Below are 71,633 nucleotides of genomic sequence, written 5' to 3'. Positions count from 1 at the left end.
AAAACTGTTCTATCAAAAGGAAGGTTCAACTCTGTGAGTTGAAAGAATGCATCATGAAGAACTTTCTGAGAATGCTTCTCTGTAGTTTTTAGGTGAAGATATTCCAAAACCCAGCACAGGCCTCGAAGTGCTCCAAATAACCCCTTGCAGATTTTACCAAAAGAGTGTTTCAGAACTGCTCTTTCTATAGGTAAGTTCAAGTCTGTGAGTTGAATGCACTCAACACAAAGAAGTTTCTGAGAATGCTTCTGTTCAGTTTTTATGTGAAGATATTTCCTTTTCCAGCATAGGCCTCAAACGGCTCCAAATATCCACTTGCAGATTCTACAAAAAGAGTGTTTCCAAACTTCTCTATCAATTGGTAGGTTCAACTCTGTGAGTTGAATGAACTCATCACAAAGAAGTTTCTGAGAATGCTTCCATCTAGTTTTTATATGAAGATATTTCCTTTTCTAGCATAGGCCTCAAAGAACTCCAAATAAACACATGCAGATTCTACAAAAGGAGTGTTTCCAAACTGTTCTATCAAAGGGACCGTTCAAGTCTGTGAGTTGAATGCACTCATCACACAGAAGTTTCTCAGAATGCTTCTGTCTAGCTTTAGGTGAAGAGATTTCATTTCCCAGCACAGGCCTCAAAGCGCTCCAAATATCCACTTGCAGATTCTACGAAAAGTGTGTTTCAAAGCTGCTCTTTCAAAAGCAAGATTCAAGTCTGTGTGTTGAATGCACTCATCAGAAAGAAGTTTCTGAGAATGCTTCTGTCTAGTTCTTAGGTGAAGATATTTCCTTTTCCAGCTTAGGCCTCAAAGCGCTCCAAATAAACACTTGCAAATTCTACAAAAGGAGTGTTTCAAAAGAGTTCTATCAAAAGGAACGTTCAAGTCTGTGAGTTGAATGCACTTATCATACAGAAGTTTCCTGGAATGCTTCTGTCTAGTTTTTATGTGAAGACATTTCCTTTTCCAGCATAGGCCTCAAAGCGCTCCAAATATCCACTTGCAGATTCTACAAAAAGAGTGTTTCCAAACTGCTCTATCAAAAGCAAGCTTCAACACTGTGAGTAGAATGCACTCATCACAAAGAAGTTTCCGAGAATGCTTCTGTCTAGTTTTTATGTGAAGATATTTCCTTTTCCAACATAGGCCTCAAAGCGCTCCAAATAAACACTTGCAGATTCTACAAAAGGAGTGTTTCAAAACCGCTCTTTCGTGAGGAACGTTCAAGTCTGTGAGTTGAATGCACTCATCACACAGAAGTTTCTGAGAATGCTTCTGTCTAGTTTTTATGTGAAGATATTTCCTTTTCCAGCATAGGCCTCAAAACGCTCCAAATATCCTCTTGCAGATTCTACAAAAAGAGTGTTTCAAAACTGTTCTATCAAAAGGAAGGTTCAACTCTGTGAGTTGAATGAATGCATCATGAAGAACTTTCTGAGAATGCTTCTCTGTAGTTTTTAGGTGAAGATATTCCAAAACCCAGCACAGGCCTCGAAGTGCTCCAAATAACCCCTTGCAGATTTTACCAAAAGAGTGTTTCAGAACTGCTCTTTCTATAGGTAAGTTCAAGTCTGTTAGTTGAATGCACTCATCACAAAGAAGTTTCTGAGAAAGCTTCCGTCTAGTTTCTATAAGAAGATATTTCCTTTTCCAACATAGGCCTCAAAGTGCTCCAAATAAACCCTTGCAGATTCTACAAAAGGAGTGTCTCAAAACTGCTCTTTCTATAGGTAAGTCCAAGTCTGTGAGTTGAATGCACTCATCACACAGAAGTTTCTCAGAATGCTTCTGTCTAGTTTTTAGGTGAAGAGATTTCATTTCCCAGCATAGGCCTCAAAGCGCTCCAAATATCCACTTGCAGATTCTACGAAAAGTGTGTTTCAAAGCTGCTCTTTCAAAAGCAAGGTTCAAGTCCGTGTGTTGAAAGCACTCATCAGAAATAAGTTTCTGAGAATGCTTCTGTCTAGTTCTTAGGTGAAGATATTTCCTTTTCCAGCTTAGGCCTCAAAGCGCTCCAAATAAACACTTGCAAATTCTACAAAAGGAGTGTTTCAAAAGAGTTCTATCAAAAGGAACGTTCAAGTCTGTGAGTTGAATGCACTTATCATACAGAAGTTTCCTGGAATGTTTCTGTCTAGTTTTTATGTGAAGACATTTCCTTTTCCAGCATAGGCCTCAAAGCGCTCCAAATATCCACTTGCAGATTCTACAAAAAGTGTGTTTCAAAGCTGCTCTTTCAAAAGGAAGCTTCAAGTCTGTGAGTTGAATGCACTCATCACAAAGAAGTTTCTGAGAATGCTTCCGTCTAGTTTCTATATGAAGATATTTCCTTTTCCAACATAGGCCTCAAAGTGCTCCAAATAAACCCTTGCAGATTCTACAAAAGGAGTGTCTCAAAACTGCTCTTTCTATAGGTAAGTCCAAGTCTGTGAGTTGAATGCACTCATCACACAGAAGTTTCTCAGAATGCTTCTGTCTAGTTTTTAGGTGAAGAGATTTCATTTCCCAGCATAGGCCTCAAAGCGCTCCAAATATCCTCTTGCAGATTCTACGAAAAGTGTGTTTCAAAGCTGCTCTTTCAAAAACAAGGTTCAAGTCTGTGTGTTGAAAGCACTCATCAGAAATAAGTTTCTGAGAATGCTTCTGTCTAGTTCTTAGGTGAAGATATTTCCTTTTCCAGCTTAGGCCTCAAAGCGCTCCAAAAAAACACTTGCAAATTCTACAAAAGGAGTGTTTCAAAAGAGTTCTATCAAAAGGAACGTTCAAGTCTGTGAGTTGAATGCACTTATCATACAGAAGTTTCCTGAAATGTTTCTGTCTAGTTTTTATGTGAAGACATTTCCTTTTCCAGCATAGGCCTCAAAGCGCTCCAAATATCCACTTGCAGATTCTACAAAAAGAGTGTTTCAAAACTGCTCTATCAAAAGCAAGCTTCAACAATGTGAGTAGAATGCACTCATCACAAAGAAGTTTCTGAGAATGCTTCTGTCTAGTTCTTACGTGAAGATATTTCCTTTTCCAGCTTAGGCCTCAAAGCGCTCCAAATAAACACTTGCAAATTCTACAAAAGGAGTGTTTCAAAAGAGTTCTATCAAAAGGAACGTTCAAGTCTGTGAGTTGAATGCACTTATCATACAGAAGTTTCCTGGAATGCTTCTGTCTAGTTTTTATGTGAAGACATTTCCTTTTCCAGCATAGGCCTCAAAGCGCTCCAAATATCCACTTGCAGATTCTACAAAAAGAGTGTTTCAAAACTGCTCTATCAAAAGCAAGCTTCAACACTGTGAGTAGAATGCACTCATCACAAAGAAGTTTCTGAGCATGCTTCTGTCTAGTTTTTATGTGAAGATATTTCCTTTTCCAACATAGGCCTCAAAGCGCTCCAAATAAACACTTGCAGATTCTACAAAAGGAGTGTTTCAAAACTGCTCTTTCGAGAGGAACGTTCAAGTCTGTGAGTTGAATGCACTCATCACACAGAAGTTTCTGAGAATGCTTCTGTCTAGTTTTTATGTGAAGATATTTCCTTTTCCAGCAGAGGCCTCAAAACGCTCCAAATATCCTCTTGCAGATTCTACAAAAAGAGTGTTTCAAAACTGTTCTATCAAAAGGAAGGTTCAACTCTGTGAGTTGAATGAATTCATCGTGAAGAACTTTCTGAGAATGCTTCTCTGTAGTTTTTAGGTGAAGATATTCCAAAACCCAGCACAGGCCTCGAAGTCCTCCAAATAACCACCTGCAGATTTTACCAAAAGAGTGTTTCAAAACTGCTCTTTCTATAGGTAAGTTCAAGTCTGTGAGTTGAATGCACTCAACACAAAGAAGTTTCTGAGAATGCTTCTGTTCAGTTTTTATCTGAAGATATTTCCTTTTCCAGCATAGGCCTCAAACGGCTCCAAATATCCACTTGCAGATTCTACAAAAAGAGTGTTTCCAAACTTCTCTATCAATTGGTAGGTTCAACTCTGTGAGTTGAATGAACTCATCACAAAGAAGTTTCTGAGAATGCTTCCATCTAGTTTTTATATGAAGATATTTCCTTTTCCAGCATAGGCCTCAAAGAACTCCAAATAAACACATGCAGATTCTACAAAAGGAGTGTTTCCAAACTGTTCTATCAAAGGGACCGTTCAAGTCTGTGAGTTGAATGCACTCATCACACAGAAGTTTCTCAGAATGCTTCTGTCTAGTTTTTAGGTGAAGAGATTTCATTTCCCAGCATAGGCCTCAAAGCGCTCCAAATATCCACTTGCAGATTCTACAAAAAGTGTGTTCCAAAGCTGCTCTTTCAAAAGGAAGCTTCAAGTCTGTGAGTTGAATGCACTCATCACAAAGAAGTTTCTGAGAAAGCTTCCGTCTAGTTTCTATAAGAAGATATTTCCTTTTCCAACATAGGCCTCAAAGTGCTCCAAATAAACCCTTGCAGATTCTACAAAAGGAGTGTCTCAAAACTGCTCTTTCTATAGGTAAGTCCAAGTCTGTGAGTTGAATGCACTCATCACACAGAAGTTTCTCAGAATGCTTCTGTCTAGTTTTTAGGTGAAGAGATTTCATTTCCCAGCATAGGCCTCAAAGCGCTCCAAATATCCACTTGCAGATTCTACGAAAAGTGTGTTTCAAAGCTGCTCTTTCAAAAGCGAGGTTCAAGTCTGTGTGTTGAAAGCACTCATCAGAAATAAGTTTCTGAGAATGCTTCTGTCTAGTTCTTAGGTGAAGATATTTCCTTTTCCAGCTTAGGCCTCAAAGCGCTCCAAATAAACACTTGCAAATTCTACAAAAGGAGTGTTTCAAAAGAGTTCTATCAAAAGGAACGTTCAAGTCTGTGAGTTGAATGCACTTATCATACAGAAGTTTCCTGGAATGTTTCTGTATAGTTTTTATGTGAAGACATTTCCTTCTCCAGCATAGGCCTCAAAGCGCTCCAAATATCCACTTGCAGATTCTACAAAAAGAGTGTTTCAAAGCTGCTCTTTCAAAAGGAAGCTTCAACACTGTGAGTAGAATGCACTCATCACAAAGAAGTTTCTGAGAATGCTTCTGTCTAGTTTTTATGTGAAGATATTTCCTTTTCCAACATAGGCCTCAAAGCGCTCCAAATAAACACTTGCAGATTCTACAAAAGGAGTGTTTCAAAACTGCTCTTTTGAGAGGAACGTTCAAGTCTGTGAGTTGAATGCACTCATCACACAGAAGTTTCTGAGAATGCTTCTGTCTAGTTTTTATGTGAAGATATTTCCTTTTCCAGCATAGGCCTCAATACGCTCCAAATATCCTCTTGCAGATTCTACAAAAAGAGTGTTTCAAAACTGTTCTATCAAAAGGAAGGTTCAACTCTGTGAGTTGAATGAATGCATCATGAAGAACTTTCTGAGAATGCTTCTCTGTAGTTTTTAGGTGAAGATATTCCAAAACCCAGCACAGGCCTCGAAGTGCTCCAAATAACCCCTTGCAGATTTTACCAAAAGAGTGTTTCAGAACTGCTCTTTCTATAGGTAAGTTCAAGTCTGTGAGTTGAATGCACTCAACACAAAGAAGTTTCTGAGAATGCTTCTGTTCAGTTTTTATGTGAAGGTATTTCCTTTTCCAGCATAGGCCTCAAACGGCTCCAAATATCCACTTGCAGATTCTACAAAAAGAGTGTTTCCAAACTTCTCTATCAATTGGTAGGTTCAACTCTGTGAGTTGAATGAACTCATCACAAAGAAGTTTCTGAGAATGCTTCCATCTAGTTTTTATATGAAGATATTTCCTTTTCCAGCATAGGCCTCAAAGAACTCCAAATAAACACATGCAGATTCTACAAAAGGAGTGTTTCCAAACTGTTCTATCAAAGGGAACGTTCAAGTCTGTGAGTTGAATGCACTCATCACACAGAAGTTTCTCAGAATGCTTCTGTCTAGTTTTTAGGTGAAGAGATTTCATTTCCCAGCATAGGCCTCAAAGCGCTCCAAATATCCACTTGCAGATTCTACGAAAAGTGTGTTTCAAAGCTGCTCTTTCAAAAGCAAGGTTCAAGTCTGTGTGTTGAATGCACTCATCAGAAAGAAGTTTCTGAGAATGCTTCTGTCTAGTTCTTAGGTGAAGATATTTCCTTTTCCACCTTAGGCCTCAAAGCGCTCCAAATAAACACTTGCAAATTCTACAAAAGGAGTGTTTCAAAAGAGTTCTATCAAAAGGAATGTTCAAGTCTGTGAGTTGAATGCACTTATCATACAGAAGTTTCCTGGAATGCTTCTGTCTAGTTTTTATGTGAAGACATTTCCTTTTCCAGCATAGGCCTCAAAGCGCTCCAAATATCCACTTGCAGATTCTACAAAAAGAGTGTTTCAAAACTGCTCTATCAAAAGCAAGCTTCAACACTGTGAGTAGAATGCACTCATCACAAAGAAGTTTCTGAGAATGCTTCTGTCTAGTTTTTATGTGAAGATATTTCCTTTTCCAACATAGGCCTCAAAGCGCTCCAAATAAACACTTGCAGATTCTACAAAAGGAGTGTTTCAAAACTGCTCTTTCGAGAGGAACGTTCAAGTCTGTGAGTTGAATGCACTCATCACACAGAAGTTTCTGAGAATGCTTCTGTCTAGTTTTTATGTGAAGATATTTCCTTTTCCAGCATAGGCCTCAAAACGCTCCAAATATCCTCTTGCAGATTCTACAAAAAGAGTGTTTCAATACTGTTCTATCAAAAGGAAGGTTCAACTCTGTGAGTTGAATGAATGCATCATGAAGAACTTTCTGAGAATGCTTCTCTGTAGTTTTTAGGTGAAGATATTCCAAAACCCAGCACAGGCCTCGAAGTGCTCCAAATAACCCCTTGCAGATTTTACCAAAAGAGTGTTTCAGAACTGCTCTTTCTATAGGTAAGTTCAAGTCTGTGAGTTGAATGCACTCAACACAAAGAAGTTTCTGAGAATGCTTCTGTTCAGTTTTTATGTGAAGATATTTCCTTTTCCAGCATAGGCCTCAAACGGCTCCAAATATCCACTTGCAGATTCTACAAAAAGAGTGTTTCCAAACTTCTCTATCAATTGGTAGGTTCAACTCTGTGAGTTGAATGAACTCATCACAAAGAAGTTTCTGAGAATGCTTCCATCTAGTTTTTATATGAAGATATTTCCTTTTCCAGCATAGGCCTCAAAGAACTCCAAATAAACACATGCAGATTCTACAAAAGGAGTGTTTCCAAACTGTTCTATCAAAGGGACCGTTCAAGTCTGTGAGTTGAATGCACTCATCACACAGAAGTTTCTCAGAATGCTTCTGTCTAGTTTTTAGGTGAAGAGATTTCATTTCCCAGCATAGGCCTCAAAGCGCTCCAAATATCCACTTGCAGATTCTACGAAAAGTGTGTTTCAAAGCTGCTCTTTCAAAAGCAAGGTTCAAGTCTGTGTGTTGAATGCACTCATCAGAAAGAAGTTTCTGAGAACGCTTCTGTCTAGTTCTCAGGTGAAGATATTTCCTTTTCCAGCTTAGGCCTCAAAGCGCTCCAAATAAACACTTGCAAATTCTACAAAAGGAGTGTTTCAAAAGAGTTCTATCAAAAGGAACGTTCAAGTCTGTGAGTTGAATGCACTTATCATACAGAAGTTTCCTGGAATGTTTCTGTCTAGTTTTTATGTGAAGACATTTCCTTTTCCAGCATAGGCCTCAAAGCGCTCCAAATATCCACTTGCAGATTCTACAAAAAGAGTGTTTCAAAACTGCTCTATCAAAAGCAAGCTTCAACACTGTGAGTAGAATGCACTCATCACAAAGAAGTTTCTGAGAATGCTTCTGTCTAGTTTTTATGTGAAGATATTTCCTTTTCCAACATAGGCCTCAAAGCGCTCCAAATAAACACTTGCAGATTCTACAAAAGGAGTGTTTCAAAACTGCTCTTTTGAGAGGAACGTTCAAGTCTGTGAGTTGAATGCACTCATCACACAGAAGTTTCTGTGAATGCTTCTGTCTAGTTTTTATGTGAAGATATTTCCTTTTCCAGCATAGGCCTCAAAACGCTCCAAATATCCTCTTGCAGATACTACAAAAAGAGTGTTTCAAAACTGTTCTATCAAAAGGAAGGTTCAACTCTGTGAGTTGAATGAATGCATCATGAAGAACTTTCTGAGAATGCTTCTCTGTAGTTTTTAGGTGAAGATATTCCAAAACCCAGCACAGGCCTCGAAGTGCTCCAAATAACCCCTTGCAGATTTTACCAAAAGAGTGTTTCAGAACTGCTCTTTCTATAGGTAAGTTCAAGTCTGTGAGTTGAATGCACTCAAAACAAAGAAGTTTCTGAGAATGCTTCTGTTCAGTTTTTATCTGAAGATATTTCCTTTTCCAGCATAGGCCTCAAACGGCTCCAAATATCCACTTGCAGATTCTACAAAAAGAGTGTTTCCAAACTTCTCTATCAATTGGTAGGTTCAACTCTGTGAGTTGAATGAACTCATCACAAAGAAGTTTCTGAGAATGCTTCCATCTAGTTTTTATATGAAGATATTTCCTTTTCCAGCATAGGCCTCAAAGAACTCCAAATAAACACATGCAGATTCTACAAAAGGAGTGTTTCCAAACTGTTCTATCAAAGGGACCGTTCAAGTCTGTGAGTTGAATGCACTCATCACACAGAAGTTTCTCAGAATGCTTCTGTCTAGCTTTAGGTGAAGAGATTTCATTTCCCAGCATAGGTCTCAAAGCGCTCCAAATATCCACTTGCAGATTCTACGAAAAGTGTGTTTCAAAGCTGCTCTTTCAAAAGCAAGGTTCAAGTCTGTGTGTTGAACGCACTCATCAGAAAGAAGTTTCTGAGAATGCTTCTGTCTAGTTCTTAGGTGAAGATATTTCCTTTTCCAGCTTAGGCCTTAAAGCGCTCCAAATAAACACTTGCAAATTCTACAAAAGGAGTGTTTCAAAAGAGTTCTATCAAAAGGAATGTTCAAGTCTGTGAGTTGAATGCACTTATCATACAGAAGTTTCCTGGAATGCTTCTGTCTAGTTTTTATGTGAAGACATTTCCTTTTCCAGCATAGGCCTCAAAGCGCTCCAAATATCCACTTGCAGATTCTACAAAAAGAGTGTTTCAAAACTGCTCTATCAAAAGCAAGCTTCAACACAGTGAGTAGAATGCACTCATCACAAAGAAGTTTCTGAGAATGCTTCTGTCTAGTTTTTATGTGAAGATATTTCCTTTTCCAACATAGGCCTCAAAGCGCTCCAAATAAACACTTGCAGATTCTACAAAAGGAGTGTTTCAAAACTGCTCTTTCGAGAGGAACGTTCAAGTCTGTGAGTTGAATGCACTCATCACACAGAAGTTTCTGAGAATGCTTCTGTCTAGTTTTTATGTGAAGATATTTCCTTTTCCAGCATAGGCCTCAAAACGCTCCAAATATCCTCTTGCAGATTCTACAAAAAGAGTGTTTCAAAACTGTTCTATCAAAAGGAAGGTTCAACTCTGTGAGTTGAATGAATGCATCATGAAGAACTTTCTGAGAATGCTTCTCTGTAGTTTTTAGGTGAAGATATTCCAAAACCCAGCACAGGCCTCGAAGTGCTCCAAATAACCCCTTGCAGATTTTACCAAAAGAGTGTTTCAGAACTGCTCTTTCTATATGTAAGTTCAAGTCTGTTAGTTGAATGCACTCAACACAAAGAAGTTTCTGAGAATGCTTCTGTTCAGTTTTTATGTGAAGATATTTCCTTTTCCAGCATAGGCCTCAAACGGCTCCAAATATCCACTTGCAGATTCTACAAAAAGAGTGTTTCCAAACTTCTCTATCAATTGGTAGGTTCAACTCTGTGAGTTGAATGAACTCATCACAAAGAAGTTTCTGAGAATGCTTCCATCTAGTTTTTATATGAAGATATTTCCTTTTCCAGCATAGGCCTCAAAGAACTCCAAATAAACACATGCAGATTCTACAAAAGGAGTGTTTCCAAACTGTTCTATCAAAGGGACCGTTCAAGTCTGTGAGTTGAATGCACTCATCACACAGAAGTTTCTCAGAATGCTTCTGTCTAGTTTTTAGGTGAAGAGATTTCATTTCTCAGCATAGGCCTCAAAGCGCTCCAAATATCCACTTGCAGATTCTACGAAAAGTGTGTTTCAAAGCTGCTCTTTCAAAAGCAAGGTTCAAGTCTGTGTGTTGAATGCACTCATCAGAAAGAAGTTTCTGAGAATGCTTCTGTCTAGTTCTTAGGTGAAGATATTTCCTTTTCCAGCTTAGGCCTCAAAGCGCTCCAAATAAACACTTGCAAATTCTACAAAAGGAGTGTTTCAAAAGAGTTCTATCAAAAGGAACGTTCAAGTCTGTGAGTTGAATGCACTTATCATACAGAAGTTTCCTGGAATGTTTCTGTCTAGTTTTTATGTGAAGACATTTCCTTTTCCAGCATAGGCCTCAAAGCGCTCCAAACATCCACTTGTAGATTCTACAAAAAGAGTGTTTCAAAACTGCTCTATCAAAACCAAGCTTCAACAGTGTGAGTAGAATGCACTCATCACAAAGAAGTTTCTGAGAATGTTTCTGTCTAGTTTTTATGTGAAGATATTTCCTTTTCCAGCTTAGGCCTTAAAGCGCTCCAAATAAACACTTGCAAATTCTACAAAAGGAGTGTTTCAAAAGAGTTCTATCAAAAGGAACGTTCAAGTCTGTGAGTTGAATGCACTTATCATACAGAAGTTTCCTGGAATGCTTCTGTCTAGTTTTTATGTGAAGACATTTCCTTTTCCAGCATAGGCCTCAAAGCGCTCCAAATATCCACTTGCAGATTCTACAAAAAGAGTGTTTCAAAACTGCTCTATCAAAAGCAAGCTTCAACACTGTGAGTAGAATGCACTCATCACAAAGAAGTTTCTGAGAATGCTTCTGTCTAGTTTTTATGTGAAGATATTTCCTTTTCCAACATAGGCCTCAAAGCGCTCCAAATAAACACTTGCAGATTCTACAAAAGGAGTGTTTCAAAACTGCTCTTTCGAGAGGAACGTTCAAGTCTGTGAGTTGAATGCACTCATCACACAGGAGTTTCTGAGAATGCTTCTGTCTAGTTTTTATGTGAAGATATTTCCTTTTCCAGCATAGGCCTCAAAACGCTCCAAATATCCTCTTGCAGATACTACAAAAAGAGTGTTTCAAAACTGTTCTATCAAAAGGAAGGTTCAACTCTGTGAGTTGAAAGAATGCATCATGAAGAACTTTCTGAGAATGCTTCTCTGTAGTTTTTAGGTGAAGATATTCCAAAACCCAGCACAGGCCTCGAAGTGCTCCAAATAACCCCTTGCAGATTTTATCAAGAGTGTTTCAGAACTGCTCTTTCTATAGGTAAGTTCAAGTCTGTGAGTTGAATGCACTCAACACAAAGAAGTTTCTGAGAATGCTTCTGTTCAGTTTTTATGTGAAGATATTTCCTTTTCCAGCATAGGCCTCAAACGGCTCCAAATATCCACTTGCAGATTCTACAAAAAGAGTGTTTCCAAACTTCTCTATCAATTGGTAGGTTCAACTCTGTGAGTTGAATGAACTCATCACAAAGAAGTTTCTGAGAATGCTTCCATCTAGTTTTTATATGAAGATATTTCCTTTTCCAGCATAGGCCTCAAAGAACTCCAAATAAACACATGCAGATACTACAAAAGGAGTGTTTCCAAACTGTTCTATCAAAGGGACCGTTCAAGTCTGTGAGTTGAATGCACTCATCACACAGAAGTTTCTCAGAATGCTTCTGTCTAGCTTTAGGTGAAGAGATTTCATTTCCCAGCATAGGCCTCAAAGCGCTCCAAATATCCACTTGCAGATTCTACGAAAAGTGTGTTTCAAAGCTGCTCTTTCAAAAGCAAGATTCAAGTCTGTGTGTTGAATGCACTCATCAGAAAGAAGTTTCTGAGAATGCTTCTGTCTAGTTCTTAGGTGAAGATATTTCCTTTTCCAGCTTAGGCCTCAAAGCGCTCCAAATAAACACTTGCAAATTCTACAAAAGGAGTGTTTCAAAAGAGTTCTATCAAAAGGAACGTTCAAGTCTGTGAGTTGAATGCACTTATCATACAGAAGTTTCCTGGAATGCTTCTGTCTAGTTTTTATGTGAAGACATTTCCTTTTCCAGCATAGGCCTCAAAGCGCTCCAAATATCCACTTGCAGATTCTACAAAAAGAGTGTTTCCAAACTGCTCTATGAAAAGCAAGCTTCAACACTGTGAGTAGAATGCACTCATCACAAAGAAGTTTCTGAGAATGCTTCTGTCTAGTTTTTATGTGAAGATATTTCCTTTTCCAACATAGGCCTCAAAGCGCTCCAAATAAACACTTGCAGATTCTACAAAAGGAGTGTTTCAAAACTGCTCTTTCGTGAGGAACGTTCAAGTCTGTGAGTTGAATGCACTCATCACACAGAAGTTTCTGAGAATGCTTCTGTCTAGTTTTTATGTGAAGATATTTCCTTTTCCAGCATAGGCCTCAAAACGCTCCAAATATCCTCTTGCAGATTCTACAAAAAGAGTGTTTCAAAACTGTTCTATCAAAAGGAAGGTTCAACTCTGTGAGTTGAATGAATGCATCATGAAGAACTTTCTGAGAATGCTTCTCTGTAGTTTTTAGGTGAAGATATTCCAAAACCCAGCACAGGCCTCGAAGTGCTCCAAATAACCCCTTGCAGATTTTACCAAAAGAGTGTTTCAGAACTGCTCTTTCTATAGGTAAGTTCAAGTCTGTGAGTTGAATGCACTCAACACAAAGAAGTTTCTGAGAATGCTTCTGTTCAGTTTTTATGTGAAGATATTTCCTTTTCCAGCATAGGCCTCAAACGGCTCCAAATATCCACTTGCAGATTCTACAAAAAGAGTGTTTCCAAACTTCTCTATCAATTGGTAGGTTCAACTCTGTGAGTTGAATGAACTCATCACAAAGAAGTTTCCGAGAATGCTTCCATCTAGTTTTTATATGAAGATATTTCCTTTTCCAGCATAGGCCTCAAAGAACTCCAAATAAACACATGCAGATTCTACAAAAGGAGTGTTTCCAAACTGTTCTATCAAAGGGACCGTTCAAGTCTGTGAGTTGAATGCACTCATCACACAGAAGTTTCTCAGAATGCTTCTGTCTAGCTTTAGGTGAAGAGATTTCATTTCCCAGCATAGGCCTCAAAGCGCTCCAAATATCCACTTGCAGATTCTACGAAAAGTGTGTTTCAAAGCTGCTCTTTCAAAAGCAAGGTTCAAGTCTGTGTGTTGAATGCACTCATCAGAAAGAAGTTTCTGAGAATGCTTCTGTCTAGTTCTTAGGTGAAGATATTTCCTTTTCCAGCTTAGGCCTCAAAGCGCTCCAAATAAACACTTGCAAATTCTACAAAAGGAGTGTTTCAAAAGAGTTCTATCAAAAGGAACGTTCAAGTCTGTGAGTTGAATGCACTTATCATACAGAAGTTTCCTGGAATGCTTCTGTCTAGTTTTTATGTGAAGACATTTCCTTTTCCAGCATAGGCCTCAAAGCGCTCCAAATATCCACTTGCAGATTCTACAAAAAGAGTGTTTCCAAACTGCTCTATCAAAAGCAAGCTTCAACACTGTGAGTAGAATGCACTCATCACAAAGAAGTTTCTGAGAATGCTTCTGTCTAGTTTTTATGTGAAGATATTTCCTTTTCCAACATAGGCCTCAAAGCGCTCCAAATAAACACTTGCAGATTCTACAAAAGGAGTGTTTCAAAACTGCTCTTTCGTGAGGAACGTTCAAGTCTGTGAGTTGAATGCACTCATCACACAGAAGTTTCTGAGAATGCTTCTGTCTAGTTTTTATGTGAAGATATTTCCTTTTCCAGCATAGGCCTCAAAACGCTCCAAATATCCTCTTGCAGATTCTACAAAAAGAGTGTTTCAAAACTGTTCTATCAAAAGGAAGGTTCAACTCTGTGAGTTGAATGAATGCATCATGAAGAACTTTCTGAGAATGCTTCTCTGTAGTTTTTAGGTGAAGATATTCCAAAACCCAGCACAGGCCTCGAAGTGCTCCAAATAACCCCTTGCAGATTTTACCAAAAGAGTGTTTCAGAACTGCTCTTTCTATAGGTAAGTTCAAGTCTGTGAGTTGAATGCACTCAACACAAAGAAGTTTCTGAGAATGCTTCTGTTCAGTTTTTATGTGAAGATATTTCCTTTTCCAGCATAGGCCTCAAACGGCTCCAAATATCCACTTGCAGATTCTACAAAAAGAGTGTTTCCAAACTTCTCTATCAATTGGTAGGTTCAACTCTGTGAATTGAATGAACTCATCACAAAGAAGTTTCTGAGAATGCTTCCATCTAGTTTTTATATGAAGATATTTCCTTTTCCAGCATAGGCCTCAAAGAACTCCAAATAAACACGTGCAGATTCTACAAAAGGAGTGTTTCCAAACTGTTCTATCAAAGGGAACGTTCAAGTCTGTGAGTTGAATGCACTCATCACACAGAAGTTTCTCAGAATGCTTCTGTCTAGTTTTTAGGTGAAGAGATTTCATTTCCCAGCACAGGCCTCAAAGCGCTCCAAATATCCACTTGCAGATTCTACGAAAAGTGTGTTTCAAAGCTGCTCTTTCAAAAGCAAGGTTCAAGTCTGTGTGTTGAATGCACTCATCAGAAAGAAGTTTCTGAGAATGCTTCTGTCTAGTTCTTAGGTGAAGATATTTCCTTTTCCAGCATAGGCCTCAAAGAACTCCAAATAAACACTTGCAAATTCTACAAAAGGAGTGTTTCAAAAGAGTTCTATCAAAAGGAACGTTCAAGTCTGTGAGTTGAATGCACTTATCATACAGAAGTTTCCTGGAATGCTTCTGTCTAGTTTTTATGTGAAGACATTTCCTTTTCCAGCATAGGCCTCAAAGCGCTCCAAATATCCACTTGCAGATTCTACAAACAGAGTGTTTCCAAACTGCTCTATCAAAAGCAAGCTTCAACACTGTGAGTAGAATGCACTCATCACAAAGAAGTTTCTGAGAATGCTTCTGTCTAGTTTTTATGTGAAGATATTTCCTTTTCCAACATAGGCCTCAAAGCGCTCCAAATAAACACTTGCAGATTCTACAAAAGGAGTGTTTCAAAACTGCTCTTTCGAGAGGAACATTCAAGTCTGTGAGTTGAATACACTCATCACACAGAAGTTTCTGAGAATGCTTCTGTCTAGTTTTTATGTGAAGATATTTCCTTTTCCAGCATAGGCCTCAAAACGCTCCAAATATCCTCTTGCAGATTCTACAAAAAGAGTGTTTCAAAACTGTTCTATCAAAAGGAAGGTTCAACTCTGTGAGTTGAATGAATGCATCATGAAGAACTTTCTGAGAATGCTTCTCTGTAGTTTTTAGGTGAAGATATTCCAAAACCCAGCACAGGCCTCGAAGTGCTCCAAATAACCCCTTGCAGATTTTACCAAAAGAGTGTTTCAGAACTGCTCTTTCTATAGGTAAGTTCAAGTCTGTGAGTTGAATGCACTCAACACAAAGAAGTTTCTGAGAATGCTTCTGTTCAGTTTTTATCTGAAGATATTTCCTTTTCCAGCATAGGCCTCAAACGGCTCCATGTATACACTTGCAGATTCTACAAAAAGAGTGTTTCCAAACTTCTCTATCAATTGGTAGGTTCAACTCTGTGAGTTGAATGAACTCATCACAAAGAAGTTTCTGAGAATGCTTCCATCTAGTTTTTATATGAAGATATTTCCTTTTCCAGCATAGGCCTCAAAGAACTCCAAATAAACACATGCAGATTCTACAAAAGGAGTGTTTCCAAACTGTTCTATCAAAGGGAACGTTCAAGTCTGTGAGTTGAATGCACTCATCACACAGAAGTTTCTCAGAATGCTTCTGTCTAGTTTTTAGGTGAAGAGATTTCATTTCCCAGCATAGGCCTCAAAGCGCTCCAAATATCCACTTGCAGATTCTACGAAAAGTGTGTTTCAAAGCTGCTCTTTCAAAAGCAAGGTTCAAGTCTGTGTGTTGAATGCACTCATCAGAAAGAAGTTTCTGAGAATGCTTCTGTCTAGTTCTTAGGTGAAGATATTTCCTTTTCCAGCTTAGGCCTCAAAGCGCTCCAAATAAACACTTGCAAATTCTACAAAAGGAGTGTTTCAAAAGAGTTCTATCAAAAGGAACGTTCAAGTCTGTGAGTTGAATGCACTTATCATACAGAAGTTTCCTGGAATGCTTCTGTCTAGTTTTTATGTGAAGACATTTCCTTTTCCAGCATAGGCCTCAAAGCGCTCCAAATATCCACTTGCAGATTGTACAAAAAGAGTGTTTCCAAACTGCTCTATCAAAAGCAAGCTTCAACAGTGTGAGTAGAATGCACTCATCACAAAGAAGTTTCTGAGAATGCTTCTGTCTAGTTTTTATGTGAAGATATTTCCTTTTCCAACATAGGCCTCAAAGCGCTCCAAATAAACACTTGCAGATTCTACAAAAGGAGTGTTTCAAAACTGCTCTTTCGAGAGGAACGTTCAAGTCTGTGAGTTGAATACACTCATCACACAGAAGTTTCTGAGAATGCTTCTGTCTAGTTTTTATGTGAAGATATTTCCTTTTCCAGCATAGGCCTCAAAACGCTCCAAATATCCTCTTGCAGATTCTACAAAAAGAGTGTTTCAAAACTGTTCTATCAAAAGGAAGGTTCAACTCTGTGAGTTGAATGAATGCATCATGAAGAACTTTCTGAGAATGCTTCTCTGTAGTTTTTAGGTGAAGATATTCCAAAACCCAGCACAGGCCTCGAAGTGCTCCAAATAACCCCTTGCAGATTTTACCAAAAGAGTGTTTCAGAACTGCTCTTTCTATAGGTAAGTTCAAGTCTGTGAGTTGAATGCACTCAACACAAAGAAGTTTCTGAGAATGCTTCTGTTCAGTTTTTATGTGAAGATATTTCCTTTTCCAGCATAGGCCTCAAACGGCTCCATGTATACACTTGCAGATTCTACAAAAAGAGTGTTTCCAAACTTCTCTATCAATTGGTAGGTTCAACTCTGTGAGTTGAATGAACTCATCACAAAGAAGTTTCTGAGAATGCTTCCATCTAGTTTTTATATGAAGATATTTCCTTTTCCAGCATAGGCCTCAAAGAACTCCAAATAAACACATGCAGATTCTACAAAAGGAGTGTTTCAAAAGAGTTCTATCAAAAGGAACGTTCAAGTCTGTGAGTTGAATGCACTTATCATACAGAAGTTTCCTGGAATGCTTCTGTCTAGTTTTTATGTGAAGACATTTCCTTTTCCAGCATAGGCCTCAAAGCGCTCCAAATATCCACTTGCAGATTCTACAAAAAGAGTGTTTCCAAACTGCTCTATCAAAAGCAAGCTTCAACACTGTGAGTAGAATGCACTCATCACAAAGAAGTTTCTGAGAATGCTTCTGTCTAGTTTTTATGTGAAGATATTTCCTTTTCCAACATAGGCCTCAAAGCGCTCCAAATAAACACTTGCAGATTCTACAAAAGGAGTGTTTCAAAACTGCTCTTTCGAGAGGAACATTCAAGTCTGTGAGTTGAATACACTCATCACACAGAAGTTTCTGAGAATGCTTCTGTCTAGTTTTTATGTGAAGATATTTCCTTTTCCAGCATAGGCCTCAAAACGCTCCAAATATCCTCTTGCAGATTCTACAAAAAGAGTGTTTCAAAACTGTTCTATCAAAAGGAAGGTTCAACTCTGTGAGTTGAATGAATGCATCATGAAGAACTTTCTGAGAATGCTTCTCTGCAGTTTTTAGGTGAAGATATTCCAAAACCCAGCACAGGCCTCTAAGTGCTCCAAATAACCCCTTGCAGATTTTACCAAAAGAGTGTTTCAGAACTGCTCTTTCTATAGGTAAGTTCAAGTCTGTGAGTTGAATGCACTCAACACAAAGAAGTTTCTGAGAATGCTTCTGTTCAGTTTTTATCTGAAGATATTTCCTTTTCCAGCATAGGCCTCAAACGGCTCCATGTATACACTTGCAGATTCTACAAAAAGAGTGTTTCCAAACTTCTCTATCAATTGGTAGGTTCAACTCTGTGAGTTGAATGAACTCATCACAAAGAAGTTTCTGAGAATGCTTCCATCTAGTTTTTATATGAAGATATTTCCTTTTCCAGCATAGGCCTCAAATAACTCCAAATAAACACATGCAGATTCTACAAAAGGAGTGTTTCCAAACTGTTCTATCAAAGGGAACGTTCAAGTCTGTGAGTTGAATGCACTCATCACACAGAAGTTTCTCAGAATGCTTCTGTCTAGTTTTTAGGTGAAGAGATTTCATTTCCCAGCATAGGCCTCAAAGCGCTCCAAATATCCACTTGCAGATTCTACGAAAAGTGTGTTTCAAAGCTGCTCTTTCAAAAGCAAGGTTCAAGTCTGTGTGTTGAATGCACTCATCAGAAAGAAGTTTCTGAGAATGCTTCTGTCTAGTTCTTAGGTGAAGATATTTCCTTTTCCAGCTTAGGCCTCAAAGCGCTCCAAATAAACACTTGCAAATTCTACAAAAGGAGTGTTTCAAAAGAGTTCTATCAAAAGGAACGTTCAAGTCTGTGAGTTGAATGCACTTATCCTACAGAAGTTTCCTGGAATGTTTCTGTCTAGTTTTTATGTGAAGACATTTCCTTTTCCAGCATAGGCCTCAAAGCGCTCCAAATATCCACTTGCAGATTCTACAAAAAGAGTGTTTCAAAACTGCTCTATCAAAAGCAAGCTTCAACAGTGTGAGTAGAATGCACTCATCACAAAGAAGTTTCTGAGAATGTTTCTGTCTAGTTTTTATGTGAAGATATTTCCTTTTCCAGCTTAGGCCTTAAAGCGCTCCAAATAAACACTTGCAAATTCTACAAAAGGAGTGTTTCAAAAGAGTTCTATCAAAAGGAACGTTCAAGTCGGTGAGTTGAATGCACTTATCATACAGAAGTTTCCTGGAATGCTTCTGTCTAGTTTTTATGTGAAGACATTTCCTTTTCCAGCATAGGCCTCAAAGCGCTCCAAATATCCACTTGCAGATTCTACAAAAAGAGTGTTTCAAAACTGCTCTATCAAAAGCAAGCTTCAACACTGTGAGTAGAATGCACTCATCACAAAGAAGTTTCTGAGAATGCTTCTGTCTAGTTTTTATGTGAAGATATTTCCTTTTCCAACATAGGCCTCAAAGCGCTCCAAATAAACACTTGCAGATTCTACAAAAGGAGTGTTTCAAAACTGCTCTTTCGAGAGGAACGTTCAAGTCTGTGAGTTGAATGCACTCATCACACAGAAGTTTCTGAGAATGCTTCTGTCTAGTTTTTATGTGAAGATATTTCCTTTTCCAGCATAGGCCTCAAAACGCTCCAAATATCCTCTTGCAGATTCTACAAAAAGAGTGTTTCAAAACTGTTCTATCAAAAGGAAGGTTCAACTCTGTGAGTTGAATGAATGCATCATGAAGAACTTTCTGAGAATGCTTCTCTGTAGTTTTTAGGTGAAGATATTCCAAAACCCAGCACAGGCCTCGAAGTGCTCCAAATAACCCCTTGCAGATTTTACCAAAAGAGTGTTTCAGAACTGCTCTTTCTATAGGTAAGTTCAAGTCTGTGAGTTGAATGCACTCAACACAAAGAAGTTTCTGAGAATGCTTCTGTTCAGTTTTTATGTGAAGATATTTCCTTTTCCAGCATAGGCCTCAAACGGCTCCATGTATACACTTGCAGATTCTACAAAAAGAGTGTTTCCAAACTTCTCTATCAATTGGTAGGTTCAACTCTGTGAGTTGAATGAACTCATCACAAAGAAGTTTCTGAGAATGCTTCCATCTAGTTTTTATATGAAGATATTTCCTTTTCCAGCATAGGCCTCAAAGAACTCCAAATAAACACATGCAGATTCTACAAAAGGAGTGTTTCCAAACTGTTCTATCAAAGGGAACGTTCAAGTCTGTGAGTTGAATGCACTCATCACACAGAAGTTTCTCAGAATGCTTCTGTCTAGTTTTTAGGTGAAGAGATTTCATTTCCCAGCATAGGCCTCAAAGCGCTCCAAATATCCACTTGCAGATTCTACGAAAAGTGTGTTTCAAAGCTGCTCTTTCAAAAGCAAGGTTCAAGTCTGTGTGTTGAATGCACTCATCAGAAAGAAGTTTCTGAGAATGCTTCTGTCTAGTTCTTAGGTGAAGATATTTCCTTTTCCAGCTTAGGCCTCAAAGCGCTCCAAATAAACACTTGCAAATTCTACAAAAGGAGTGTTTCAAAAGAGTTCTATCAAAAGGAACGTTCAAGTCTGTGAGTTGAATGCACTTATCATACAGAAGTTTCCTGGAATGTTTCTGTCTAGTTTTTATGTGAAGACATTTCCTTTTCCAGCATAGGCCTCAAAGCGCTCCAAATATCCACTTGCAGATTCTACAAAAAGAGTGTTTCAAAACTGCTCTATCAAAAGCAAGCTTCAACAGTGTGAGTAGAATGCACTCATCACAAAGAAGTTTCTGAGAATGTTTCTGTCTAGTTTTTATGTGAAGATATTTCCTTTTCCAGCTTAGGCCTTAAAGCGCTCCAAATAAACACTTGCAAATTCTACAAAAGGAGTGTTTCAAAAGAGTTCTATCAAAAGGAACGTTCAAGTCTGTGAGTTGAATGCACTTATCATACAGAAGTTTCCTGGAATGCTTCTGTCTAGTTTTTATGTGAAGACATTTCCTTTTCCAGCATAGGCCTCAAAGCGCTCCAAATATCCACTTGCAGATTCTACGAAAAGTGTGTTTCAAAGCTGCTCTTTCAAAAGCAAGGTTCAAGTCTGTGTGTTGAATGCACTCATCAGAAAGAAGTTTCTGAGAATGCTTCTGTCTAGTTCTTAGATGAAGATATTTCCTTTTCCAGCTTAGGCCTCAAAGCGCTCCAAATAAACACTTGCAAATTCTACAAAAGGAGTGTTTCAAAAGAGTTCTATCAAAAGGAACGTTCAAGTCTGTGAGTTGAATGCACTTATCATACAGAAGTTTCCTGGAATGCTTCTGTCTAGTTTTTATGTGAAGACATTTCCTTTTCCAGCATAGGCCTCAAAGCGCTCCAAATATCCACTTGCAGATTCTACAAAAAGAGTGTTTCCAAACTGCTCTATCAAAAGCAAGCTTCAACACTGTGAGTAGAATGCACTCATCACAAAGAAGTTTCTGAGAATGCTTCTCTGTAGTTTTTAGGTGAAGATATTCCAAAACCCAGCACAGGCCTCGAAGTGCTCCAAATAACCCCTTGCAGATTTTACCAAAAGAGTGTTTCAGAACTGCTCTTTCTATAGGTAAGTTCAAGTCTGTGAGTTGAATGCACTCAACACAAAGAAGTTTCTGAGAATGCTTCTGTTCAGTTTTTATGTGAAGATAATTCCTTTTCCAGCATAGGCCTCAAACGGCTCCAAATATCCACTTGCAGATTCTACAAAAAGAGTGTTTCCAAACTTCTCTATCAATTGGTAGGTTCAACTCTGTGAGTTGAATGAACTCATCACAAAGAAGTTTCTGAGAATGCTTCCATCTAGTTTTTATATGAAGATATTTCCTTTTCCAGCATAGGCCTCAAAGAACTCCAAATAAACACATGCAGATTCTACAAAAGGAGTGTTTCCAAACTGTTCTATCAAAGGGAACGTTCAAGTCTGTGAGTTGAATGCACTCATCACACAGAAGTTTCTCAGAATGCTTCTGTCTAGTTTTTAGGTGAAGAGATTTCATTTCCCAGCATAGGCCTCAAAGCGCTCCAAATATCCACTTGCAGATTCTACGAAAAGTGTGTTTCAAAGCTGCTCTTTCAAAAGCAAGGTTCAAGTCTGTGTGTTGAATGCACTCATCAGAAAGAAGTTTCTGAGAATGCTTCTGTCTAGTTCGTAGGTGAAGATATTTCCTTTTCCAGCTTAGGCCTCAAAGCGCTCCAAATAAACACTTGCAAATTCTACAAAAGGAGTGTTTCAAAAGAGTTCTATCAAAAGGAACGTTCAAGTCTGTGAGTTGAATGCACTTATCATACAGAAGTTTCCTGGAATGCTTCTGTCTAGTTTTTATGTGAAGACATTTCCTTTTCCAGCATAGGCCTCAAAGCGCTCCAAATATCCACTTGCAGATTCTACAAAAAGAGTGTTTCAAAACTGCTCTATCAAAAGCAAGCTTCAACACTGTGAGTAGAATGCACTCATCACAAAGAAGTTTCTGAGAATGTTTCTGTCTAGTTCTTACGTGAAGATATTTCCTTTTCCAGCTTAGGCCTCAAAGCGCTCCAAATAAACACTTGCAAATTCTACAAAAGGAGTGTTTCAAAAGAGTTCTATCAAAAGGAACGTTCAAGTCTGTGAGTTGAATGCACTTATCATACAGAAGTTTCCTGGAATGCTTCTGTCTAGTTTTTATGTGAAGACATTTCCTTTTCCAGCATAGGCCTCAAAGCGCTCCAAATATCCACTTGCAGATTCTACAAAAAGAGTGTTTCAAAACTGCTCTATCAAAAGCAAGCTTCAACACTGTGAGTAGAATGCACTCATCACAAAGAAGTCTCTGAGAATGCTTCTCTGTAGTTTTTAGGTGAAGATATTCCAAAACCCAGCACAGGCCTCGAAGTGCTCCAAATAACCCCTTGCAGATTTTACCAAAAGAGTGTTTCAGAACTGCTCTTTCTATAGGTAAGTTCAAGTCTGTGAGTTGAATGCACTCAACACAAAGAAGTTTCTGAGAATGCTTCTGTTCAGTTTTTATGTGAAGATATTTCCTTTTCCAGCATAGGCCTCAAACGGCTCCAAATATCCACTTGCAGATTCTACAAAAAGAGTGTTTCCAAACTTCTCTATCAATTGGTAGGTTCAACTCTGTGAGTTGAATGAACTCATCACAAAGAAGTTTCTGAGAATGCTTCCATCTAGTTTTTATATGAAGATATTTCCTTTTCCAGCATAGGCCTCAAAGAACTCCAAATAAACACATGCAGATTCTACAAAAGGAGTGTTTCCAAACTGTTCTATCAAAGGGAACATTCAAGTCTGTGAGTTGAATGCACTCATCACACAGAAGTTTCTCAGAATGCTTCTGTCTAGTTTTTAGGTGAAGAGATTTCATTTCCCAGCATAGGCCTCAAAGCGCTCCAAATATCCACTTGCAGATTCTACGAAAAGTGTGTTTCAAAGCTGCTCTTTCAAAAGCAAGGTTCAAGTCTGTGTGTTGAAAGCACTCATCAGAAAGAAGTTTCTGAGAATGCTTCTGTCTAGTTCTTAGGTGAAGATATTTCCTTTTCCAGCTTAGGCCTCAAAGCGCTCCAAATAAACACTTGCAAATTCTACAAAAGGAGTGTTTCAAAAGAGTTCTATCAAAAGGAACGTTCAAGTCTGTGAGTTGAATGCACTTATCATACAGAAGTTTCCTGGAATGTTTCTGTCTAGTTTTTATGTGAAGACATTTCCTTTTCCAGCATAGGCCTCAAAGCGCTCCAAATATCCACTTGCAGATTCTACCAAAAGAGTGTTTCAAAACTGCTCTATCAAAAGCAAGCTTCAACACTGTGAGTAGAATGCACTCATCACAAAGAAGTTTCTGAGAATGCTTCTGTCTAGTTCTTACGTGAAGATATTTCCTTTTCCAGCTTAGGCCTCAAAGCGCTCCAAATAAACACTTGCAAATTCTACAAAAGGAGTGTTTCAAAAGAGTTCTCTCAAAAGGAGCGTTCAAGTCTGTGAGTTGAATGCACTTATAATAGAGAAGTTTCCTGGAATGCTTCTGTCTAGTTTTTATGTGAAGACATTTCCTTTTCCAGCATAGGCCTCAAAGAGCTCCAAATATCCACTTGCAGATTCTACAAAAAGAGTGTTTCCAAACTGCTCTATCAAAAGCAAGCTTCAACACTGTGAGTAGAATGCACTCATCACAAAGAAGTTTCTGAGAATGCTTCTGTCTAGTTTTTATGTGAAGATATTTCCTTTTCCAACATAGGCCTCAAAGCGCTCCAAATAAACACTTGCAGATTCTACAAAAGGAGTGTTTCAATACTGTTCTTTCGAGAGGAACGTTCAAGTCTGTGAGTTGAATACACTCATCACACAGAAGTTTCTGAGAATGCTTCTGTCTAGTTTTTATGTGAAGATATTTCCTTTTCCAGCATAGGCCTCCAAACGCTCCAAATATCCTCTTGCAGATTCTACAAAAAGAGTGTTTCAAAACTGTTCTATCAAAAGGAAGGTTCAACCCTGTGAGTTGAATGAATGCATCATGAAGAACTTTCTGAGAATGCTTCTCTGTAGTTTTTAGGTGAAGATATTCCAAAACCCAGCACAGGCCTCGAAGTGCTCCAAATAACCCCTTGCAGATTTTACCAAAAGAGTGTTTCAGAACTGCTCTTTCTATAGGTAAGTTCAAGTCTGTGAGTTGAATGCACTCAACACAAAGAAGTTTCTGAGAATGCTTCTGTTCAGTTTTTATGTGAAGATATTTCCTTTTCCAGCATAGGCCTCAAACGGCTCCAAATATCCACTTGCAGATTCTACAAAAAGAGTGTTTCCAAACTTCTCTATCAATTGGTAGGTTCAACTCTGTGAGTTGAATGAACTCATCACAAAGATGTTTCTGAGAATGCTTCCATCTAGTTTTTATATGAAGATATTTCCTTTTCCAGCATAGGCCTCAAAGAACTCCAAATAAACACATGCAGATTCTACAAAAGGAGTGTTTCCAAACTGTTCTATCAAAGGGAACATTCAAGTCTGTGAGTTGAATGCACTCATCACACAGAAGTTTCTCAGAATGCTTCTGTCTAGTTTTTAGGTGAAGAGATTTCATTTCCCAGCATAGGCCTCAAAGCGCTCCAAATATCCACTTGCAGATTCTACGAAAAGTGTGTTTCAAAGCTGCTCTTTCAAAAGCAAGGTTCAAGTCTGTGTGTTGAAAGCACTCATCAGAAAGAAGTTTCTGAGAATGCTTCTGTCTAGTTCTTAGGTGAAGATATTTCCTTTTCCAGCTTAGGCCTCAAAGCGCTCCAAATAAACACTTGCAAATTCTACAAAAGGAGTGTTTCAAAAGAGTTCTATCAAAAGGAACGTTCAAGTCTGTGAGTTGAATGCACTTATCATACAGAAGTTTCCTGGAATGTTTCTGTCTAGTTTTTATGTGAAGACATTTCCTTTTCCAGCATAGGCCTCAAAGCGCTCCAAATATCCACTTGCAGATTCTACCAAAAGAGTGTTTCAAAACTGCTCTATCAAAAGCAAGCTTCAACACTGTGAGTAGAATGCACTCATCACAAAGAAGTTTCTGAGAATGCTTCTGTCTAGTTCTTACGTGAAGATATTTCCTTTTCCAGCTTAGGCCTCAAAGCGCTCCAAATAAACACTTGCAAATTCTACAAAAGGAGTGTTTCAAAAGAGTTCTCTCAAAAGGAGCGTTCAAGTCTGTGAGTTGAATGCACTTATAATACAGAAGTTTCCTGGAATGCTTCTGTCTAGTTTTTATGTGAAGACATTTCCTTTTCCAGCATAGGCCTCAAAGAGCTCCAAATATCCACTTGCAGATTCTACAAAAAGAGTGTTTCCAAACTGCTCTATCAAAAGCAAGCTTCAACACTGTGAGTAGAATGCACTCATCACAAAGAAGTTTCTGAGAATGCTTCTGTCTAGTTTTTATGTGAAGATATTTCCTTTTCCAACATAGGCCTCAAAGCGCTCCAAATTAACACTTGCAGATTCTACAAAAGGAGTGTTTCAATACTGCTCTTTCGAGAGGAACGTTCAAGTCTGTGAGTTGAATACACTCATCACACAGAAGTTTCTGAGAATGCTTCTGTCTAGTTTTTATGTGAAGATATTTCCTTTTCCAGCATAGGCCTCCAAACGCTCCAAATATCCTCTTGCAGATTCTACAAAAAGAGTGTTTCAAAACTGTTCTATCAAAAGGAAGGTTCAACTCTGTGAGTTGAATGAATGCATCATGAAGAACTTTCTGAGAATGCTTCTCTGTAGTTTTTAGGTGAAGATATTCCAAAACCCAGCACAGGCCTCGAAGTGCTCCAAATAACCCCTTGCAGATTTTACCAAAAGAGTGTTTCAGAACTGCTCTTTCTATAGGTAAGTTCAAGTCTGTGAGTTGAATGCACTCAACACAAAGAAGTTTCTGAGAATGCTTCTGTTCAGTTTTTATGTGAAGATATTTCCTTTTCCAGCATAGGCCTCAAACGGCTCCAAATATCCACTTGCAGATTCTACAAAAAGAGTGTTTCCAAACTTCTCTATCAATTGGTAGGTTCAACTCTGTGAGTTGAATGAACTCATCACAAAGAAGTTTCTGAGAATGCTTCCATCTAGTTTTTATATGAAGATATTTCCTTTTCCAGCATAGGCCTCAAAGAACTCCAAATAAACACATGCAGATTCTACAAAAGGAGTGTTTCCAAACTGTTCTATCAAAGGGAACGTTCAAGTCTGTGAGTTGAATGCACTCATCACACAGAAGTTTCTCAGAATGCTTCTGTCTAGTTTTTAGGTGAAGAGATTTCATTTCCCAGCATAGGCCTCAAAGCGCTCCAAATATCCACTTGCAGATTCTACGAAAAGTGTGTTTCAAAGCTGCTCTTTCAAAAGCAAGGTTCAAGTCTGTGTGTTGAATGCACTCATCAGAAAGAAGTTTCTGAGAATGCTTCTGTCTAGTTCTTAGGTGAAGATATTTCCTTTTCCAGCTTAGGCCTCAAAGCGCTCCAAATAAACACTTGCAAATTCTACAAAAGGAGTGTTTCAAAAGAGTTCTATCAAAAGGAACGTTCAAGTCTGTGAGTTGAATGCACTTATCATACAGAAGTTTCCTGGAATGTTTCTGTCTAGTTTTTATGTGAAGACATTTCCTTTTCCAGCATAGGCCTCAAAGCGCTCCAAATATCCACTTGCAGATTCTACAAAAAGAGTGTTTCAAAACTGCTCTATCAAAAGCAAGCTTCAACACTGTGAGTAGAATGCACTCATCACAAAGAAGTTTCTGAGAATGTTTCTGTCTAGTTCTTACGTGAAGATATTTCCTTTTCCAGCTTAGGCCTCAAAGCGCTCCAAATAAACACTTGCAAATTCTACAAAAGGAGTGTTTCAAAAGAGTTCTATCAAAAGGAACGTTCAAGTCTGTGAGTTGAATGCACTTATCATACAGAAGTTTCCTGGAATGCTTCTGTCTAGTTTTTATGTGAAGACATTTCCTTTTCCAGCATAGGCCTCAAAGCGCTCCAAATATCCACTTGCAGATTCTACAAAAAGAGTGTTTCAAAACTGCTCTATCAAAAGCAAGCTTCAACACTGTGAGTAGAATGCACTCATCACAAAGAAGTTTCTGAGAATGCTTCTCTGTAGTTTTTAGGTGAAGATATTCCAAAACCCAGCACAGGCCTCGAAGTGCTCCAAATAACCCCTTGCAGATTTTACCAAAAGAGTGTTTCAGAACTGCTCTTTCTATAGGTAAGTTCAAGTCTGTGAGTTGAATGCACTCAACACAAAGAAGTTTCTGAGAATGCTTCTGTTCAGTTTTTATGTGAAGATATTTCCTTTTCCAGCATAGGCCTCAAACGGCTCCAAATATCCACTTGCAGATTCTACAAAAAGAGTGTTTCCAAACTTCTCTATCAATTGGTAGGTTCAACTCTGTGAGTTGAATGAACTCATCACAAAGAAGTTTCTGAGAATGCTTCCATCTAGTTTTTATATGAAGATATTTCCTTTTCCAGCATAGGCCTCAAAGAACTCCAAATAAACACATGCAGATTCTACAAAAGGAGTGTTTCCAAACTGTTCTATCAAAGGGAACATTCAAGTCTGTGAGTTGAATGCACTCATCACACAGAAGTTTCTCAGAATGCTTCTGTCTAGTTTTTAGGTGAAGAGATTTCATTTCCCAGCATAGGCCTCAAAGCGCTCCAAATATCCACTTGCAGATTCTACGAAAAGTGTGTTTCAAAGCTGCTCTTTCAAAAGCAAGGTTCAAGTCTGTGTGTTGAAAGCACTCATCAGAAAGAAGTTTCTGAGAATGCTTCTGTCTAGTTCTTAGGTGAAGATATTTCCTTTTCCAGCTTAGGCCTCAAAGCGCTCCAAATAAACACTTGCAAATTCTACAAAAGGAGTGTTTCAAAAGAGTTCTATCAAAAGGAACGTTCAAGTCTGTGAGTTGAATGCACTTATCATACAGAAGTTTCCTGGAATGTTTCTGTCTAGTTTTTATGTGAAGACATTTCCTTTTCCAGCATAGGCCTCAAAGCGCTCCAAATATCCACTTGCAGATTCTACCAAAAGAGTGTTTCAAAACTGCTCTATCAAAAGCAAGCTTCAACACTGTGAGTAGAATGCACTCATCACAAAGAAGTTTCTGAGAATGCTTCTGTCTAGTTCTTACGTGAAGATATTTCCTTTTCCAGCTTAGGCCTCAAAGCGCTCCAAATAAACACTTGCAAATTCTACAAAAGGAGTGTTTCAAAAGAGTTCTCTCAAAAGGAGCGTTCAAGTCTGTGAGTTGAATGCACTTATAATAGAGAAGTTTCCTGGAATGCTTCTGTCTAGTTTTTATGTGAAGACATTTCCTTTTCCAGCATAGGCCTCAAAGAGCTCCAAATATCCACTTGCAGATTCTACAAAAAGAGTGTTTCCAAACTGCTCTATCAAAAGCAAGCTTCAACACTGTGAGTAGAATGCACTCATCACAAAGAAGTTTCTGAGAATGCTTCTGTCTAGTTTTTATGTGAAGATATTTCCTTTTCCAACATAGGCCTCAAAGCGCTCCAAATAAACACTTGCAGATTCTACAAAAGGAGTGTTTCAATACTGCTCTTTCGAGAGGAACGTTCAAGTCTGTGAGTTGAATACACTCATCACACAGAAGTTTCTGAGAATGCTTCTGTCTAGTTTTTATGTGAAGATATTTCCTTTTCCAGCATAGGCCTCCAAACGCTCCAAATATCCTCTTGCAGATTCTACAAAAAGAGTGTTTCAAAACTGTTCTATCAAAAGGAAGGTTCAACTCTGTGAGTTGAATGAATGCATCATGAAGAACTTTCTGAGAATGCTTCTCTGTAGTTTTTAGGTGAAGATATTCCAAAACCCAGCACAGGCCTCGAAGTGCTCCAAATAACCCCTTGCAGATTTTACCAAAAGAGTGTTTCAGAACTGCTCTTTCTATAGGTAAGTTCAAGTCTGTGAGTTGAATGCACTCAACACAAAGAAGTTTCTGAGAATGCTTCTGTTCAGTTTTTATGTGAAGATATTTCCTTTTCCAGCATAGGCCTCAAACGGCTCCAAATATCCACTTGCAGATTCTACAAAAAGAGTGTTTCCAAACTTCTCTATCAATTGGTAGGTTCAACTCTGTGAGTTGAATGAACTCATCACAAAGAAGTTTCTGAGAATGCTTCCATCTAGTTTTTATATGAAGATATTTCCTTTTCCAGCATAGGCCTCAAAGAACTCCAAATAAACACATGCAGATTCTACAAAAGGAGTGTTTCCAAACTGTTCTATCAAAGGGAACGTTCAAGTCTGTGAGTTGAATGCACTCATCACACAGAAGTTTCTCAGAATGCTTCTGTCTAGTTTTTAGGTGAAGAGATTTCATTTCCCAGCATAGGCCTCAAAGCGCTCCAAATATCCACTTGCAGATTCTACGAAAAGTGTGTTTCAAAGCTGCTCTTTCAAAAGCAAGGTTCAAGTCTGTGTGTTGAATGCACTCATCAGAAAGAAGTTTCTGAGAATGCTTCTGTCTAGTTCTTAGGTGAAGATATTTCCTTTTCCAGCTTAGGCCTCAAAGCGCTCCAAATAAACACTTGCAAATTCTACAAAAGGAGTGTTTCAAAAGAGTTCTATCAAAAGGAACGTTCAAGTCTGTGAGTTGAATGCACTTATCATACAGAAGTTTCCTGGAATGTTTCTGTCTAGTTTTTATGTGAAGACATTTCCTTTTCCAGCATAGGCCTCAAAGCGCTCCAAATATCCACTTGCAGATTCTACAAAAAGAGTGTTTCAAAACTGCTCTATCAAAAGCAAGCTTCAACACTGTGAGTAGAATGCACTCATCACAAAGAAGTTTCTGAGAATGTTTCTGTCTAGTTCTTACGTGAAGATATTTCCTTTTCCAGCTTAGGCCTCAAAGCGCTCCAAATAAACACTTGCAAATTCTACAAAAGGAGTGTTTCAAAAGAGTTCTATCAAAAGGAACGTTCAAGTCTGTGAGTTGAATGCACTTATCATACAGAAGTTTCCTGGAATGCTTCTGTCTAGTTTTTATGTGAAGACATTTCCTTTTCCAGCATAGGCCTCAAAGCGCTCCAAATATCCACTTGCAGATTCTACAAAAAGAGTGTTTCAAAACTGCTCTATCAAAAGCAAGCTTCAACACTGTGAGTAGAATGCACTCATCACAAAGAAGTTTCTGAGAATGCTTCTCTGTAGTTTTTAGGTGAAGATATTCCAAAACCCAGCACAGGCCTCGAAGTGCTCCAAATAACCCCTTGCAGATTTTACCAAAAGAGTGTTTCAGAACTGCTCTTTCTATAGGTAAGTTCAAGTCTGTGAGTTGAATGCACTCAACACAAAGAAGTTTCTGAGAATGCTTCTGTTCAGTTTTTATGTGAAGATATTTCCTTTTCCAGCATAGGCCTCAAACGGCTCCAAATATCCACTTGCAGATTCTACAAAAAGAGTGTTTCCAAACTTCTCTATCAATTGGTAGGTTCAACTCTGTGAGTTGAATGAACTCATCACAAAGAAGTTTCTGAGAATGCTTCCATCTAGTTTTTATATGAAGATATTTCCTTTTCCAGCATAGGCCTCAAAGAACTCCAAATAAACACATGCAGATTCTACAAAAGGAGTGTTTCCAAACTGTTCTATCAAAGGGAACATTCAAGTCTGTGAGTTGAATGCACTCATCACACAGAAGTTTCTCAGAATGCTTCTGTCTAGTTTTTAGGTGAAGAGATTTCATTTCCCAGCATAGGCCTCAAAGCGCTCCAAATATCCACTTGCAGATTCTACGAAAAGTGTGTTTCAAAGCTGCTCTTTCAAAAGCAAGGTTCAAGTCTGTGTGTTGAAAGCACTCATCAGAAAGAAGTTTCTGAGAATGCTTCTGTCTAGTTCTTAGGTGAAGATATTTCCTTTTCCAGCTTAGGCCTCAAAGCGCTCCAAATAAACACTTGCAAATTCTACAAAAGGAGTGTTTCAAAAGAGTTCTATCAAAAGGAACGTTCAAGTCTGTGAGTTGAATGCACTTATCATACAGAAGTTTCCTGGAATGTTTCTGTCTAGTTTTTATGTGAAGACATTTCCTTTTCCAGCATAGGCCTCAAAGCGCTCCAAATATCCACTTGCAGATTCTACCAAAAGAGTGTTTCAAAACTGCTCTATCAAAAGCAAGCTTCAACACTGTGAGTAGAATGCACTCATCACAAAGAAGTTTCTGAGAATGCTTCTGTCTAGTTCTTACGTGAAGATATTTCCTTTTCCAGCTTAGGCCTCAAAGCGCTCCAAATAAACACTTGCAAATTCTACAAAAGGAGTGTTTCAAAAGAGTTCTCTCAAAAGGAGCGTTCAAGTCTGTGAGTTGAATGCACTTATAATAGAGAAGTTTCCTGGAATGCTTCTGTCTAGTTTTTATGTGAAGACATTTCCTTTTCCAGCATAGGCCTCAAAGAGCTCCAAATATCCACTTGCAGATTCTACAAAAAGAGTGTTTCCAAACTGCTCTATCAAAAGCAAGCTTCAACACTGTGAGTAGAATGCACTCATCACAAAGAAGTTTCTGAGAATGCTTCTGTCTAGTTTTTATGTGAAGATATTTCCTTTTCCAACATAGGCCTCAAAGCGCTCCAAATAAACACTTGCAGATTCTACAAAAGGAGTGTTTCAATACTGCTCTTTCGAGAGGAACGTTCAAGTCTGTGAGTTGAATACACTCATCACACAGAAGTTTCTGAGAATGCTTCTGTCTAGTTTTTATGTGAAGATATTTCCTTTTCCAGCATAGGCCTCCAAACGCTCCAAATATCCTCTTGCAGATTCTACAAAAAGAGTGTTTCAAAACTGTTCTATCAAAAGGAAGGTTCAACTCTGTGAGTTGAATGAATGCATCATGAAGAACTTTCTGAGAATGCTTCTCTGTAGTTTTTAGGTGAAGATATTCCAAAACCCAGCACAGGCCTCGAAGTGCTCCAAATAACCCCTTGCAGATTTTACCAAAAGAGTGTTTCAGAACTGCTCTTTCTATAGGTAAGTTCAAGTCTGTGAGTTGAATGCACTCAACACAAAGAAGTTTCTGAGAATGCTTCTGTTCAGTTTTTATGTGAAGATATTTCCTTTTCCAGCATAGGCCTCAAACGGCTCCAAATATCCACTTGCAGATTCTACAAAAAGAGTGTTTCCAAACTTCTCTATCAATTGGTAGGTTCAACTCTGTGAGTTGAATGAACTCATCGCAAAGAAGTTTCTGAGAATGCTTCCATCTAGTTTTTATATGAAGATATTTCCTTTTCCAGCATAGGCCTCAAAGAACTCCAAATAAACACATGCAGATTCTACAAAAGGAGTGTTTCCAAACTGTTCTATCAAAGGGAACGTTCAAGTCTGTGAGTTGAATGCACTCATCACACAGAAGTTTCTCAGAATGCTTCTGTCTAGTTTTTAGGTGAAGAGATTTCATTTCCCAGCATAGGCCTCAAAGCGCTCCAAATATCCACTTGCAGATTCTACGAAAAGTGTGTTTCAAAACTGCTCTTTCAAAAGCAAGGTTCAAGTCTGTGTGTTGAAAGCACTCATCAGAAAGAAGTTTCTGAGAATGCTTCTGTCTAGTTCTTAGGTGAAGATATTTCCTTTTCCAGCTTAGGCCTCAAAGCGCTCCAAATAAACACTTGCAAATTCTACAAAAGGAGTGTTTCAAAAGAGTTCTATCAAAAGGAACGTTCAAGTCTGTGAGTTGAATGCACTTATCATACAGAAGTTTCCTGGAATGTTTCTGTCTAGTTTTTATGTGAAGACATTTCCTTTTCCAGCATAGGCCTCAAAGCGCTCCAAATATCCACTTGCAGATTCTACCAAAAGAGTGTTTCAAAACTGCTCTATCAAAAGCAAGCTACAACACTGTGAGTAGAATGCACTCATCACAAAGAAGTTTCTGAGAATGCTTCTGTCTAGTTCTTACGTGAAGATATTTCCTTTTCCAGCTTAGGCCTCAAAGCGCTCCAAATAAACACTTGCAAATTCTACAAAAGGAGTGTTTCAAAAGAGTTCTCTCAAAAGGAAAGTTCAAGTCTGTGAGTTGAATGCACTTATAATACAGAAGTTTCCTGGAATGCTTCTGTCTAGTTTTTATGTGAAGACATTTCCTTTTCCAGCATAGGCCTCAAAGAGCTCCAAATATCCACTTGCAGATTCTACAAAAAGAGTGTTTCCAAACTGCTCTATCAAAAGCAAGCTTCAACACTGTGAGTAGAATGCACTCATCACAAAGAAGTTTCTGAGAATGCTTCTGTCTAGTTTTTATGTGAAGATATTTCCTTTTCCAACATAGGCCTCAAAGCGCTCCAAATAAACACTTGCAGATTCTACAAAAGGAGTGTTTCAATACTGCTCTTTCGAGAGGAACGTTCAAGTCTGTGAGTTGAATACACTCATCACACAGAAGTTTCTGAGAATGCTTCTGTCTAGTTTTTATGTGAAGATATTTCCTTTTCCAGCATAGGCCTCCAAACGCTCCAAATATCCTCTTGCAGATTCTACAAAAAGAGTGTTTCAAAACTGTTCTATCAAAAGGAAGGTTCAACTCTGTGAGTTGAATGAATGCATCATGAAGAACTTTCTGAGAATGCTTCTCTGTAGTTTTTAGGTGAAGATATTCCAAAACCCAGCACAGGCCTCGAAGTGCTCCAAGTAACCCCTTGCAGATTTTACCAAAAGAGTGTTTCAGAACTGCTCTTTCTATAGGTAAGTTCAAGTCTGTGAGTTGAATGCACTCAACACAAAGAAGTTTCTGAGAATGCTTCTGTTCAGTTTTTATCTGAAGATATTTCCTTTTCCAGCATAGGCCTCAAACGGCTCCAAATATCCACTTGCAGATTCTACAAAAAGAGTGTTTCCAAACTTCTCTATCAATTGGTAGGTTCAACTCTGTGAGTTGAATGAACTCATCACAAAGAAGTTTCTGAGAATGCTTCCATCTAGTTTTTATATGAAGATATTTCTTTTTCCAGCATAGGCCTCAAAGAACTCCAAATAAACACATGCAGATTCTACAAAAGGAGTGTTTCCAAACTGTTCTATCAAAGGGAACGTTCAAGTCTGTGAGTTGAATGCACTCATCACACAGAAGTTTCTCAGAATGCTTCTGTCTAGTTTTTAGGTGAAGAGATTTCATTTCCCAGCATAGGCCTCAAAGCGCTCCAAATATCCACTTGCAGATTCTACGAAAAGTGTGTTTCAAAGCTGCTCTTTCAAAAGCAAGGTTCAAGTCTGTGTGTTGAATGCACTCATCAGAAAGAAGTTTCTGAGAATGCTTCTGTCTAGTTCTTAGGTGAAGATATTTCCTTTTCCAGCTTAGGCCTCAAAGCGCTCCAAATAAACACTTGCAAATTCTACAAAAGGAGTGTTTCAAAAGAGTTCTATCAAAAGGAACGTTCAAGTCTGTGAGTTGAATGCACTTATCATACAGAAGTTTCCTGGAATGTTTCTGTCTAGTTTTTATGTGAAGACATTTCCTTTTCCAGCATAGGCCTCAAAGCGCTCCAAATATCCACTTGCAGATTCTACCAAAAGAGTGTTTCAAAACTGCTCTATCAAAAGCAAGCTTCAACACTGTGAGTAGAATGCACTCATCACAAAGAAGTTTCTGAGAATGTTTCTGTCTAGTTCTTACGTGAAGATATTTCCTTTTCCAGCTTAGGCCTCAAAGCGCTCCAAATAAACACTTGCAAATTCTACAAAAGGAGTGTTTCAAAAGAGTTCTATCAAAAGGAACGTTCAAGTCTGTGAGTTGAATGCACTTATCATACAGAAGTTTCCTGGAATGCTTCTGTCTAGTTCTTAGGTGAAGACATTTCCTTTTCCAGCATAGGCCTCAAAGCGCTCCAAATATCCACTTGCAGATTCTACAAAAAGAGTGTTTCAAAACTGCTCTATCAAAAGCAAGCTTCAACACTGTGAGTAGAATGCACTCATCACAAAGAAGTTTCTGAGAATGCTTCTGTCTAGTTTTTATGTGAAGATATTTCCTTTTCCAACATAGGCCTCAAAGCGCTACAAATAAACACTTGCAGATTCTACAAAAGGAGTGTTTCAAAACTGCTCTTTCGAGAGGAACGTTCAAGTCTGTGAGTTGAATGCACTCATCACACAGAAGTTTCTGAGAATGCTTCTGTCTAGTTTTTATGTGAAGATATTTCCTTTTCCAGCATAGGCCTCAAAACGCTCCAAATATCCTCTTGCAGATTCTACAAAAAGAGTGTTTCAAAACTGTTCTATCAAAAGGAAGGTTCAACTCTGTGAGTTGAATGAATGCATCATGAAGAACTTTCTGAGAATGCTTCTCTGTAGTTTTTAGGTGAAGATATTCCAAAACCCAGCACAGGCCTCGAAGTGCTCCAAATAACCCCTTGCAGATTTTACCAAAAGAGTGTTTCAGAACTGCTCTTTCTATAGGTAAGTTCAAGTCTGTGAGTTGAATGCACTCAACACAAAGAAGTTTCTGAGAATGCTTCTGTTCAGTTTTTATGTGAAGATATTTCCTTTTCCAGCATAGGCCTCAAACGGCTCCAAATATCCACTTGCAGATTCTACAAAAAGAGTGTTTCCAAACTTCTCTATCAATTGGTAGGTTCAACTCTGTGAGTTGAATGAACTCATCACAAAGAAGTTTCTGAGAATGCTTCCATCTAGTTTTTATATGAAGATATTTCCTTTTCCAGCATAGGCCTCAAAGAACTCCAAATAAACACATGCAGATTCTACAAAAGGAGTGTTTCCAAACTGTTCTATCAAAGGGACCGTTCAAGTCTGTGAGTTGAATGCACTCATCACACAGAACTTTCTCAGAATACTTCTGTCTAGTTTTTAGGTGAAGAGATTTCATTTCCCAGCATAGGCCTCAAAGCGCTCCAAATATCCACTTGCAGATTCTACGAAAAGTGTGTTTCAAAGCTGCTCTTTCAAAAGCAAGGTTCAAGTCTGTGTGTTGAATGCACTCATCAGAAAGAAGTTTCTGAGAACGCTTCTGTCTAGTTCTCAGGTGAAGATATTTCCTTTTCCAGCTTAGGCCTCAAAGCGCTCCAAATAAACACTTGCAAATTCTACAAAAGGAGTGTTTCAAAAGAGTTCTATCAAAAGGAACGTTCAAGTCTGTGAGTTGAATGCACTTATCATACAGAAGTTTCCTGGAATGTTTCTGTCTAGTTTTTATGTGAAGACATTTCCTTTTCCAGCATAGGCCTCAAAGCGCTCCAAATATCCACTTGCAGATTCTACGAAAAGTGTGTTTCAAAGCTGCTCTTTCAAAAGCAAGGTTCAAGTCTGTGTGTTGAATGCACTCATCAGAAAGAAGTTTCTGAGAATGCTTCTGTCTAGTTCTTAGGTGAAGATATTTCCTTTTCCAGCTTAGGCCTCAAAGCGCTCCAAATAAACACTTGCAAATTCTACAAAAGGAGTGTTTCAAAAGAGTTCTATCAAAAGGAATGTTCAAGTCTGTGAGCTGAATGCACTTATCATGCAGAAGTTTCCTGGAATGCTTCTGTCTAGTTTTTATGTGAAGACATTTCCTTTTCCTCGTAGGCCTCAAAGCGCTCCAAATATCCACTTGCAGATTCTACAAAAAGAGTGTTTCAAAACTGCTCTATCAAAAGCAAGCTTCAACACTGTGAGTATAATGCACTCATCACAAAGAAGTTTCTGAGAATGCTTCTGTCTAGTTTTTATGTGAAGATATTTCCTTTTCCAACATAGGCCTCAAAGCGCTCCAAATAAACACTTGCAGATTCTACAAAAGGAGTGTTTCAAAACTGCTCTTTTGAGAGGAACGTTCAAGTCTGTGAGTTGAATGCACTCATCACACAGAAGTTTCTGAGAATGCTTCTGTCTAGTTTTTATGTGAAGATATTTCCTTTTCCAGCATAGGCCTCAAAACGCTCCAAATATCCTCTTGCAGATTCTACAAAAAGAGTGTTTCAAAACTGTTCTATCAAAAGGAAGGTTCAACTCTGTGAGTTGAATGAATGCATCATGAAGAACTTTCTGAGAATGCTTCTCTGTAGTTTTTAGGTGAAGATATTCCAAAACCCAGCACAGGCCTCGAAGTGCTCCAAATAACCCCTTGCAGATTTTACCAAAAGAGTTTTTCAGAACTGCTCTTTCTATAGGTAAGTTCAAGTCTGTGAGTTGAATGCACTCAACACAAAGAAGTTTCTGAGAATGCTTCTGTTCAGTTTTTATGTGAAGATATTTCCTTTTCCAGCATAGGCCTCAAACGGCTCCGTATATACACTTGCAGATTCTACAAAAAGAGTGTTTCCAAACTTCTCTATCAATTGGTAGGTTCAACTCTGTGAGTTGTATGAACTCATCACAAAGAAGTTTCTGAGAATGCTTCCATCTAGTTTTTATATGAAGATATTTCCTTTTCCAGCATAGGCCTCAAAGAACTCCAAATAAACACATACAGATTCTACAAAAGGAGTGTTTCCAAACTGTTCTATCAAAGGGACCGTTCAAGTCTGTGAGTTGAATGCAATCATCACACAGAAGTTTCTCAGAATGCTTCTGTCTAGTTTTTAGGTGAAGAGATTTCATTTCCCAGCATAGGCCTCAAAGCGCTCCAAATATCCACTTACAGATTCTACGAAAAGTGTGTTTCAAAGCTGCTCTTTCAAAAGCAAGGTTCAAGTCTGTGTGTTGAATGCACTCATCAGAAAGAAGTTTCTGAGAAGGCTTCTGTCTAGTTCTCAGGTGAAGATATTTCCTTTTCCAGCTTAGGCCTCAAAGCGCTCCAAATAAACACTTGCGAATTCTACAAAAGGAGTGTTTCAAAAGAGTTCTATCAAAAGGAACGTTCAAGTCTGTGAGTTGAATGCACTTATCATACAGAAGTTTCCTGGAATGTTTCTGTCTAGTTTTTATGTGAAGACATTTCCTTTTCCAGCATAGGCCTCAAAGCGCTCCAAATATCCACTTGCAGATTCTACAAAAAGAGTGTTTCAAAACTGCTCTATCAAAAGCAAGCTTCAACACTGTGTGTAGAATGCACTCATCACAAAGAAGTTTCTGAGAATGTTTCTGTCTAGTTTTTATGTGAAGATATTTCCTTTTCCAGCTTAGGCCTTAAAGCGCTCCAAATAAACACTTGCAAATTCTACAAAAGGAGTGTTTCAAAAGAGTTCTATCAAAAGGAACGTTCAAGTCTGTGAGTTGAATGCACTTATCATACAGAAGTTTCCTGGAATGCTTCTGTCTAGTTTTTATGTGAAGACATTTCCTTTTCCAGCATAGGCCTCAAAGCGCTCCAAATATCCACTTGCAGATTCTACAAAAAGAGTGTTTCCAAACTGCTCTATCAAAAGCAAGCTTCAACACTGTGAGTAGAATGCACTCATCACAAAGAAGTTTCTGAGAATGCTTCTGTCTAGTTTTTATGTGAAGATATTTCCTTTTCCAACATAGGCCTCAAAGCGCTCCAAATAAACACTTGCAGATTCTACAAAAGGAGTGTTTCAAAACTGCTCTTTCAAGAGGAACGTTCAAGTCTGTGAGTTGAATGCACTCATCACACAGAAGTTTCTGAGAATGCTTCTGTCTAGTTTTTATGTGAAGATATTTCCTTTTCCAGCATAGGCCTCAAAACGCTCCAAATATCCTCTTGCAGATACTACAAAAAGAGTGTTTCAAAACTGTTCTATCAAAAGGAAGGTTCAACTCTGTGAGTTGAATGAATGCATCATGAAGAACTTTCTGAGAATGCTTCTCTGTAGTTTTTAGGTGAAGATATTCCAAAACCCAGCACAGGCCTCGAAGTGCTCCAAATAACCCCTTGCAGATTTTACCAAAAGAGTGTTTCAGAACTGCTCTTTCTATAGGTAAGTTCAAGTCTGTGAGTTGAATGCACTCAACACAAAGAAGTTTCTGAGAATGCTTCTGTTCAGTTTTTATCTGAAGATATTTCCTTTTCCAGCATAGGCCTCAAACGGCTCCAAATATCCACTTGCAGATTCTACAAAAAGAGTGTTTCCAAACTTCTCTATCAATTGGTAGGTTCAACTCTGTGAGTTGAATGAACTCATCCCAAAGAAGTTTCTGAGAATGCTTCCATCTAGTTTTTATATGAAGATATTTCCTTTTCCAGCATAGGCCTCAAAGAACTCCAAATAAACACATGCAGATTCTACAAAAGGAGTGTTTCCAAACTGTTCTATCAAAGGGACCGTTCATGTCTGTGAGTTGAATGCACTCATCACACAGAAGTTTCTCAGAATGCTTCTGTCTAGCTTTAGGTGAAGAGATTTCATTTCCCAGCATAGGCCTCAAAGCGCTCCAAATATCCACTTGCAGATTCTACGAAAAGTGTGTTTCAAAGCTGCTCTTTCAAAAGCAAGGTTCAAGTCTGTGTGTTGAATGCACTCATCAGAAAGAAGTTTCTGAGAATGCTTCTGTCTAGTTTTTATGTGAAGACATTTCCTTTTCCAGCATAGGCCTCAAAGCGCTCCAAATATCCACTTGCAGATTCTACAAAAAGAGTGTTTCAAAACTGCTCTATCAAAAGCAAGCTTCAACACTGTGAGTAGAATGCACTCATCACAAAGAAGTTTCTGAGAATGCTTCTGTCTAGTTTTTATGTGAAGATATTTCCTTTTCCAACATAGGCCTCAAAGCGCTCCAAATAAACACTTGCAGATTCTACAAAAGGAGTGTTTCAAAACGGCTCTTTTGAGAGGAACGTTCAAGTCTGTGAGTTGAATGCACTCATCACACAGAAGTTTCTGAGAATGCTTCTGTCTAGTTTTTATGTGAAGATATTTCCTTTTCCAGGATAGGCCTCAAAACGCTCCAAATATCCTCTTGCAGATTCTACAAAAAGAGTGTTTCAAAACTGTTCTATCAAATGGAAGGTTCAACTCCGTGAGTTGAATGAATGCATTATGAAGAACTTTCTGAGAATGCTTCTCTGTAGTTTTTAGGTGAAGATATTCCAAAACCCAGCACAGGCCTCGAAGTGCTCCAAATAACCCCTTGCAGATTTTACCAAAAGAGTGTTTCAGAACTGCTCTTTCTATAGGTAAGTTCAAGTCTGTGAGTTGAATGCACTCAACACAAAGAAGTTTCTGAGAATGCTTCTGTTCAGTTTTTATGTGAAGATATTTCCTTTTCCAGCATAGGCCTCAAACGGCTCCAAATATCCACTTGCAGATTCTACAAAAAGAGTGTTTCCAAACTTCTCTATCAATTGGTAGGTTCAACTCTGTGAATTGAATGAACTCATCACAAAGAAGTTTCTGAGAATGCTTCCATCTAGTTTTTATATGAAGATATTTCCTTTTCCAGCATAGGCCTCAAAGAACTCCAAATAAACACATGCAGATTCTACAAAAGGAGTGTTTCCAAACTGTTCTATCAAAGGGAACGTTCAAGTCTGTGAGTTGAATGCACTCATCACACAGAAGTTTCTCAGAATGCTTCTGTCTAGTTTTTAGGTGAAGAGATTTCATTTCCCAGCATAGGCCTCAAAGCGCTCCAAATATCCACTTGCAGATTCTACGAAAAGTGTGTTTCAAAGCTGCTCTTTCAAAAGCAAGGTTCAAGTCTGTGTGTTGAATGCACTCATCAGAAAGAAGTTTCTGAGAATGCTACTGTCTAGTTCTTAGGTGAAGATATTTCCTTTTCCAGCTTAGGCCTCAAAGCGCTCCAAATAAACACTTGCAAATTCTACAAAAGGAGTGTTTCAAAAGAGTTCTATCAAAAGGAACGTTCAAGTCTGTGAGTTGAATGCACTTATCATACAGAAGTTTCCTGGAATGCTTCTGTCTAGTTTTTATGTGAAGACACTTCCTTTTCCAGCATAGGCCTCAAAGCGCTCCAAATATCCACTTGCAGATTCTACAAAAAGAGTGTTTCCAAACTGCTCTATCAAAAGCAAGCTTCAATACTGTGAGTAGAATGCACTCATCACAAAGAAGTTTCTGAGAATGCTTCTGTCTAGTTTTTATGTGAAGATATTTCCTTTTCCAACATAGGCCTCAAAGCGCTCCAAATAAACACTTGCAGATTCTACAAAAGGAGTGTTTCAAAACTGCTCTTTCGAGAGGAACGTTCAAGTCTGTGAGTTGAATACACTCATCACACAGAAGTTTCTGAGAATGCTTCTGTCTAGTTTTTATGTGAAGATATTTCCTTTTCCAGCATAGGCCTCAAAACGCTCCAAATATCCTCTTGCAGATTCTACAAAAAGAGTGTTTCAAAACTGTTCTATCAAAAGGAAGGTTCAACTCTGTGAGTTGAATGAATGCATCATGAAGAACTTTCTGAGAATGCTTCTCTGTAGTTTTTAGGTGAAGATATTCCAAAACCCAGCACAGGCCTCGAAGTGCTCCAAATAACCCCTTGCAGATTTTACCAAAAGAGTGTTTCAGAACTGCTCTTTCTATAGGTAAGTTCAAGTCTGTGAGTTGAATGCACTCAACACAAAGAAGTTTCTGAGAATGCTTCTGTTCAGTTTTTATGTGAAGATATTTCCTTTTCCAGCATAGGCCTCAAACGGCTCCATGTATACACTTGCAGATTCTACAAAAAGAGTGTTTCCAAACTTCTCTATCAATTGGTAGGTTCAACTCTGTGAGTTGAATGAACTCATCCAAAGAAGTTTCTGAGAATGCTTCCATCTAGTTTTTATATGAAGATATTTCCTTTTCCAGCATAGGCCTCAAAGAACTCCAAATAAACACATGCAGATTCTACAAAAGGAGTGTTTCCAAACTGTTCTATCAAAGGGAACGTTCAAGTCTGTGAGTTGAATGCACTCATCACACAGAAGTTTCTCAGAATGCTTCTGTCTAGTTTTTAGGTGAAGAGATTTCATTTCCCAGCATAGGCCTCAAAGCGCTCCAAATATCCACTTGCAGATTCTACGAAAAGTGTGTTTCAAAGCTGCTCTTTCAAAAGCAAGGTTCAAGTCTGTGTGTTGAATGCACTCATCAGAAAGAAGTTTCTGAGAATGCTTCTGTCTAGTTCTTAGGTGAAGATATTTCCTTTTCCAGCTTAGGCCTCAAAGCGCTCCAAATAAACACTTGCAAATTCTACAAAAGGAGTGTTTCAAAAGAGTTCTATCAAAAGGAACGTTCAAGTCTGTGAGTTGAATGCACTTATCATACAGAAGTTTCCTGGAATGTTTCTGTCTAGTTTTTATGTGAAGACATTTCCTTTTCCAGCATAGGCCTCAAAGCGCTCCAAATATCCACTTGCAGATTCTACAAAAAGAGTGTTTCAAAACTGCTCTATCAAAAGCAAGCTTCAACAGTGTGAGTAGAATGCACTCATCACAAAGAAGTTTCTGAGAATGCTTCTGTCTAGTTTTTATGTGAAGATATTTCCTTTTCCAACATAGGCCTCAAAGCACTCCAAATAAACACTTGCAGATTCTACAAAAGGAGTGTTTCAAAACTGCTCTTTCGTGAGGAACGTTCAAGTCTGTGAGTTGAATGCACTCATCACACAGAAGTTTCTGAGAATGCTTCTGTCTAGTTTTTATGTGAAGATATTTCCTTTTCCAGCATAGGCCTCAAACCGCTCCAAATATCCTCTTGCAGATTCTACAAAAAGAGTGTTTCAAAACTGTTCTATCAAAAGGAAGGTTCAACTCTGTGAGTTGAATGAATGCATCATGAAGAACTTTCTGAGAATGCTTCTCTGTAGTTTTTAGGTGAAGATATTCCAAAACCCAGCACAGGCCTCGAAGTGCTCCAAATAACCCCTTGCAGATTTTACCAAAAGAGTGTTTCAGAACTGCTCTTTCTATAGGTAAGTTCAAGTCTGTGAGTTGAATGCACTCAACACAAAGAAGTTTCTGAGAATGCTTCTGTTCAGTTTTTATGTGAAGATATTTCCTTTTCCAGCATAGGCCTCAAACGGCTCCATGTATACACTTGCAGATTCTACAAAAAGAGTGTTTCCAAACTTCTCTATCAATTGGTAGGTTCAACTCTGTGAGTTGAATGAACTCATCACAAAGAAGTTTCTGAGAATGCTTCCATCTAGTTTTTATATGAAGATATTTCCTTTTCCAGCATAGGCCTCAAAGAACTCCAAATAAACACATGCAGATTCTACAAAAGGAGTGTTTCCAAACTGTTCTATCAAAGGGAACGTTCAAGTCTGTGAGTTGAATGCACTCATCACACAGAAGTTTCTCAGAATGCTTCTGTCTAGTTTTTAGGTGAAGAGATTTCATTTCCCAGCATAGGCCTCAAAGCGCTCCAAATATCCACTTGCAGATTCTACGAAAAGTGTGTTTCAAAGCTGCTCTTTCAAAAGCAAGGTTCAAGTCTGTGTGTTGAATGCACTCATCAGAAAGAAGTTTCTGAGAATGCTTCTGTCTAGTTCTTAGGTGAAGATATTTCCTTTTCCAGCTTAGGCCTCAAAGCGCTCCAAATAAACACTTGCAAATTCTACAAAAGGAGTGTTTCAATAGAGTTCTATCAAAAGGAACGTTCAAGTCTGTGAGTTGAATGCACTTATCATACAGAAGTTTCCTGGAATGCTTCTGTCTAGTTTTTATGTGAAGACACTTCCTTTTCCAGCATAGGCCTCAAAGCGCTCCAAATATCCACTTACAGATTCTACAAAAAGAGTGTTTCCAAACTGCTCTATCAAAAGCAAGCTTCAACACTGTGAGTAGAATGCACTCATCACAGAGAAGTTTCTGAGAATGCTTCTGTCTAGTTTTTATGTGAAGATATTTCCTTTTCCAACATAGGCCTCAAAGCGCTCCAAATAAACACTTGCAGATTCTACAAAAGGAGTGTTTCAAAACTGCTCTTTCGAGAGGAACGTTCAAGTCTGTGAGTTGAATGCACTCATCACACAGAAGTTTCTGAGAATGCTTCTGTCTAGTTTTTATGTGAAGATATTTCCTTTTCCAGCATAGGCCTCAAAACGCTCCAAATATCCTCTTGCAGATTCTACAAAAAGAGTGTTTCAAAACTGTTCTATCAAAAGGAAGGTTCAACTCTGTGAGTTGAATGAATGCATGATGAAGAACTTTCTGAGAGTGCTTCTCTGTAGTTTTTAGGTGAAGATATTCCAAAACCCAGCACAGGCCTCGAAGTGCTCCAAATAACCCCTTGCAGATTTTACCAAAAGAGTGTTTCAGAACTGCTCTTTCTATAGGTAAGTTCAAGTCTGTGAGTTGAATGCACTCAACACAAAGAAGTTTCTGAGAATGCTTCTGTTCAGTTTTTATCTGAAGATATTTCCTTTTCCAGCATAGGCCTCAAACGGCTCCAAATATCCACTTGCAGATTCTACAAAAAGAGTGTTTCCAAACTTCTCTATCAATTGGTAGGTTCAACTCTGTGAGTTGAATGAACTCATCACAAAGAAGTTTCTGAGAATGCTTCCATCTAGTTTTTATATGAAGATATTTCCTTTTCCAGCATAGGCCTCAAAGAACTCCAAATAAACACATGCAGATTCTACAAAAGGAGTGTTTCCAAACTGTTCTATCAAAGGGACCGTTCAAGTCTGTGAGTTGAATGCACTCATCACACAGAAGTTTCTCAGAATGCTTCTGTCTAGTTTTTAGGTGAAGAGATTTCATTTCCCAGCATAGGCCTCAAAGCGCTCCAAATATCCACTTGCAGATTCTACGAAAAGTGTGTTTCAAAGCTGCCCTTTCAAAAGCAAGGTTCAAGTCTGTGTGTTGAATGCACTCATCAGAAAGAAGTTTCTGAGAATGCTTCTGTCTAGTTCTTAGGTGAAGATACTTACTTTTCCAGCTTAGGCCTCAAAGCGCTCCAAATAAACACTTGCAAATTCTACAAAAGGAGTGTTTCAAAAGAGTTCTATCAAAAGGAATGTTCAAGTCTGTGAGTTGAATGCACTTATCATACAGAAGTTTCCTGGAATGTTTCTGTCTAGTTTTTATGTGAAGACATTTCCTTTTCCAGCATAGGCCTCAAAGCGCTCCAAATATCCACTTGCAGATTCTACAAAAAGAGTGTTTCAAAACTGCTCTATCAAAAGCAAGCTTCAACACTGTGAGTAGAATGCACTCATCACAAAGAAGTTTCTGAGAATGCTTCTGTCTAGTTTTTATGTGAAGATATTTCCTTTTCCAACATAGGCCTCAAAGCGCTCCAAATAAACACTTGCAGATTCTACAAAAGGAGTGTTTCAAAACGGCTCTTTTGAGAGGAACGTTCAAGTCTGTGAGTTGAATGCACTCATCACACAGAAGTTTCTGAGAATGCTTCTGTCTAGTTTTTATGTGAAGATATTTCCTTTTCCAGGATAGGCCTCAAAACGCTCCAAATATCCTCTTGCAGATTCTACAAAAAGAGTGTTTCAAAACTGTTCTATCAAAAGGAAGGTTCAACTCCGTGAGTTGAATGAATGCATCATGAAGAACTTTCTGAGAATGCTTCTCTGTAGTTTTTAGGTGAAGATATTCCAAAACCCAGCACAGGCCTCGAAGTGCTCCAAATAACCCCTTGCAGATTTTACCAAAAGAGTGTTTCAGAACTGCTCTTTCTATAGGTAAGTTCAAGTCTGTGAGTTGAATGCACTCAACACAAAGAAGTTTCTGAGAATGCTTCTGTTCAGTTTTTATGTGAAGATATTTCCTTTTCCAGCATAGGCCTCAAACGGCTCCATGTATACACTTGCAGATTCTACAAAAAGAGTGTTTCCAAACTTCTCTATCAATTGGTAGGTTCAACTCTGTGAGTTGAATGAACTCATCACAAAGAAGTTTCTGAGAATGCTTCCATCTAGTTTTTATATGAAGATATTTCCTTTTCCAGCATAGGCCTCAAAGAACTCCAAATAAACACATGCAGATTCTACAAAAGGAGTGTTTCCAAACTGTTCTATCAAAGGGAACGTTCAAGTCTGTGAGTTGAATGCACTCATCACACAGAAGTTTCTCAGAATGCTTCTGTCTAGTTTTTAGGTGAAGAGATTTCATTTCCCAGCATAGGCCTCAAAGCGCTCCAAATATCCACTTGCAGATTCTACGAAAAGTGTGTTTCAAAGCTGCTCTTTCAAAAGCAAGGTTCAAGTCTGTGTGTTGAATGCACTCATCAGAAAGAAGTTTCTGAGAATGCTTCTGTCTAGTTCTTAGGAGAAGATATTTCCTTTTCCAGCTTAGGCCTCAAAGCGCTCCAAATAAACACTTGCAAATTCTACAAAAGGAGTGTTTCAAAAGAGTTCTATCAAAAGGAACGTTCAAGTCTGTGAGTTGAATGCACTTATCATACAGAAGTGTCCTGGAATGTTTCTGTCTAGTTTTTATGTGAAGACATTTCCTTTTCCAGCATAGGCCTCAAAGCGCTCCAAATATCCACTTGCAGATTCTACAAAAAGAGTGTTTCAAAACTGCTCTATCAAAAGCAAGCTTCAACAGTGTGAGTAGAATGCACTCATCACAAAGAAGTTTCTGAGAATGCTTCTGTCTAGTTCTTAGGTGAAGATATTTCCTTTTCCAGCTTAGGCCTCAAAGCGCTCCAAATAAACACTTGCAAATTCTACAAAAGGAGTGTTTCAAAAGAGTTCTATCAAAAGGAACGTTCAAGTCTGTGAGTTGAATGCACTTATCATACAGAAGTTTCCTGGAATGCTTCTGTCTAGTTTCTATGTGAAGACATTTCCTTTTCCAGCATAGGCCTCAAAGCGCTCCAAATATCCACTTGCAGATTCTACAAAAAGAGTGTTTCCAAACTGCTCTATCAAAAGCAAGCTTCAACACTGTGAGTAGAATGCACTCATCACAAAGAAGTTTCTGAGAATGCTTCTGTCTAGTTTTTATGTGAAGATATTTCCTTTTCCAACATAGGCCTCAAAGCGCTCCAAATAAACACTTGCAGATTCTACAAAAGGAGTGTTTCAAAACTGCTCTTTCGAGAGGAACGTTCAAGTCTGTGAGTTGAATGCACTCATCACACAGAAGTTTCTGAGAATGCTTCTGTCTAGTTTTTATGTGAAGATATTTCCTTTTCCAGCATAGGCCTCAAAACGCTCCAAATATCCTCTTGCAGATTCTACAAAAAGAGTGTTTCAAAACTGTTCTATCAAAAGGAAGGTTCAACTCTGTGAGTTGAATGAATGCATCATGAAGAACTTTCTGAGAATGCTTCTCTGTAGTTTTTAGGTGAAGATATTCCAAAACCCAGCACAGGCCTCGAAGTGCTCCAAATAACCCCTTGCAGATTTTACCAAAAGAGTGTTTCAGAACTGCTCTTTCTATAGGTAAGTTCAAGTCTGTGAGTTGAATGCACTCAACACAAAGAAGTTTCTGAGAATGCTTCTGTTCAGTTTTTATGTGAAGATATTTCCTTTTCCAGCATAGGCCTCAAACGGCTCCATGTATACACTTGCAGATTCTACAAAAAGAGTGTTTCCAAACTTCTCTATCAATTGGTAGGTTCAACTCTGTGAGTTGAATGAACTCATCACAAAGAAGTTTCTGAGAATGCTTCCATCTAGTTTTTATATGAAGATATTTCCTTTTCCAGCATAGGCCTCAAAGAACTCCAAATAAACACATGCAGATTCTACAAAAGGAGTGTTTCCAAACTGTTCTATCAAAGGGAACGTTCAAGTCTGTGAGTTGAATGCACTCATCACACAGAAGTTTCTCAGAATGCTTCTGTCTAGTTTTTAGGTGAAGAGATTTCATTTCCCAGCATAGGCCTCAAAGCGCTCCAAATATCCACTTGCAGATTCTACGAAAAGTGTGTTTCAAAGCTGCTCTTTCAAAAGCAAGGTTCAAGTCTGTGTGTTGAATGCACTCATCAGAAAGAAGTTTCTGAGAATGCTTCTGTCTAGTTCTTAGGTGAAGATATTTCCTTTTCCAGCTTAGGCCTCAAAGCGCTCCAAATAAACACTTGCAAATTCTACAAAAGGAGTGTTTCAAAAGAGTTCTATCAAAAGGAACGTTCAAGTCTGTGAGTTGAATGCACTTATCATACAGAAGTTTCCTGGAATGCTTCTGTCTAGTTTTTATGTGAAGACATTTCCTTTTCCAGCATAGGCCTCAAAGCGCTCCAAATATCCACTTGCAGATTCTACAAAAAGAGTGTTTCCAAACTGCTCTATCAAAAGCAAGCTTCAACACTGTGAGTAGAATGCACTCATCACAAAGAAGTTTCTGAGAATGCTTCTGTCTAGTTTTTATGTGAAGATATTTCCTTTTCCAACATAGGCCTCAAAGCGCTCCAAATAAACACTTGCAGATTCTACAAAAGGAGTGTTTCAAAACTGCTCTTTCGAGAGGAACGTTCAAGTCTGTGAGTTGAATACACTCATCACACAGAAGTTTCTGAGAATGCTTCTGTCTAGTTTTTATGTGAAGATATTTCCTTTTCCAGCATAGGCCTCAAAACGCTCCAAATATCCTCTTGCAGATTCTACAAAAAGAGTGTTTCAAAACTGTTCTATCAAAAGGAAGGTTCAACTCTGTGAGTTGAATGAATGCATCATGAAGAACTTTCTGAGAATGCTTCTCTGTAGTTTTTAGGTGAAGATATTCCAAAACCCAGCACAGGCCTCGAAGTGCTCCAAATAACCCCTTGCAGATTTTACCAAAAGAGTGTTTCAGAACTGCTCTTTCTATAGGTAAGTTCAAGTCTGTGAGTTGAATGCACTCAACACAAAGAAGTTTCTGAGAATGCTTCTGTTCAGTTTTTATCTGAAGATATTTCCTTTTCCAGCATAGGCCTCAAACGGCTCCAAATATCCACTTGCAGATTCTACAAAAAGAGTGTCTCCAAACTTCTCTATCAATTGGTAGGTTCAACTCTGTGAGTTGAATGAACTCATCACAAAGAAGTTTCTGAGAATGCTTCCATCTAGTTTTTATATGAAGATATTTCCTTTTCCAGCATAGGCCTCAAAGAACTCCAAATAAACACATGCAGATTCTACAAAAGGAGTGTTTCCAAACTGTTCTATCAAAGGGACCGTTCAAGTCTGTGAGTTGAATGCACTCATCACACAGAAGTTTCTCAGAATGCTTCTGTCTAGCTTTAGGTGAAGAGATTTCATTTCCCAGCATAGGCCTCAAAGCGCTCCTAATATCCACTTGCAGATTCTACGAAAAGTGTGTTTCAAAGCTGCTCTTTCAAAAGCAAGGTTCAAGTCTGTGTGTTGAATGCACTCATCAGAAAGTAGTTTCTGAGAATGCTTCTGTCTAGTTCTTAGGTGAAGATATTTCCTTTTCCAGCTTAGGCCTCAAAGCGCTCCAAATAAACACTTGCAAATTCTACAAAAGGAGTGTTTCAAAAGAGTTCTATCAAAAGGAACGTTCAAGTCTGTGAGTTGAATGCACTTATCATACAGAAGTTTCCTGGAATGCTTCTGTCTAGTTTTTATGTGAAGACATTTCCTTTTCCAGCATAGGCCTCAAAGCGCTCCAAATATCCACTTGCAGATTCTACAAAAAGAGTGTTTCAAAACTGCTCTATCAAAAGCAAGCTTCAACAGTGTGAGTAGAATGCACTCATCACAAAGAAGTTTCTGAGAATGCTTCTGTCTAGTTTTTATGTGAAGATATTTCCTTTTCCAACATAGGCCTCAAAGCGCTCCAAATAAACACTTGCAGATTCTACAAAAGGAGTGTTTCAAAACTGCTCTTTCGTGAGGAACGTTCAAGTCTGTGAGTTGAATGCACTCATCACACAGAAGTTTCTGAGAATGCTTCTGTCTAGTTTTTATGTGAAGATATTTCCTTTTCCAGCATAGGCCTCAAAACGCTCCAAATATCCTCTTGCAGATTCTACAAAAAGAGTGTTTCAAAACTGTTCTATCAAAAGGAAGGTTCAACTCTGTGAGTTGAATGAATGCATCATGAAGAACTTTCTGAGAATGCTTCTCTGTAGTTTTTAGGTGAAGATATTCCAAAACCCAGCACAGGCCTCGAAGTGCTCCAAATAACCCCTTGCAGATTTTACCAAAAGAGTGTTTCAGAACTGCTCTTTCTATAGGTAAGTTCAAGTCTGTGAGTTGAATGCACTCAACACAAAGAAGTTTCTGAGAATGCTTCTGTTCAGTTTTTATGTGAAGATATTTCCTTTTCCAGCATAGGCCTCAAACGGCTCCATGTATACACTTGCAGATTCTACAAAAAGAGTGTTTCCAAACTTCTCTATCAATTGGTAGGTTCAACTCTGTGAGTTGAATGAACTCATCACAAAGAAGTTTCTGAGAATGCTTCCATCTAGTTTTTATATGAAGATATTTCCTTTTCCAGCATAGGCCTCAAAGAACTCCAAATAAACACATGCAGATTCTACAAAAGGAGTGTTTCCAAACTGTTCTATCAAAGGGAACGTTCAAGTCTGTGAGTTGAATGCACTCATCACACAGAAGTTTCTCAGAATGCTTCTGTCTAGTTTTTAGGTGAAGAGATTTCATTTCCCAGCATAGGCCTCAAAGCGCTCCAAATATCCACTTGCAGATTCTACGAAAAGTGTGTTTCAAAGCTGCTCTTTCAAAAGCAAGGTTCAAGTCTGTGTGTTGAATGCACTCATCAGAAAGAAGTTTCTGAGAATGCTTCTGTCTAGTTCTTAGGTGAAGATATTTCCTTTTCCAGCTTAGGCCTCAAAGCGCTCCAAATAAACACTTGCAAATTCTACAAAAGGAGTGTTTCAAAAGAGTTCTATCAAAAGGAACGTTCAAGTCTGTGAGTTGAATGCACTTATCATACAGAAGTTTCCTGGAATGCTTCTGTCTAGTTTTTATGTGAAGACATTTCCTTTTCCAGCATAGGCCTCAAAGCGCTCCAAATATCCACTTGCAGATTCTACAAAAAGAGTGTTTCCAAACTGCTCTATCAAAAGCAAGCTTCAACACTGTGAGTAGAATGCACTCATCACAGAGAAGTTTCTGAGAATGCTTCTGTCTAGTTTTTATGTGAAGATATTTCCTTTTCCAACATAGGCCTCAAAGCGCTCCAAATAAACACTTGCAGATTCTACAAAAGGAGTGTTTCAAAACTGCTCTTTCGTGAGTAACGTTCAAGTCTGTGAGTTGAATGCACTCATCACACAGAAGTTTCTGAGAATGCTTCTGTCTAGTTTTTATGTGAAGATATTTCCTTTTCCAGCATAGGCCTCAAAACGCTCCAAATATCCTCTTGCAGATTCTACAAAAAGAGTGTTTCAAAACTGTTCTATCAAAAGGAAGGTTCAACTCTGTGAGTTGAATGAATGCATGATGAAGAACTTTCTGAGAATGCTTCTCTGTAGTTTTTAGGTGAAGATATTCCAAAACCCAGCACAGGCCTCGAAGTGCTCCAAATAACCCCTTGCAGATTTTACCAAAAGAGTGTTTCAGAACTGCTCTTTCTATAGGTAAGTTCAAGTCTGTGAGTTGAATGCACTCAACACAAAGAAGTTTCTGAGAATGCTTCTGTTCAGTTTTTATCTGAAGATATTTCCTTTTCCAGCATAGGCCTCAAACGGCTACAAATATCCACTTGCAGATTCTACAAAAAGAGTGTTTCCAAACTTCTCTATCAATTGGTAGGTTCAACTCTGTGAGTTGAATGAACTCATCACAAAGAAGTTTCTGAGAATGCTTCCATCTAGTTTTTATATGAAGATATTTCCTTTTCCAGCATAGGCCTCAAAGAACTCCAAATAAACACATGCAGATTCTACAAAAGGAGTGTTTCCAAACTGTTCTATCAAAGGGACCGTTCAAGTCTGTGAGTTGAATGCACTCATCACACAGAAGTTTCTCAGAATGCTTCTGTCTAGTTTTTAGGTGAAGAGATTTCATTTCCCAGCATAGGCCTCAAAGCGCTCCAAATATCCACTTGCAGATTCTACGAAAAGTGTGTTTCAAAGCTGCTCTTTCAAAAGCAAGGTTCAAGTCTGTGTGTTGAATGCACTCATTAGAAAGAAGTTTCTGAGAATGCTTCTGTCTAGTTCTTAGGTGAAGATACTTACTTTTCCAGCTTAGGCCTCAAAGCGCTCCAAATAAACACTTGCAAATTCTACAAAAGGAGTGTTTCAAAAGAGTTCTATCAAAAGGAATGTTCAAGTCTGTGAGTTGAATGCACTTATCATACAGAAGTTTCCTGGAATGTTTCTGTCTAGTTTTTATGTGAAGACATTTCCTTTTCCAGCATAGGCCTCAAAGCGCTCCAAATATCCACTTGCAGATTCTACAAAAAGAGTGTTTCAAAACTGCTCTATCAAAAGCAAGCTTCAACACTGTGAGTAGAATGCACTCATCACAAAGAAGTTTCTGAGAATGCTTCTGTCTAGTTTTTATGTGAAGATATTTCCTTTTCCAACATAGGCCTCAAAGCGCTCCAAATAAACACTTGCAGATTCTACAAAAGGAGTGTTTCAAAACGGCTCTTTTGAGAGGAACGTTCAAGTCTGTGAGTTGAATGCACTCATCACACAGAAGTTTCTGAGAATGCTTCTGTCTAGTTTTTATGTGAAGATATTTCCTTTTCCAGGATAGGCCTCAAAACGCTCCAAATATCCTCTTGCAGATTCTACAAAAAGAGTGTTTCAAAACTGTTCTATCAAAAGGAAGGTTCAACTCCGTGAGTTGAATGAATGCATCATGAAGAACTTTCTGAGAATGCTTCTCTGTAGTTTTTAGGTGAAGATATTCCAAAACCCAGCACAGGCCTCGAAGTGCTCCAAATAACCCCTTGCAGATTTTACCAAAAGAGTGTTTCAGAACTGCTCTTTCTATAGGTAAGTTCAAGTCTGTGAGTTGAATGCACTCAACACAAAGAAGTTTCTGAGAATGCTTCTGTTCAGTTTTTATGTGAAGATATTTCCTTTTCCAGCATAGGCCTCAAACGGCTCCAAATATCCACTTGCAGATTCTACAAAAAGAGTGTTTCCAAACTTCTCTATCAATTGGTAGGTTCAACTCTGTGAATTGAATGAACTCATCACAAAGAAGTTTCTGAGAATGCTTCCATCTAGTTTTTATATGAATATATTTCCTTTTCCAGCATAGGCCTCAAAGAACTCCAAATAAACACATGCAGATTCTACAAAAGGAGTGTTTCCAAACTGTTCTATCAAAGGGAACGTTCAAGTCTGTGAGTTGAATGCACTCATCACACAGAAGTTTCTCAGAATGCTTCTGTCTAGTTTTTAGGTGAAGAGATTTCATTTCCCAGCATAGGCCTCAAAGCGCTCCAAATATCCACTTGCAGATTCTACGAAAAGTGTGTTTCAAAGCTGCTCTTTCAAAAGCAAGGTTCAAGTCTGTGTGTTGAATGCACTCATCAGAAAGAAGTTTCTGAGAATGCTTCTGTCTAGTTCTTAGGTGAAGATATTTCCTTTTCCAGCTTAGGCCTCAAAGCGCTCCAAATAAACACTTGCAAATTCTACAAAAGGAGTGTTTCAAAAGAGTTCTATCAAAAGGAACGTTCAAGTCTGTGAGTTGAATGCACTTATCATACAGAAGTTTCCTGGAATGCTTCTGTCTAGTTTTTATGTGAAGACACTTCCTTTTCCAGCATAGGCCTCAAAGCGCTCCAAATATCCACTTGCAGATTCTACAAAAAGAGTGTTTCCAAACTGCTCTATCAAAAGCAAGCTTCAACACTGTGAGTAGAATGCACTCATCACAAAGAAGTTTCTGAGAATGCTTCTGTCTAGTTTTTATGTGAAGATATTTCCTTTTCCAACATAGGCCTCAAAGCGCTCCAAATAAACACTTGCAGATTCTACAAAAGGAGTGTTTCAAAACTGCTCTTTCGAGAGGAACGTTCAAGTCTGTGAGTTGAATACACTCATCACACAGAAGTTTCTGAGAATGCTTCTGTCTAGTTTTTATGTGAAGATATTTCCTTTTCCAGCATAGGCCTCAAAACGCTCCAAATATCCTCTTGCAGATTCTACAAAAAGAGTGTTTCAAAACTGTTCTATCAAAAGGAAGGTTCAACTCTGTGAGTTGAATGAATGCATCATGAAGAACTTTCTGAGAATGCTTCTCTGTAGTTTTTAGGTGAAGATATTCCAAAACCCAGCACAGGCCTCGAAGTGCTCCAAATAACCCCTTGCAGATTTTACCAAAAGAGTGTTTCAGAACTGCTCTTTCTATAGGTAAGTTCAAGTCTGTGAGTTGAATGCACTCAACACAAAGAAGTTTCTGAGAATGCTTCTGTTCAGTTTTTATGTGAATATATTTCCTTTTCCAGCATAGGCCTCAAACGGCTCCATGTATACACTTGCAGATTCTACAAAAAGAGTGTTTCCAAACTTCTCTATCAATTGGTAGGTTCAACTCTGTGAGTTGAATGAACTCATCACAAAGAAGTTTCTGAGAATGCTTCCATCTAGTTTTTATATGAAGATATTTCCTTTTCCAGCATAGGCCTCAAAGAACTCCAAATAAACACATGCAGATTCTACAAAAGGAGTGTTTCCAAACTGTTCTATCAAAGGGAACGTTCAAGTCTGTGAGTTGAATGCACTCATCACACAGAAGTTTCTCAGAATGCTTCTGTCTAGTTTTTAGGTGAAGAGATTTCATTTCCCAGCATAGGCCTCAAAGCGCTCCAAATATCCACTTGCAGATTCTACGAAAAGTGTGTTTCAAAGCTGCTCTTTCAAAAGCAAGGTTCAAGTCTGTGTGTTGAATGCACTCATCAGAAAGAAGTTTCTGAGAATGCTTCTGTCTAGTTCTTAGGTGAAGATATTTCCTTTTCCAGCTTAGGCCTCAAAGCGCTCCAAATAAACACTTGCAAATTCTACAAAAGGAGTGTTTCAAAAGAGTTCTATCAAAAGGAACGTTCAAGTCTGTGAGTTGAATGCACTTATCATACAGAAGTTTCCTGGAATGTTTCTGTCTAGTTTTTATGTGAAGACATTTCCTTTTCCAGCATAGGCCTCAAAGCGCTCCAAATATCCACTTGCAGATTCTACAAAAAGAGTGTTTCAAAACTGCTCTATCAAAAGCAAGCTTCAACAGTGTGAGTAGAATGCACTCATCACAAAGAAGTTTCTGAGAATGTTTCTGTCTAGTTTTTATGTGAAGATATTTCCTTTTCCAGCTTAGGCTTTAAAGCGCTCCAAATAAACACTTGCAAATTCTACAAAAGGAGTGTTTCAAAAGAGTTCTATCAAAAGGAACGTTCAAGTCTGTGAGTTGAATGCACTTATCATACAGAAGTTTCCTGGAATGCTTCTGTCTAGTTTCTATGTGAAGACATTTCCTTTTCCAGCATAGGCCTCAAAGCGCTCCAAATATCCACTTGCAGATTCTACAAAAAGAGTGTTTCAAAACTGCTCTATCAAAAGCAAGCTTCAACACTGTGAGTAGAATGCACTAATCACAAAGAAGTTTCTGAGAATGCTTCTGTCTAGTTTTTATGTGAAGATATTTCCTTTTCCAACATAGGCCTCAAAGCGCTCCAAATAAACACTTGCAGATTCTACAAAAGGAGTGTTTCAAAACTGCTCTTTCGAGAGGAACGTTCAAGTCTGTGAGTTGAATGCACTCATCACACAGAAGTTTCTGAGAATGCTTCTGTCTAGTTTTTATGTGAAGATATTTCCTTTTCCAGCATAGGCCTCAAAACGCTCCAAATATCCTCTTGCAGATTCTACAAAAAGAGTGTTTCAAAACTGTTCTATCAAAAGGAAGGTTCAACTCTGTGAGTTGAATGAATGCATCATGAAGAACTTTCTGAGAATGCTTCTCTGTAGTTTTTAGGTGAAGATATTCCAAAACCCAGCACAGGCCTCGAAGTGCTCCAAATAACCCCTTGCAGATTTTACCAAAAGAGTGTTTCAGAACTGCTCTTTCTATAGGTAAGTTCAAGTCTGTGAGTTGAATGCACTCAACACAAAGAAGTTTCTGAGAATGCTTCTGTTCAGTTTTTATGTGAATATATTTCCTTTTCCAGCATAGGCCTCAAACGGCTCCATGTATACACTTGCAGATTCTACAAAAAGAGTGTTTCCAAACTTCTCTATCAATTGGTAGGTTCAACTCTGTGAGTTGAATGAACTCATCACAAAGAAGTTTCTGAGAATGCTTCCATCTAGTTTTTATATGAAGATATTTCCTTTTCCAGCATAGGCCTCAAAGAACTCCAAATAAACACATGCAGATTCTACAAAAGGAGTGTTTCCAAACTGTTCTATCAAAGGGAACGTTCAAGTCTGTGAGTTGAATGCACTCATCACACAGAAGTTTCTGAGAATGCTTCTGTCTAGTTTTTATGTGAAGATATTTCCTTTTCCAGCATAGGCCTCAAAACGCTCCAAATATCCTCTTGCAGATTCTACAAAAAGAGTGTTTCAAAACTGTTCTATCAAAAGGAAGGTTCAACTCTGTGAGTTGAATGAATGCATCATGAAGAACTTTCTGAGAATGCTTCTCTGTAGTTTTTAGGTGAAGATATTCCAAAACCCAGCACAGGCCTCGAAGTGCTCCAAATAACCCCTTGCAGATTTTACCAAAAGAGTGTTTCAGAACTGCTCTTTCTATAGGTAAGTTCAAGTCTGTGAGTTGAATGCACTCAACACAAAGAAGTTTCTGAGAATGCTTCTGTTCAGTTTTTATCTGAAGATATTTCCTTTTCCAGCATAGGCCTCAAACGGCTACAAATATCCACTTGCAGATTCTACAAAAAGAGTGTTTCCAAACTTCTCTATCAATTGGTAGGTTCAACTCTGTGAGTTGAATGAACTCATCACAAAGAAGTTTCTGAGAATGCTTCCATCTAGTTTTTATATGAAGATATTTCCTTTTCCAGCATAGGCCTCAAAGAACTCCAAATAAACACATGCAGATTCTACAAAAGGAGTGTTTCCAAACTGTTCTATCAAAGGGACCGTTCAAGTCTGTGAGTTGAATGCACTCATCACACAGAAGTTTCTCAGAATGCTTCTGTCTAGTTTTTAGGTGAAGAGATTTCATTTCCCAGCATAGGCCTCAAAGCGCTCCAAATATCCACTTGCAGATTCTACGAAAAGTGTGTTTCAAAGCTGCTCTTTCAAAAGCAAGGTTCAAGTCTGTGTGTTGAATGCACTCATCAGAAAGAAGTTTCTGAGAATGCTTCTGTCTAGTTCTTAGGTGAAGATACTTACTTTTCCAGCTTAGGCCTCAAAGCGCTCCAAATAAACACTTGCAAATTCTACAAAAGGAGTGTTTCAAAAGAGTTCTATCAAAAGGAATGTTCAAGTCTGTGAGTTGAATGCACTTATCATACAGAAGTTTCCTGGAATGTTTCTGTCTAGTTTTTATGTGAAGACATTTCCTTTTCCAGCATAGGCCTCAAAGCGCTCCAAATATCCACTTGCAGATTCTACAAAAAGAGTGTTTCAAAACTGCTCTATCAAAAGCAAGCTTCAACACTGTGAGTAGAATGCACTCATCACAAAGAAGTTTCTGAGAATGCTTCTGTCTAGTTTTTATGTGAAGATATTTCCTTTTCCAACATAGGCCTCAAAGCGCTCCAAATAAACACTTGCAGATTCTACAAAAGGAGTGTTTCAAAACGGCTCTTTTGAGAGGAACGTTCAAGTCTGTGAGTTGAATGCACTCATCACACAGAAGTTTCTGAGAATGCTTCTGTCTAGTTTTTATGTGAAGATATTTCCTTTTCCAGGATAGGCCTCAAAACTCTCCAAATATCCTCTTGCAGATTCTACAAAAAGAGTGTTTCAAAACTGTTCTATCAAAAGGAAGGTTCAACTCCGTGAGTTGAATGAATGCATCATGAAGAACTTTCTGAGAATGCTTCTCTGTAGTTTTTAGGTGAAGATATTCCAAAACCCAGCACAGGCCTCGAAGTGCTCCAAATAACCCCTTGCAGATTTTACCAAAAGAGTGTTTCAGAACTGCTCTTTCTATAGGTAAGTTCAAGTCTGTGAGTTGAATGCACTCAACACAAAGAAGTTTCTGAGAATGCTTCTGTTCAGTTTTTATGTGAAGATATTTCCTTTTCCAGCATAGGCCTCAAACGGCTCCAAATATCCACTTGCAGATTCTACAAAAAGAGTGTTTCCAAACTTCTCTATCAATTGGTAGGTTCAACTCTGTGAATTGAATGAACTCATCACAAAGAAGTTTCTGAGAATGCTTCCATCTAGTTTTTATATGAATATATTTCCTTTTCCAGCATAGGCCTCAAAGAACTCCAAATAAACACATGCAGATTCTACAAAAGGAGTGTTTCCAAACTGTTCTATCAAAGGGAACGTTCAAGTCTGTGAGTTGAATGCACTCATCACACAGAAGTTTCTCAGAATGCTTCTGTCTAGTTTTTAGGTGAAGAGATTTCATTTCCCAGCATAGGCCTCAAAGCGCTCCAAATATCCACTTGCAGATTCTACGAAAAGTGTGTTTCAAAGCTGCTCTTTCAAAAGCAAGGTTCAAGTCTGTGTGTTGAATGCACTCATCAGAAAGAAGTTTCTGAGAATGCTTCTGTCTAGTTCTTAGGTGAAGATATTTCCTTTTCCAGCTTAGGCCTCAAAGCGCTCCAAATAAACACTTGCAAATTCTACAAAAGGAGTGTTTCAAAAGAGTTCTATCAAAAGGAACGTTCAAGTCTGTGAGTTGAATGCACTTATCATACAGAAGTTTCCTGGAATGCTTCTGTCTAGTTTTTATGTGAAGACACTTCCTTTTCCAGCATAGGCCTCAAAGCGCTCCAAATATCCACTTGCAGATTCTACAAAAAGAGTGTTTCCAAACTGCTCTATCAAAAGCAAGCTTCAACACTGTGAGTAGAATGCACTCATCACAAAGAAGTTTCTGAGAATGCTTCTGTCTAGTTTTTATGTGAAGATATTTCCTTTTCCAACATAGGCCTCAAAGCGCTCCAAATAAACACTTGCAGATTCTACAAAAGGAGTGTTTCAAAACTGCTCTTTCGAGAGGAACGTTCAAGTCTGTGAGTTGAATACACTCATCACACAGAAGTTTCTGAGAATGCTTCTGTCTAGTTTTTATGTGAAGATATTTCCTTTTCCAGCATAGGCCTCAAAACGCTCCAAATATCCTCTTGCAGATTCTACAAAAAGAGTGTTTCAAAACTGTTCTATCAAAAGGAAGGTTCAACTCTGTGAGTTGAATGAATGCATCATGAAGAACTTTCTGAGAATGCTTCTCTGTAGTTTTTAGGTGAAGATATTCCAAAACCCAGCACAGGCCTCGAAGTGCTCCAAATAACCCCTTGCAGATTTTACCAAAAGAGTGTTTCAGAACTGCTCTTTCTATAGGTAAGTTCAAGTCTGTGAGTTGAATGCACTCAACACAAAGAAGTTTCTGAGAATGCTTCTGTTCAGTTTTTATGTGAATATATTTCCTTTTCCAGCATAGGCCTCAAACGGCTCCATGTATACACTTGCAGATTCTACAAAAAGAGTGTTTCCAAACTTCTCTATCAATTGGTAGGTTCAACTCTGTGAGTTGAATGAACTCATCACAAAGAAGTTTCTGAGAATGCTTCCATCTAGTTTTTATATGAAGATATTTCCTTTTCCAGCATAGGCCTCAAAGAACTCCAAATAAACACATGCAGATTCTACAAAAGGAGTGTTTCCAAACTGTTCTATCAAAGGGAACGTTCAAGTCTGTGAGTTGAATGCACTCATCACACAGAAGTTTCTCAGAATGCTTCTGTCTAGTTTTTAGGTGAAGAGATTTCATTTCCCAGCATAGGCCTCAAAGCGCTCCAAATATCCACTTGCAGATTCTACGAAAAGTGTGTTTCAAAGCTGCTCTTTCAAAAGCAAGGTTCAAGTCTGTGTGTTGAATGCACTCATCAGAAAGAAGTTTCTGAGAATGCTTCTGTCTAGTTCTTAGGTGAAGATATTTCCTTTTCCAGCTTAGGCCTCAAAGCGCTCCAAATAAACACTTGCAAATTCTACAAAAGGAGTGTTTCAAAAGAGTTCTATCAAAAGGAACGTTCAAGTCTGTGAGTTGAATGCACTTATCATACAGAAGTTTCCTGGAATGTTTCTGTCTAGTTTTTATGTGAAGACATTTCCTTTTCCAGCATAGGCCTCAAAGCGCTCCAAATATCCACTTGCAGATTCTACAAAAAGAGTGTTTCAAAACTGCTCTATCAAAAGCAAGCTTCAACAGTGTGAGTAGAATGCACTCATCACAAAGAAGTTTCTGAGAATGTTTCTGTCTAGTTTTTATGTGAAGATATTTCCTTTTCCAGCTTAGGCTTTAAAGCGCTCCAAATAAACACTTGCAAATTCTACAAAAGGAGTGTTTCAAAAGAGTTCTATCAAAAGGAACGTTCAAGTCTGTGAGTTGAATGCACTTATCATACAGAAGTTTCCTGGAATGCTTCTGTCTAGTTTCTATGTGAAGACATTTCCTTTTCCAGCATAGGCCTCAAAGCGCTCCAAATATCCACTTGCAGATTCTACAAAAAGAGTGTTTCAAAACTGCTCTATCAAAAGCAAGCTTCAACACTGTGAGTAGAATGCACTAATCACAAAGAAGTTTCTGAGAATGCTTCTGTCTAGTTTTTATGTGAAGATATTTCCTTTTCCAACATAGGCCTCAAAGCGCTCCAAATAAACACTTGCAGATTCTACAAAAGGAGTGTTTCAAAACTGCTCTTTCGAGAGGAACGTTCAAGTCTGTGAGTTGAATGCACTCATCACACAGAAGTTTCTGAGAATGCTTCTGTCTAGTTTTTATGTGAAGATATTTCCTTTTCCAGCATAGGCCTCAAAACGCTCCAAATATCCTCTTGCAGATTCTACAAAAAGAGTGTTTCAAAACTGTTCTATCAAAAGGAAGGTTCAACTCTGTGAGTTGAATGAATGCATCATGAAGAACTTTCTGAGAATGCTTCTCTGTAGTTTTTAGGTGAAGATATTCCAAAACCCAGCACAGGCCTCGAAGTGCTCCAAATAACCCCTTGCAGATTTTACCAAAAGAGTGTTTCAGAACTGCTCTTTCTATAGGTAAGTTCAAGTCTGTGAGTTGAATGCACTCAACACAAAGAAGTTTCTGAGAATGCTTCTGTTCAGTTTTTATGTGAATATATTTCCTTTTCCAGCATAGGCCTCAAACGGCTCCATGTATACACTTGCAGATTCTACAAAAAGAGTGTTTCCAAACTTCTCTATCAATTGGTAGGTTCAACTCTGTGAGTTGAATGAACTCATCACAAAGAAGTTTCTGAGAATGCTTCCATCTAGTTTTTATATGAAGATATTTCCTTTTCCAGCATAGGCCTCAAAGAACTCCAAATAAACACATGCAGATTCTACAAAAGGAGTGTTTCCAAACTGTTCTATCAAAGGGAACGTTCAAGTCTGTGAGTTGAATGCACTCATCACACAGAAGTTTCTGAGAATGCTTCTGTCTAGTTTTTATGTGAAGATATTTCCTTTTCCAGCATAGGCCTCAAAACGCTCCAAATATCCTCTTGCAGATTCTACAAAAAGAGTGTTTCAAAACTGTTCTATCAAAAGGAAGGTTCAACTCTGTGAGTTGAATGAATGCATGATGAAGAACTTTCTGAGAATGCTTCTCTGTAGTTTTTAGGTGAAGATATTCCAAAACCCAGCACAGGCCTCGAAGTGCTCCAAATAACCCCTTGCAGATTTTACCAAAAGAGTGTTTCAGAACTGCTCTTTCTATAGGTAAGTTCAAGTCTGTGAGTTGAATGCACTCAACACAAAGAAGTTTCTGAGAATGCTTCTGTTCAGTTTTTATCTGAAGATATTTCCTTTTCCAGCATAGGCCTCAAACGGCTACAAATATCCACTTGCAGATTCTACAAAAAGAGTGTTTCCAAACTTCTCTATCAATTGGTAGGTTTAACTCTGTGAGTTGAATGAACTCATCACAAAGAAGTTTCTGAGAATGCTTCCATCTAGTTTTTATATGAAGATATTTCCTTTTCCAGCATAGGCCTCAAAGAACTCCAAATAAACACATGCAGATTCTACAAAAGGAGTGTTTCCAAACTGTTCTATCAAAGGGACCGTTCAAGTCTGTGAGTTGAATGCACTCATCACACAGAAGTTTCTCAGAATGCTTCTGTCTAGTTTTTAGGTGAAGAGATTTCATTTCCCAGCATAGGCCTCAAAGCGCTCCAAATATCCACTTGCAGATTCTACGAAAAGTGTGTTTCAAAGCTGCTCTTTCAAAAGCAAGGTTCAAGTCTGTGTGTTGAATGCACTCATCAGAAAGAAGTTTCTGAGAATGCTTCTGTCTAGTTCTTAGGTGAAGATACTTACTTTTCCAGCTTAGGCCTCAAAGCGCTCCAAATAAACACTTGCAAATTCTACAAAAGGAGTGTTTCAAAAGAGTTCTATCAAAAGGAATGTTCAAGTCTGTGAGTTGAATGCACTTATCATACAGAAGTTTCCTGGAATGTTTCTGTCTAGTTTTTATGTGAAGACATTTCCTTTTCCAGCATAGGCCTCAAAGCGCTCCAAATATCCACTTGCAGATTCTACAAAAAGAGTGTTTCAAAACTGCTCTATCAAAAGCAAGCTTCAACACTGTGAGTAGAATGCACTCATCACAAAGAAGTTTCTGAGAATGCTTCTGTCTAGTTTTTATGTGAAGATATTTCCTTTTCCAACATAGGCCTCAAAGCGCTCCAAATAAACACTTGCAGATTCTACAAAAGGAGTGTTTCAAAACGGCTCTTTTGAGAGGAACGTTCAAGTCTGTGAGTTGAATGCACTCATCACACAGAAGTTTCTGAGAATGCTTCTGTCTAGTTTTTATGTGAAGATATTTCCTTTTCCAGGATAGGCCTCAAAACGCTCCAAATATCCTCTTGCAGATTCTACAAAAAGAGTGTTTCAAAACTGTTCTATCAAAAGGAAGGTTCAACTCCGTGAGTTGAATGAATGCATCATGAAGAACTTTCTGAGAATGCTTCTCTGTAGTTTTTAGGTGAAGATATTCCAAAACCCAGCACAGGCCTCGAAGTGCTCCAAATAACCCCTTGCAGATTTTACCAAAAGAGTGTTTCAGAACTGCTCTTTCTATAGGTAAGTTCAAGTCTGTGAGTTGAATGCACTCAACACAAAGAAGTTTCTGAGAATGCTTCTGTTCAGTTTTTATGTGAAGATATTTCCTTTTCCAGCATAGGCCTCAAACGGCTCCAAATATCCACTTGCAGATTCTACAAAAAGAGTGTTTCCAAACTTCTCTATCAATTGGTAGGTTCAACTCTGTGAATTGAATGAACTCATCACAAAGAAGTTTCTGAGAATGCTTCCATCTAGTTTTTATATGAAGATATTTCCTTTTCCAGCATAGGCCTCAAAGAACTCCAAATAAACACATGCAGATTCTACAAAAGGAGTGTTTCCAAACTGTTCTATCAAAGGGAACGTTCAAGTCTGTGAGTTGAATGCACTCATCACACAGAAGTTTCTCAGAATGCTTCTGTCTAGTTTTTAGGTAAAGAGATTTCATTTCCCAGCATAGGCCTCAAAGCGCTCCAAATATCCACTTGCAGATTCTACGAAAAGTGTGTTTCAAAGCTGCTCTTTCAAAAGCAAGGTTCAAGTCTGTGTGTTGAATGCACTCATCAGAAAGAAGTTTCTGAGAATGCTTCTGTCTAGTTCTTAGGTGAAGATATTTCCTTTTCCAGCTTAGGCCTCAAAGCGCTCCAAATAAACAATTGCAAATTCTACAAAAGGAGTGTTTCAAAAGAGTTCTATCAAAAGGAACGTTCAAGTCTGTGAGTTGAATGCACTTATCATACAGAAGTTTCCTGGAATGCTTCTGTCTAGTTTTTATGTGAAGACACTTCCTTTTCCAGCATAGGCCTCAAAGCGCTCCAAATATCCACTTGCAGATTCTACAAAAAGAGTGTTTCCAAACTGCTCTATCAAAAGCAAGCTTCAACACTGTGAGTAGAATGCACTCATCACAAAGAAGTTTCTGAGAATGCTTCTGTCTAGTTTTTATGTGAAGATATTTCCTTTTCCAACATAGGCCTCAAAGCGCTCCAAATAAACACTTGCAGATTCTACAAAAGGAGTGTTTCAAAACTGCTCTTTCGAGAGGAACGTTCAAGTCTGTGAGTTGAATACACTCATCACACAGAAGTTTCTGAGAATGCTTCTGTCTAGTTTTTATGTGAAGATATTTCCTTTTCCAGCATAGGACTCAAAACGCTCCAAATATCCTCTTGCAGATTCTACAAAAAGAGTGTTTCAAAACTGTTCTATCAAAAGGAAGGTTCAACTCTGTGAGTTGAATGAATGCATCATGAAGAACTTTCTGAGAATGCTTCTCTGTAGTTTTTAGGTGAAGATATTCCAAAACCCAGCACAGGCCTCGAAGTGCTCCAAATAACCCCTTGCAGATTTTACCAAAAGAGTGTTTCAGAACTGCTCTTTCTATAGGTAAGTTCAAGTCTGTGAGTTGAATGCACTCAACACAAAGAAGTTTCTGAGAATGCTTCTGTTCAGTTTTTATGTGAATATATTTCCTTTTCCAGCATAGGCCTCAAACGGCTCCATGTATACACTTGCAGATTCTACAAAAAGAGTGTTTCCAAACTTCTCTATCAATTGGTAGGTTCAACTCTGTGAGTTGAATGAACTCATCACAAAGAAGTTTCTGAGAATGCTTCCATCTAGTTTTTATATGAAGATATTTCCTTTTCCAGCATAGGCCTCAAAGAACTCCAAATAAACACATGCAGATTCTACAAAAGGAGTGTTTCCAAACTGTTCTATCAAAGGGAACGTTCAAGTCTGTGAGTTGAATGCACTCATCACACAGAAGTTTCTCAGAATGCTTCTGTCTAGTATTTAGGTGAAGAGATTTCATTTCCCAGCATAGGCCTCAAAGCGCTCCAAATATCCACTTGCAGATTCTACGAAAAGTGTGTTTCAAAGCTGCTCTTTCAAAAGCAAGGTTCAAGTCTGTGTGTTGAATGCACTCATCAGAAAGAAGTTTCTGAGAATGCTTCTGTCTAGTTCTTAGGTGAAGATATTTCCTTTTCCAGCTTAGGCCTCAAAGCGCTCCAAATAAACACTTGCAAATTCTACAAAAGGAGTGTTTCAAAAGAGTTCTATCAAAAGGAACGTTCAAGTCTGTGAGTTGAATGCACTGATCATACAGAAGTTTCCTGGAATGTTTCTGTCTAGTTTTTATGTGAAGACATTTCCTTTTCCAGCATAGGCCTGAAAGCGCTCCAAATATCCACTTGCAGATTCTACAAAAAGAGTGTTTCAAAACTGCTCTATCAAAAGCAAGCTTCAACAGTGTGAGTAGAATGCACTCATCACAAAGAAGTTTCTGAGAATGTTTCTGTCTAGTTTTTATGTGAAGATATTTCCTTTTCCAGCTTAGGCTTTAAAGCGCTCCAAATAAACACTTGCAAATTCTACAAAAGGAGTGTTTCAAAAGAGTTCTATCAAAAGGAACGTTCAAGTCTGTGAGTTGAATGCACTTATCATACAGAAGTTTCCTGGAATGCTTCTGTCTAGTTTCTATGTGAAGACATTTCCTTTTCCAGCATAGGCCTCAAAGCGCTCCAAATATCCACTTGCAGATTCTACAAAAAGAGTGTTTCAAAACTGCTCTATCAAAAGCAAGCTTCAACACTGTGAGTAGAATGCACTCATCACAAAGAAGTTTCTGAGAATGCTTCTGTCTAGTTTTTATGTGAAGATATTTCCTTTTCCAACATAGGCCTCAAAGCGCTCCAAATAAACACTTGCAGATTCTACAAAAGGAGTGTTTCAAAACTGCTCTTTCGAGAGGAACGTTCAAGTCTGTGAGTTGAATGCACTCATCACACAGAAGTTTCTGAGAATGCTTCTGTCTAGTTTTTATGTGAAGATATTTCCTTTTCCAGCATAGGCCTCAAAACGCTCCAAATATCCTCTTGCAGATTCTACAAAAAGAGTGTTTCAAAACTGTTCTATCAAAAGGAAGGTTCAACTCTGTGAGTTGAATGAATGCATCATGAAGAACTTTCTGAGAATGCTTCTCTGTAGTTTTTAGGTGAAGATATTCCAAAACCCAGCACAGGCCTCGAAGTGCTCCAAATAACCCCTTGCAGATTTTACCAAAAGAGTGTTTCAGAACTGCTCTTTCTATAGGTAAGTTCAAGTCTGTGAGTTGAATGCACTCAACACAAAGAAGTTTCTGAGAATGCTTCTGTTCAGTTTTTATGTGAAGATATTTCCTTTTCCAGCATAGGCCTCAAACGGCTCCATGTATACACTTGCAGATTCTACAAAAAGAGTGTTTCCAAACTTCTCTATCAATTGGTAGGTTCAACTCTGTGAGTTGAATGAACTCATCACAAAGAAGTTTCTGAGAATGCTTCCATCTAGTTTTTATATGAAGATATTTCCTTTTCCAGCATAGGCCTCAAAGAACTCCAAATAAACACATGCAGATTCTACAAAAGGAGTGTTTCCAAACTGTTCTATCAAAGGGAACGTTCAAGTCTGTGAGTTGAATGCACTCATCACACAGAAGTTTCTCAGAATGCTTCTGTCTAGTTTTTAGGTGAAGAGATTTCATTTCCCAGCATAGGCCTCAAAGCGCTCCAAATATCCACTTGCAGATTCTACGAAAAGTGTGTTTCAAAGCTGCTCTTTCAAAAGCAAGGTTCAAGTCTGTGTGTTGAATGCACTCATCAGAAAGAAGTTTCTGAGAATGCTTCTGTCTAGTTCTTAGGTGAAGATATTTCCTTTTCCAGCTTAGGCCTCAAAGCGCTCCAAATAAACACTTGCAAATTCTACAAAAGGAGTGTTTCAAAAGAGTTCTATCAAAAGGAACGTTCAAGTCTGTGAGTTGAATGCACTTATCATACAGAAGTTTCCTGGAATGTTTCTGTCTAGTTTTTATGTGAAGACATTTCCTTTTCCAGCATAGGCCTCAAAGCGCTCCAAATATCCACTTGCAGATTCTACAAAAAGAGTGTTTCAAAACTGCTCTATCAAAAGCAAGCTTCAACAGTGTGAGTAGAATGCACTCATCACAAAGAAGTTTCTGAGAATGTTTCTGTCTAGTTTTTATGTGAAGATATTTCCTTTTCCAGCTTAGGCTTTAAAGCTCTCCAAATAAACACTTGCAAATTCTACAAAAGGAGTGTTTCAAAAGAGTTCTATCAAAAGGAACGTTCAAGTCTGTGAGTTGAATGCACTTATCATACAGAAGTTTCCTGGAATGCTTCTGTCTAGTTTCTATGTGAAGACATTTCCTTTTCCAGCATAGGCCTCAAAGCGCTCCAAATATCCACTTGCAGATTCTACAAAAAGAGTGTTTCAAAACTGCTCTATCAAAAGCAAGCTTCAACACTGTGAGTAGAATGCACTCATCACAAAGAAGTTTCTGAGAATGCTTCTGTCTAGTTTTTATGTGAAGATATTTCCTTTTCCAACATAGGCCTCAAAGCGCTCCAAATAAACACTTGCAGATTCTACAAAAGGAGTGTTTCAAAACTGCTCTTTCGAGAGGAACGTTCAAGTCTGTGAGTTGAATGCACTCATCACACAGAAGTTTCTGAGAATGCTTCTGTCTAGTTTTTATGTGAAGATATTTCCTTTTCCAGCATAGGCCTCAAAACGCTCCAAATATCCTCTTGCAGATTCTACAAAAAGAGTGTTTCAAAACTGTTCTATCAAAAGGAAGGTTCAACTCTGTGAGTTGAATGAATGCATCATGAAGAACTTTCTGAGAATGCTTCTCTGTAGTTTTTAGGTGAAGATATTCCAAAACCCAGCAAAGGCCTCGAAGTGCTCCAAATAACCCCTTGCAGATTTTACCAAAAGAGTGTTTCAGAACTGCTCTTTCTATAGGTAAGTTCAAGTCTGTGAGTTGAATGCACTCAACACAAAGAAGTTTCTGAGAATGCTTCTGTTCAGTTTTTATCTGAATATATTTCCTTTTCCAGCATAGGCCTCAAACGGCTCCATGTATACACTTGCAGATTCTACAAAAAGAGTGTTTCCAAACTTCTCTAACAATTGGTAGGTTCAACTCTGTGAGTTGAATGAACTCATCACAAAGAAGTTTCTGAGAATGCTTCCATCTAGTTTTTATATGAAGATATTTCCTTTTCCAGCATAGGCCTCAAAGAACTCCAAATAAACACATGCAGATTCTACAAAAGGAGTGTTTCCAAACTGTTCTATCAAAGGGAACGTTCAAGTCTGTGAGTTGAATGCACTCATCACACAGAAGTTTCTCAGAATGCTTCTGTCTAGTTTTTAGGTGAAGAGATTTCATTTCCCAGCATAGGCCTCAAAGCGCTCCAAATATCCACTTGCAGATTCTACGAAAAGTGTGTTTCAAAGCTGCTCTTTCAAAAGCAAGGTTCAAGTCTGTGTGTTGAATGCACTCATCAGAAAGAAGTTTCTGAGAATGCTTCTGTCTAGTTCTTAGGTGAAGATATTTCCTTTTCCAGCTTAGGCCTCAAAGCGCTCCAAATAAACACTTGCAAATACTACAAAAGGAGTGTTTCAAAAGAGTTCTATCAAAAGGAACGTTCAAGTCTGTGAGTTGAATGCACTTATCATACAGAAGTTTCCTGGAATGCTTCTGTCTAGTTTTTATGTGAAGACATTTCCTTTTCCAGCATAGGCCTCAAAGCGCTCCAAATATCCACTTGCAGATTCTACAAAAAGAATGTTTCCAAACTGCTCTATCAAAAGCAAGCTGCAACACTGTGAGTAGAATGCACTCATCACAAAGAAGTTTCTGAGAATGCTTCTGTCTAGTTTTTATGTGAAGATATTTCCTTTTCCAACATAGGCCTCAAAGCGCTCCAAATAAACACTTGCAGATTCTACAAAAGGAGTGTTTCAAAACTGCTCTTTCGAGAGGAACGTTCAAGTCTGTGAGTTGAATACACTCATCACACAGAAGTTTCTGAGAATGCTTCTGTCTAGTTTTTATGTGAAGATATTTCCTTTTCCAGCATAGGCCTCAAAACGCTCCAAATATCCTCTTGCAGATTCTACAAAAAGAGTGTTTCAAAACTGTTCTATCAAAAGGAAGGTTCAACTCTGTGAGTTGAATGAATGCATCATGAAGAACTTTCTGAGAATGCTTCTCTGTAGTTTTTAGGTGAATTTATTCCAAAACCCAGCACAGGCCTCGAAGTGCTCCAAATAACCCCTTGCAGATTTTACCAAAAGAGTGTTTCAGAACTGCTCTTTCTATAGGTAAGTTCAAGTCTGTGAGTTGAATGCACTCAACACAAAGAAGTTTCTGAGAATGCTTCTGTTCAGTTTTTATGTGAAGATATTTCCTTTTCCAGCATAGGCCTCAAACGGCTCCATGTATACACTTGCAGATTCTACAAAAAGAGTGTTTCCAAACTTCTCTATCAATTGGTAGGTTCAACTCTGTGAGTTGAATGAACTCATCACAAAGAAGTTTCTGAGAATGCTTCCATCTAGTTTTTATATGAAGATATTTCCTTTTCCAGCATAGGCCTCAAAGAACTCCAAATAAACACATGCAGATTCTACAAAAGGAGTGTTTCCAAACTGTTCTATCAAAGGGAACGTTCAAGTCTGTGAGTTGAATGCACTCATCACACAGAAGTTTCTCAGAATGCTTCTGTCTAGTTTTTAGGTGAAGAGATTTCATTTCCCAGCATAGGCCTCAAAGCGCTCCAAATATCCACTTGCAGATTCTACGAAAAGTGTGTTTCAAAGCTGCTCTTTCAAAAGCAAGGTTCAAGTCTGTGTGTTGAATGCACTCATCAGAAAGAAGTTTCTGAGAATGCTTCTGTCTAGTTCTTAGGTGAAGATATTTCCTTTTCCAGCTTAGGCCTCAAAGCGCTCCAAATAAACACTTGCAAATTCTACAAAAGGAGTGTTTCAAAAGAGTTCTATCAAAAGGAACGTTCAAGTCTGTGAGTTGAATGCACTTATCATACAGAAGTTTCCTGGAATGCTTCTGTCTAGTTTTTATGTGAAGACATTTCCTTTTCCAGCATAGGCCTCAAAGCGCTCCAAATATCCACTTGCAGATTCTACAAAAAGAGTGTTTCCAAACTGCTCTATCAAAAGCAAGCTTCAACACTGTGAGTAGAATGCACTCATCACAAAGAAGTTTCTGAGAATGCTTCTGTCTAGTTTTTATGTGAAGATATTTCCTTTTCCAACATAGGCCTCAAAGCGCTCCAAATAAACACTTGCAGATTCTACAAAAGGAGTGTTTCAAAACTGCTCTTTCGAGAGGAACGTTCAAGTCTGTGAGTTGAATACACTCATCACACAGAAGTTTCTGAGAATGCTTCTGTCTAGTTTTTATGTGAAGATATTTCCTTTTCCAGCATAGGCCTCAAAACGCTCCAAATATCCTCTTGCAGATTCTACAAAAAGAGTGTTTCAAAACTGTTCTATCAAAAGGAAGGTTCAACTCTGTGAGTTGAATGAATGCATCATGAAGAACTTTCTGAGAATGCTTCTCTGTAGTTTTTAGGTGAAGATATTCCAAAACCCAGCACAGGCCTCGAAGTGCTCCAAATAACCCCTTGCAGATTTTACCAAAAGAGTGTTTCAGAACTGCTCTTTCTATAGGTAAGTTCAAGTCTGTGAGTTGAATGCACTCAACACAAAGAAGTTTCTGAGAATGCTTCTGTTCAGTTTTTATGTGAAGATATTTCCTTTTCCAGCATAGGCCTCAAACGGCTCCATGTATACACTTGCAGATTCTACAAAAAGAGTGTTTCCAAACTTCTCTATCAATTGGTAGGTTCAACTCTGTGAGTTGAATGAACTCATCACAAAGAAGTTTCTGAGAATGCTTCCATCTAGTTTTTATATGAAGATATTTCCTTTTCCAGCATAGGCCTCAAAGAACTCCAAATAAACACATGCAGATTCTACAAAAGGAGTGTTTCCAAACTGTTCTATCAAAGGGAACGTTCAAGTCTGTGAGTTGAATGCACTCATCACACAGAAGTTTCTCAGAATGCTTCTGTCTAGTTTTTAGGTGAAGAGATTTCATTTCCCAGCATAGGCCTCAAAGCGCTCCAAATATCCACTTGCAGATTCTACGAAAAGTGTGTTTCAAAGCTGCTCTTTCAAAAGCAAGGTTCAAGTCTGTGTGTTGAATGCACTCATCAGAAAGAAGTTTCTGAGAATGCTTCTGTCTAGTTCTTAGGTGAAGATATTTCCTTTTCCAGCTTAGGCCTCAAAGCGCTCCAAATAAACACTTGCAAATTCTACAAAAGGAGTGTTTCAAAAGAGTTCTATCAAAAGGAACGTTCAAGTCTGTGAGTTGAATGCACTTATCATACAGAAGTGTCCTGGAATGTTTCTGTCTAGTTTTTATGTGAAGACATTTCCTTTTCCAGCATAGGCCTCAAAGCGCTCCAAATATCCACTTGCAGATTCTACAAAAAGAGTGTTTCAAAACTGCTCTATCAAAAGCAAGCTTCAACAGTGTGAGTAGAATGCACTCATCACAAAGAAGTTTCTGAGAATGTTTCTGTCTAGTTTTTATGTGAAGATATTTCCTTTTCCAGCTTAGGCTTTAAAGCGCTCCAAATAAACACTTGCAAATTCTACAAAAGGAG

Source organism: Pongo abelii, chromosome 15, assembly GCF_028885655.2.
Source record: "Pongo abelii isolate AG06213 chromosome 15, NHGRI_mPonAbe1-v2.0_pri, whole genome shotgun sequence".
Classification (NCBI taxonomy): domain Eukaryota; kingdom Metazoa; phylum Chordata; class Mammalia; order Primates; family Hominidae; genus Pongo; species Pongo abelii.
The sequence above is the reverse complement of the archived record's forward strand: the minus strand, read 5'-3'. Positions refer to the sequence as shown.